The sequence below is a fragment of the Gossypium raimondii genome, chromosome 2 (genome assembly GCF_025698545.1).
Source record: "Gossypium raimondii isolate GPD5lz chromosome 2, ASM2569854v1, whole genome shotgun sequence".
Taxonomy (NCBI): Eukaryota; Viridiplantae; Streptophyta; class Magnoliopsida; order Malvales; family Malvaceae; genus Gossypium; species Gossypium raimondii.
The window spans coordinates 17221215-17293303 of record NC_068566.1 but is presented as its reverse complement, the minus strand read 5'-3'; the positions used below and the strand labels follow the sequence as shown (position 1 = coordinate 17293303).

At 34.1% G+C, this 72089-nt stretch overlaps 3 protein-coding genes and 1 long non-coding RNA gene across 9 annotated transcripts; 2 read left to right on the top strand and 2 right to left on the bottom strand.

Annotated features, from left to right (window-relative positions):
* The first annotated feature begins 30489 nt into the window (after positions 1–30489).
* LOC105783020 (1-aminocyclopropane-1-carboxylate oxidase 5) lies at positions 30490–31950 on the top strand. The gene is made up of 3 exons (XM_012608182.2): positions 30490–30677; positions 30761–30972; positions 31053–31950. Exons 1-3 carry the CDS (start codon positions 30576–30578, stop codon positions 31648–31650), a joined length of 912 nt encoding a protein of 303 aa, XP_012463636.1. The 5' UTR covers positions 30490–30575; the 3' UTR covers positions 31651–31950.
* LOC105783019 (NAD kinase 2, chloroplastic) lies at positions 30758–38831 on the bottom strand. 4 transcript variants are annotated; one of them, XM_052626308.1, is made up of 9 exons: positions 38556–38831; positions 35735–37660; positions 34995–35116; positions 34773–34914; positions 34452–34676; positions 34159–34233; positions 33950–34051; positions 33148–33375; positions 30758–31714 (listed from the first exon to the last, which is right to left on the bottom strand). In XM_052626308.1, the coding sequence occupies exons 1-8, from the start codon at positions 38772–38774 to the stop codon at positions 33172–33174; spliced, it is 3015 nt and encodes a 1004-aa protein (XP_052482268.1). In that variant the 5' UTR covers positions 38775–38831; the 3' UTR covers positions 30758–31714; positions 33148–33171. The 4 variants fall into 4 exon arrangements, with proteins under 4 accessions (XP_052482268.1, XP_012463634.1, XP_012463633.1 ...); XM_012608180.2 differs by lacking the exon at positions 30758–31714 and adding an exon at positions 32137–32442; XM_012608179.2 differs by lacking the exon at positions 30758–31714 and having other exon boundaries at positions 32886–33375.
* Positions 38832–40116: 1285 nt separating this feature from the next.
* On the bottom strand, positions 40117–47200 carry LOC105783366 (uncharacterized). 3 transcript variants are annotated; one of them, XR_008192715.1, is made up of 18 exons: positions 46855–47200; positions 46706–46748; positions 46493–46614; positions 46281–46388; positions 45390–45534; positions 45220–45311; positions 44807–44900; positions 44182–44677; positions 43833–43975; positions 43307–43638; positions 42492–42659; positions 41946–42236; positions 41365–41796; positions 41226–41270; positions 41045–41130; positions 40871–40917; positions 40692–40785; positions 40481–40498 (listed from the first exon to the last, which is right to left on the bottom strand). XR_008192715.1 is itself a non-coding variant. In XM_012608772.2 (17 exons), the coding sequence occupies exons 1-17, from the start codon at positions 47041–47043 to the stop codon at positions 40421–40423; spliced, it is 2958 nt and encodes a 985-aa protein (XP_012464226.1). In that variant the 5' UTR covers positions 47044–47198; the 3' UTR covers positions 40117–40420. The 3 variants fall into 3 exon arrangements, 2 of the variants coding, with proteins under 2 accessions (XP_012464226.1, XP_052482258.1); XM_012608772.2 differs by lacking the exon at positions 40871–40917 and having other exon boundaries at positions 40117–40498; positions 46855–47198; XM_052626298.1 differs by lacking the exon at positions 40871–40917 and having other exon boundaries at positions 40117–40498; positions 46493–46577; positions 46855–46922.
* A 1428-nt stretch (positions 47201–48628) lies between these two features.
* Positions 48629–49077, top strand: LOC128034724 (uncharacterized). The gene is made up of 3 exons (XR_008190865.1): positions 48629–48680; positions 48759–48843; positions 48954–49077. It is a non-coding gene; the product is annotated as an uncharacterized LOC128034724 (long non-coding RNA).
* Positions 49078–72089: the final 23012 nt, after the last annotated feature.

Below are 72089 nucleotides of genomic sequence, written 5' to 3'. Positions count from 1 at the left end.
CGTTGGTATGTCTTGTTGGCAAGAAGTCTCCGCTCTAACTTGCCTCAACTTTGACTTGTTCTCTCTTGAATCATCTTGATTCTCACATCTTAGCTTCGTATTGCCCACAGTCCCTTGGCCTCCTTGCTCATGAACTTTGAAATGGCCCCTACGGCCTTGCCAAGCCAACAAGTCAGAATTCAAAACACTATCAAAGTGTTCGTAATGTACCTTACTCGCAGCATTTACTCGTCCCGACAGTTTTTGCATCGCTTCATTTTTCTTGAAGCCTGATGCACAACCCACCTTTCCCAAAGGTGTCGGCCCTACAGTCGATTCTGCAGGCTTCATATCGAACTCTTGCGCCACTAATACTTCCGAAGGAGCTTTTGTAACTACCCGTTCTATCGAGTCAATGTTCCTCCCATACGAAACATCCTCGACTAATTGGATTGATGACAACACCTTTGCCCCCACTTTCATATCTCAATGCACCGGTACAACAGTCTTTGTTAACGAACCAGTGATAATATGAATTTGATCAGCCCATGGATATAGAACTGTCTGAATCCTGTCAAGGAAGTTTAAGCCAAGCACATAATCGTAATCGTCTAATTGGATTACCTCAAAGTCTTTCTTCCCCTTCCATTCACTGATTTGTACCTCCACACCCTAAACTACTCCCACAGTCGGGGCCTCCTCGAAATTTACTATCTTGATCTTCTTATTCGATTTCTTAATCGATAGACCAAGCTTCCTCGTAGCTTTTTCCGATATGAACAAGTTTGATGCTCCCATATCAATAAGAGCACTCCGCTTCTGACCCGTAATGTTGATGTCTACAAACATCAACCCTTCTTTACCATTCCTCTTCTTAGGAATGAACACCATCAAATTGACCCTCGATGGCTTTCCTTTAATAGGCTTCGCCTCTTCCGGCTCATCATTTCTCTTGATAGCTGAAACTGAAGATACATTTGGGCAGTCCCTCTTCATGTGCGATCCCTTACAAAAGTAGCATCGTAACTTTCCCCTCTTTTCTTTCGGGCTATTAGGTCTCCACTTTTCATTTCGTGGTTTCCTATCATCAACATCGCTGCTACTACTGTCACTATCATAGCTTTGTCCCTCTTCATCCTCTTCATGGTACCCACCATTTCCCCTTCTGTTGGGCTTGGAAGATTCAAACCTGTCCCTTCTAGAAGCAAGTTCCACTATGGATTCCGCTACCATCATGGCATTGGTAAGTTCCTGAAATCCTCGATGTTGCAATTCTTGCTTCGCCCATGGTTTCAGCCCATCTGTAAAGGAGAAAAATGCTTCCTTCTCGCTCAAATCAAAGATCTGGAGCATGAGTTCACTGAACTCCCGCACATACTCCCTAACCGTGCCTCGTTGCGTTAGCCATCGCAACTTTGCTCGAGCTTCATCCTCGGCATACTCGGGGTAAAATGTGCTTTAAATTCATTTTGGAACTCCTTCCAAGTCCCAATCTCGGTCCCACCACGCCTCACATCAATGGACCTACGCCGCCACCGTAACAAAGTAACGTTAGTGAAATACATAGCAACAGTATTTACCTTTGTGACATCATCCTCGATGTTCATCGCACGGAAGTATTGCTCCATGGCCTAAAGAAAGTTGTCCACTTCACTTGCAGACCTTGCCCCTTTAAACGCCTTCGGCTTGGGCACATCCATCGCTTGTGGCTTCGACTTTGAAGCCAACATTCCATTCCCTATGGCAGCCTTGAAAATCTTGAGCTCCCCCTTAAGCTCATTGATCTCCTCCTTCAAAGCTGTCACTATAGCCTCGAGAGCATCGTCCTTTCCAACCAACTTATTCTCCGAGGAACCGATAATATCCCACACAAATTCCCTGAGCTCCTCTTGCAATGTTCGTAACCTATCATTGTGTCTATCGTCGACATCGTCGATCCTTACCTTGACGTCCTCCATGGACTCCTCGAGAGTAACGGCTCGATCCTCCAAAGTTGACAATAAGTCCCTTGATCGACTCGCTTTTCTAACCCTTCCTCGGGTCTCCATTGGCTCACTTTGACCAACAACTTCATTTGACATACCAACAGTGCCTTCGAACCAAAAGCTCTGATACCAATTGTCATGGGGCTAGAGTTTTCTCTTGCGATCCGTACGGCCTTAGGCGATCCGTTCATCCAAACTCACCTGAGTCAGCCTTAACTCAAGTGAGCATTCCTTAAGAACTCCTCTAAGGCACCAAATTGAAGAGCGGGAGCGATTTATGCCAAAAGAAGCTAAACCAAATAACAACAGAAAACCACAAAAAATAATACACACAAGGTGTTTGAGTAAATGCTCTCAGAATTCTATTTCTCTTAAGAATTCAACATACAATGGAATGAGTACAAATAAGGGGGAGGCTCTCTATTTATAGTTGAGCTCCCCCAAAACCGACGGTCAAGATACATTTACATCGACGGACGAGATTAACCATATCCCTTTATTTTAGGGATTTACAAGATATGGCATATCAAATCTAATATAATCTTTACAAGATATGATTCCCTCTATCTTCTAAGAGTAGTTACCATATTAGCCTAAGTTGGCATGTCTTCCTTATCGGGCCAACCAGGCTTCAATCTGACAGGCTTCTCTAATAGTTCTTTGAATCGGGTCAGCTCTCGTGGGCTAAATGTTCCACATCTAATCGATAGACCTCTATGGGGCGCATCTTGTGCAATGGTCACGGGCTTTGCACTTTAGCCCGTGACACTAGTACAAAGAAGAATTCTTTGTAATGACTAGTAAGTGAGAGAATGAATCAATAAATAATATAATAATCATAAAAGAATTGTATGAGAAAAGATAAGATTATGTTTTATTAAAGCCAAAAATAGCATAATTTTATTCAAGATACAATAGTTTTCTAAAAGATTAGTATAATTTCTATCCTATCTTGAATATTGTTTTTGGTTTTGTTATTATGTTTTGTAGTATTTCACTTATAATTATTGTATATTCTTTATATATATAATTAATATTTTCACAATTAAGTATTATTATAAAATTATTTTATAATCCTTAAATAGTTGGTATATGTTAATGTTTATTTAAATTTTTAAATATCAAAATTTATTAATTTTATATAATATTTTAAGAAATTAATATAATATATATTTTTCAATTTATACATACAACTAACTTATTCATCCTATAGGATAAGAAACCAATATATAATAAAACAAGGTACATAAGCATTCATATTGCGACAAGCGGGAATCCTCATTTTATCTTCTTCTTTCTTTCTTTTTTGTAGAGATAATTATATAAAAATATTTATATAAGTTAAAGATAAATTAACTTTTTCAGCTTTTGGTTTATTAATTAATTATTCATCTTAAAAATAAAAGTATAAAAGGATAATAAACCTAGAAAGCTTTTAAAAATAATTTTGTTTTGTAATTTTATTTTCAAATATTATATATTTTTCAATATTCCTTTTAGAAATCTTTTTAAGTTTATATATATATATATATATTATCTCATGAATAATTTAAATTATAATTATAACTTTTATATATTAAAATTAATATATTATCTCTTATAAAATATATTAAAAATATAAAAGCTAATTTGTAAATTAAAAAATATCTTTTAAATATATAAACTATGGAATTTCTTATGGAAATTATAATTTTTAAATTAACTCTTTAATAATTTGTAAATTAAAAAAATTTATTAGACATCAGCCGCTACTCTTAAGATGGAGAAATTTAGATGCGAAGTTAGGGCCATCTTCCTTATCCCATGTACAACACATAATGAGCCATCCCTCTCCCAAGGAGGCAACGCTTTTGTTGGTGTTTACACACTAAATTTGCTGGTAATTTTTCTAAAAAAAAAATATTAAAGAGAGGAGAAGAAAGCTCTAGATTAGAATGAAACTTGAAGACTTGAATACACTTTATTATTGAATATTCCAGCACTTATATACTAGTATCCATAACTAAAAATAGAGATTAGATCTAAAAATAAGTCAAGAAATCTGGTAGCTATCTCCTAAAATCAAGGAGAATTATTCAAAAAAAAACAGAAAAATGGATGAGTGGCAGCAGCTTAAACATGTGGCTTAACACTCCTCCTTGTTTAGATGCTGCAAACTCCAAGTTTCTTCCTGAAGCTTTCAAACTTGCTAAGTGGCAATGGTTTGCTAAGGATATTTGCCACTTGATTTTCAGATTTACAGTAACAAAGAGATACATCACCACTTTTCTGCACTTCTCGTACAAAGAACAGTTTGATGTTAAAGTGCTTAGTCTTGCCATGAAACACTGGATTGTTAGAGATTGCAATAGCAGCTTGGTTATCAACAAAGATCTCTACGCTTTGCTTCTGCTCTAGATTCAAATCAGTTAGGATCTTTCTTAACTAGAGAGCTTGATTTACAGTGGCTGTCGCAGCAACAAATTATGCTTCAGCAGTGGATTGAGCTACAATTTCTTGCTTCTTCGAGCTCCAAGAAAACATCCTTGATCCAAGACAAAAACAATAACCAGAAGTACTCTTCATGTCATCACTTGAACCACTCCAATCACTGTCAGAGAAACCAATTAACTTGAACCCTCTATGCTTCAAGAACTTAACTCCATAGTTCTAAGTTCCCTTAATGTATCTAATGACTCTCTTTGCAGCCCTCATGTGAGTCTCATTCGGACAATGCATGAATCTGGATAGAATGCTTATTGCATTTAGAATGTCAGGTTTGGTAGTTGTCAAATACATTAGACATCCTATTAAGCTTCTAAATTCAGCTTAATCAACTTTGGCAACTCCATCGTCTTTGACCAGCTTCTCCTTTTGATTCATAGGAGTACTCATTGCCTTGCAATCTTCCGTCTGAAACTTCTTATGTATTTCTTTTACATACTTCTTTTGACAAATGAAAACTTCATCTTGACTTTGCTTAATTTCCATTCCAAGAAAGTAAGACATTAAGCCAAGGTTTGTCATCTCAAAGATCTTCTTCATCTCCAACTTGAACTAATCAATCTGATCAAGATTACTCCCAATAACTAACAAATCATCTACATAAAGAGAGATAGCTAAAATGTTTGTTCCTTCATGTTTGACATATAGAGTGAGCTCAGACTGACTTTTTTTAAACCCGAGGCCAACCAAATGATCATCAATTCTACTGTACCAGGCTCTTGGAGCTTGTTTTAAGCCATACAATGCTTTCTTCAGCAAGTACACTTTGTCTTCATTTCCTTTGTTCACAAAGCCTTCAGGTTGTTCAACAAAAATTTCTTCTTGTATAAATCCATTGAGGAATGCTGATTTGACGTCCAACTGAAACACTTTCTAGTTTTTTTGAGCAGCAAGAGCGAGAAGCAATCTGATTGTGTCAAGCCTAGCAACCAGTGCAAACATGTCTAAATGATCAACTCCAAACACTTGAGCATATCCTTTGACTACTAGCCTTGCTTTGAACTTATTGACTGAGCCATCAGGATTTAGCTTAGTCCTGAATACCCATCTCACTCCAATTATTTTTCTGTCAAGAGGTCTATCAACCAGCTCCTAAATTCTATTTTTCTCAATCATTGAGAGCTCCTCCTTCATTGCAGCCATCCAATGTTGACTGTTTTTTGCATCATGGTACCCTGCAAGCTCACAAAAAGCCATATTACGTCTCTGGTATATATCAGAGAGCAGCCTTATACCTCTAATAGGTGTATCATCTGTTAACGCATCTTACCATTCCTCATCTTCAAGTTCCTTTAGCATGCTGACAGTGGTCAAATGTTTTGGCACACTTGAAGTCTGATTTGCCTTTTTTGAGTCTTCCCAACTCCACTGCTCATCTTCCACAAAGTGAACATCTCTACTCACAATAATGCGACCAGTTTGTGGTTGAAACACTCTATATGCCTTGGAGACAGTACTATAGCCAATAAAAATGCCAGCTGCTGCCTTCTTGTCAAGCTTATCACGCTTGATTTATGGAATGTAAGTGAAACACAGGCAGCCAAACACTTTAAGAAATTTTAAAGATGGTTTATATCCATACCAAGCTTCAAATGGCGTCTAATCTTTCACAACCTTTGTTGGAATCTAGTTTTGCAAAAACATAGCAGTGTTTGCTGCTTCTACCCAAAAACTCTTTGGAAGATTCTTCTCACTGACTCCATTTTGTTGTGGAGTGTACGGTGATGTTAATTGATGCTCGATTCCAGCCTCTTCGTAAAACCGATTCAAAGTTTCTGAAGTATACTCCTTACCATTATCAGATCTTAAAATCTGAATTATACTTTCATTTTCTGCCCTGGCCTTGAATTTCCAAAATACACCAGCAACTTCTGATTTTTTATTCAAAAATAAAATCCAACACATTCTTGTTAGATCTTCAATAAAGGCTATATAATAGAGGTTACCATTTAATGATGGCGTTCTTTGAGGCCCACAAAGATCAGTATGAACAAGCTACAACTTTTTCGAAGCTCTCCAGGCTTGCTTAGGAAACGTTCACCTATGTTGTTTCCCAAATTTGCATGCTCGACAGTAGAACAAATCACCTTCAAGATCAGTAAGCCCTTCCACCAACTTCATTGACTACATTTAAAGTAGCCCTCGATGATAAAAATGCCCGAGTCTTTTGTGTCAAATTTCAGTGACACTTACTTTGGATTTAAAGGCTATTTGCTCCTCCTCTATTGGATTGAGAGAAAAACTTTTTCCCTTCATTTTGACTTTGAACAAATCTCTGCCATCAGCATTCCTAATTAAGTACTGTTTATTTACAAACAGCACTTTATAGCCTTTTTCCAACAATTGACCAACACTCAAAAGATTTTGATCAATCTCTGGCACAAAAAGAACATCTGTAATGGTTTTTGTACCTTCGTAGCTTGTGATAGCTACAGTGCCTTTTCCTTTCACTGCCAAGTGTTCACCATTGCCAATCCTCACCCTTTTAATCTCAGTAGTTCTCAATTCCTCGAAGAGTTCCTTGTCATATGGTTAGTGCAACCACTGTCAATCAACCAACTCTCACTTGATTCTCTACTTGAGAAATAAGTGACCACGAACAATTGATCTTCCTCTTCTTGGTCAGTAACTTAAGCATCTGCCTCTTGCACCTGATTTTTGTTTTTGCATCACTGCTTCATCTCCAAGTTGGTAGCATTTGGAACATTTGGCGTCAGGTCTTCTCCAACATTTGAATGGTGAATGGCCTTTCTTTCCACAGTGTTCTTTGAGTCTCTTCCTTTGCCCTTTTGGTAATTGCTGAATCAATTCTCTCTATTTGCTAGCTAGTTCTTCAAGTTCTTCTTCTTTTTATTCCTGCTATTATCTTGATGCTTGGCAGGTAAGGCACCTTCTACCACTCCCTCTTGTCTCATGGCCCTTCTTTGCTCTTGTGCTTGAAAAGCATTTAAGAGCTCTACAAGAGAGATCTTTGACAGGTCCTTTGTGTTTTCCAGAATGGTTATAGTGGCTTCAAACTTCTCTGGAACAGTTACAAGCAACTTTTCCACTATTCTCGAGTCACTCAACTTAGATCCAAGCAACCTCACCTTGTTGGCAATACTAAGAAGTCTGTCAGAGTACTCTTTTACTGATTCTAACTCCTTCATTTTCTACAATTCGAAGTCCCTGATTAGATTCAGAACTTGCATTCCATGAATCCTCTCATCTCCTGCATACTCTACCTTGAGGTAATCCCAGATTGCTTTTGCTAACTTCAGGGACATTACCCGTGTAAATATCATATGAGACACGGCTGCAAATAGGTAAGCTTTTGCCTTTGACTTCCTCGTCTTCTTTTCCTTCTGCGTTTTAATCTATGCCACCGTAGGATTTGCTGGAAGTGATAAAATATCATAGTCCTCTTCTACAGCTTCCCAAAGATCCAAAGCTTCCAAGTAAGTCTCCATGCGCACTGCCCACATTTGGTAATTGTCTCCATCAAAGACTGGTGGTGCCATGGCTGAAAAACTAGACTCTCCTTCCATTAAATCACTCGAATAACCTCACAGATCCCTCAAGAAAGAAGCTCTTGATGCCAATTTGTTGGTGTTTACACACTAAATTTGCTGGTAATTTTTCTAAAAAAAATATTGAAGAGAGGAGAAGAATACACTTTATTATTGAATACTCCAACACTTATATACTAGTATCCATAACTAAAAATAGAGATTAGATTTAAAAATAAGCCAAGAAATCTGGTAACTATCTCCTAAAATCAAGGAGAATTATTCAAACAAAAATAGAAAAATGGATGAGTGGCAGCAGCTTAAACATGTGGCTTAACAGCTTTCTTAGTGAGCCTTTCGAGTAAGTTGATAGGGTTATGATCTCCCACAGATAAAAAGGAAACATAGCCGCCCACTCATCATCCAAACCTGTCACCTTCCAACCACGGCAAGTTGAAATAGCAGTAATAAGTCGCAACTCGATGAGACTCCGGGAAGCAGTAAAAGCCACTTACCACAATCACCGCTCATAGTACAGAAACTTGAAACAGAAGTAAGACCACTCAATAATCCTTATTTTTAATTAAGCATTTAACTAATACTTTTTAAATAAGAATATATAATTTTTAAATAAATATGGATGATGGTTGTTTTTAAAAAAAGAAAAAAGGTGAAAGACATGAAGTAGAAAAATGAAATCCATGTACAGAGTCCCTAGACCAATTGTTTGACATGAAAACAAATGCTTTGTAATGAGAGACACCCATTAGTCAGCACCATGTGAGAGACTTTTAATTATTTCTTTGATTTTAAGCTATGAAAGAAGGAATCAATGCTTATAAAATGAAATTTGTTTTATTTTAATTGTAATTCTAACCCTTGATTCATGCATGGCACAACCCTCGAAGCACTTTCAATCCAAAAATATGTCTTGGGGGGACCTGCCTTCAATTTAAATATTATGTGAAGATTAATTTAAGTTGTTTCTGTTGTTAGTTAAGAGAAGTTGCTTGATGTGTAGGGTGTGTACTTTTTGCACTCGTTAGATTTGCTTTTATTTTATTTTACTTTCTTAACTTAAGCAAAGCAGTGAGATTGGAAAGAAATGTAACCCTAAAATCAATAAATTTTATAAAATTATATTTCCATGCTTTTAAGATATTTATTTGGAAATGGATTACTTTCATCTTTAACCCTTAAGTAAATAAATAATGTAAAGCCCCCAAAAAATTCCACGGTTTTTCATTTTTATTTTATTTAAATTCCACCCAAGGTCTTAGTTTATAGTTGTGTTGGTCAAAATTGAGATATATCTTAATTATTAGAATGTATTATCTGCAATTATATTTTTTTAATTTCTCAATAATTTATTTTTAATTACGAGATTTGAAAATTTACTGGGGGTGATGATATTTAAAAATCAAAAGCGAAAGCGTTGTTATTATTTTAAATAACCACATTAATTTTTATATTATATAAATGTGAAGATAATATCACTCCAGAGGGAAAGCATTACGATACAAACCTCAAATCTTTGGTACTAAAATATTATATATACCGTTACAACAAACGGAGTCCAACTCATAATTTCCTGTTCTATATGATAACTATATTTATTTAAACTTTAATTTAATCTATTTTTTATTTTAATATACCACATATTCCATTTCTTATTGGCAGTTTCATTATTTAACATTATTGTGTTTGTTTCACCCCAACTCGATTGTGAATCCACCATGCGCCGGTTCAATTCCCGTCATTCGCCCATTTTTTTAATAAATGATTTGCTACAAAAGGATTTTTTTTTTTTAGTGAACGCGCCTTTTTTTTTACTTTAAAAATATATTTTTTTGTTTTTATAAAGACGAAGAAAGAAATAATCTCTCCTATTTACTCCGTCGACGAAGAATCAAATTATCACTATATTTATTCATTTTTCTACTTCTTCTTCCAAGTGCAGGATAACCCCAAGGGGTTGCGGGTTTTTTTCTACCAATTGGAGCCCTCCCTTCACCACTAGATCCGACTCTACCCAAACTTTTCTGGTTCACCCCAACATTCCCCACCGTCCGATCGCTTTGAGCGCTTTTGGATATCAAACGGACCTCCCCAAAAGGTAATTTTAATGTGGCCGATTTCCCCTCCTTTGCAATCAATTTCGCAACAGCACCCGCTGCTTATGAAATTATAGAAATATCCTTCATTTAAATTATAACTAATAGCATTAGGGTAAACTACATGCCAATCACTCTGAATAAGGGTTATTCTTATTTTGGTCACCCAAAATAGAAATTGATCAAATTGGTCACTCCACTGTTAAATGGTAATGGAAGACTAACGATGCATTTGTTTGAAAATTTTTGGAGTGACCAGAATAGGAATGACTCCTATTTAGAGTGATTGACGGGTAGTTTACCCTAATTTTAAAGTGACTAACGTGGAAATGCACCGTTAGTCTTGCATTATCATTTAACGATCCATTGTTAGAGTAACTAACAAGGTAGTTTACCCTTAATACTATTCTGATGATAATTTTGTCTTTTCATACTTTTATATCATCTTCAAATAAAAAATTTAAAATTTTCAAATTCAATGATCGAATATGTGTTTAATAGAGCTGGCAAACAGGCTTGAGCTTGAAAGCCCCACGGTTCCGATTCGAGCCCGTAACAATTCGAATATGAAAAAATTCGAGCCTGAGATAGATCCGAGCTCAAGCTCAAAATAGATCTTTTCTAAAACCCAAAAATGTTCAATTTTATAAAAATATATTTTAAACATTATATGATTATATTAAAAATTTATAAATAACAATATATATTTATATTAAATTATAAATTAAAATAAAATAAAATTTAAAAACATTTTAAGGTAATTATTATATATGTATAATAAATATTAAAAGTTAATAGTTATATAAAAATATATAATCTATGAATTTAATGATATGAAAATCAAAATGAAAAATTATTCATAATTGGACGAAAATTTCTTAAAATAAATTTTGTTTGATACAATACTAACTGGAATTACGAAAGTGAGATAATTTAATGAAAGTTGAGAGGAATGATTAAGGAGGAACGCGGGGCATAAGCATGTGTATCATAAGATCCAAAACATGCCAATTATGCATGCAATCTTCACACTTTATTATTAATTAACTACTTAATTTCGTGGTACAAACAAAGTACAGCGATGAATTAATTTAATTTGTGATCCGATTAGTTATGAATATATATTTTTTCCATTAAATTTCTTGGACTAAATATGTTTGTATAACACCTTCATCCAAACCTTATACCTAAAACATGGTTCCTTTTCTCATATCAATAACAAAACCTAAATATTTTCATTTGAAGAAGATTCAACAGTCCGATCCTGCAAATTGAATACCTGAATTATTGTTCTTTTTGGTATATTTGCTTCACAGTTCATGAAATTTAAATCTTTTGAAGTTTTTCTTAAAATGTTATCTTCAAGTTTTGAATTTACAATCCTCTTTAGAAATGTAATATGTCTTACCATTCCATTCACTGTTGATACCCAAATTAAAATTTTAATGACAAAACTATTATTTTTATTTAAAATTAATTGTAAAAATACTTCATTATCTTTTAATAGTAAAATGAGCTTGGGTCGAGAAAGATTGTTATATTTCAATTTCATTTTAATTTTAGTCTTAATAATGATTACTTAAGTTTTTTTTTCCAATAAAGTTTTGGTTGTATTGACAAAGTTGAGATCCTAAAATTTTAAATATTCAAGTTTGAGCCGCAACTATATGGTGATATGGATGCATTTCATTTTATTTATCAATTAATATGATTGTAATTGTAGACCATTTTAAAAAAATAAAACATGAAAATCAAGATATGATTAACTCAATAAGTTTCCAAAGAACAAAGTTTTAAAATAGTTCTAACACAAACATACGTGTGTAATATAATTTCTAATTATTCTAAAATTTATTTAAAAGTTAATTGTTAACTAAATTAAATAAAAATGATTTAAAGATAATTAGATAGTGTCACACTAAGGTGAAAGAAAAAAAAAGAAAATTATGAAATATATATCTCTTTAAATTTTAAAAGTTAATTTTTTAAGATCCAAAATTTAAACTTTAATATTGAATTTTTAAGTTTTTTAAATAAAATTATATAAATTATTAAAAACACAAAACTCTTGCAATAATATTCATTATTTTACTAGAAAACGATTTAAAACTTTTTCCAACTAAGTTCGTGTTCGGTTAATTATACACCAATTCAATTAAAAGTATTATATTAGCACTAGATTTGGAAAATTCTTGATATTGGTGAAAATTTTATGTAAAAAGTATATATTAATAAAAATTTCACAACAATCAAATAAAAGTTTGGTTAAAATGGTAAAATTGAAACTTTTGACATCATGCTGTTTTATGATCAAATCTCGCTATGAATGAGTATAGACATATTCTAACTTAATTTGATTTTTATATAAAATATAGAAAGATCAAACAATCTAATATCCATATTTATTCTTTTGTATAAAGAATGATTCTTGATCATTTTTCAATTAAGTTAAATTTTTTGTACCAACTCAATTAAAAGTTTAAATAATCAAATAAATTGGTCAAATAATCAAATAAATTTTATACAAAGTTTAAATAATCAAATAAATAATCAAACGAAACAAAGTATAGATTGGTTAAATAAATTTTATTGACCGTTCTTTAATATTTGAGGGTTATAATTTAGAGAAAATATTCGTATACTATCAATGAAGTTTTAAATTTCATAAGTAGAGTCAAGGAGTTGACAAATATTTCAAAGGGATATAATAAAATATTAAAAATATACATAATAAATTTTAAGACTCGCTTATGAAATTAAAAAATACATAGTCAATTTAGTAAATATTAACCCTATGAATTATTGTACTTTAATTATGATATACTAATAAAAGATTGATTGAATGATTAATAAAAGGATTAATGATGTATTCAACTGCTTTGATTCATCTACTTGAACTTATTAAAATATTTGAAATTATTGTCAATATGTTGTGTTACAAATGTATTTTTTTTTAAATAAATGAATAATTGTAGTAATTACAAAATATTTCATATCTCTTAAATACCTAGAATAGTAATCTCAAGCTGGTATACATGCTTCATTTAGCAGGGTGCTCAAGTTATTATTATTATTGGGTAAAATACCAAAAAAAGCCACATTTTTTTAAATTTATCGAAATGGGCCCGGTATTTTATTATTTACCGGAATGGACCCTTTTTCCCTAAATCGCGTCCACGTCACCGTGAAGTCAAGGGACGTGTCAGCAAATCGCGGCCACGTCAGCGCGCTTTGCTGATGTGGCAATAAAGCGCGTCCACGAAAGCGTGATTTATGTGCACGTCAACAATGCTCGCTGACGTGGCCACGCTTTGTTTCCACGTAGCGCGCCCCTAGGGACGCGATTTGCTCCACGCGTGAACAGTGTAATGGTCATTTTTTTACCGTTGCCCCCCCCAACGGTCAAAAAAAATTTATAAATACCCCCCACCCCTTATTTTTTTTTCACAAACTAATCCTCTCTCAAATTTCCTCTTAATTTGCTCTCAATTTCCTCTTAAATTTCTCTTAAATTCCTATTTTTAACTAATTTTTTAAAAAAATATTTTATTTAAAAAATTTTTAAATCGTAAAAATTTGTACGATTTCAGCAATGGCCGGAGAATTGACTCGTCTTGATAAGCATCACATATCCGTCGAACAAATAAAAATGGTAAGTGTTAAATTTAATTTTTAAATATTATTTAAGATTTTTTTATTTATACATTTTTAGATAATTATTAATTTATTATTTGTTATAAAAGTCTGTAGATCGGATATTGGAATGCAATATCCGGAATATGCATGCTCCTCCATCACCATTGGTAGAGAACTACCTGCGTGAAGCGGGTTTTTGGCACGTGGCGACGGTAGGCCGGGGATGCAAGGTGGACCCGAAACTTATCAGTGCATTGATGGAGAGGTAGAGACCCGAGACGCACACATTCCATCTTCCATGTGGGGGTGCACTATCACGTTGGAAGATGTTAGTTTGCAATTGAGATTGCTGGTGGACGGGTACCCAGTCACCGGGTCTGCCCGAGACACATTCCCGGATCCGGATGATGATTCAACCGAAGTAGAAAGAATCCGATATGCTCGGGCATACATTCTTCAAATAATTGGAGGTTATCTGATGCCGGACTTGTCACGGAGCCTCGTACATCTAAGGTAGCTGCTGAAACTCGTTGATTTTAGAGCAGCTGGTGAATTGAGTTGGGGGTCTGTCGTCTTGGCAACATTATATCGGGAGATGTGAGGGGCGACACGACCGACTAAAGCAAAAATCAGAGGTTGCCTGTCACTACTGCAATCATGGGCACGATTTCGCTTTCCATTTTTACGTCCTCGAGTGGACCACCCATATACATTTCCACTCATAACGAGGTAAATTTTATATTAGATTTTACAATTATTATGTAGATTTTTAAAAATAAAAGTATGCTAAAAATTTATTTAATTAGGTGGAACCATTCGGCAAGTCATGCTCGATTACCTACCTCTCTTGAAGATATACGGCTTCTATTATACCAACAGTCGGAAGCACATGTAAGTATTAAATAAAATTGATATTTCCATCATTCGTTAGTCGATTGGTATTTAGTATTTAGTATTTAGTATTATGTATATAACTAATATTTCTATCATGTTCATATAGTTTCAATGGACACCATATGAGGATCTGAAAATTTGGGCAGTAATTCTAGATGAGTTCTTACAAAATCCAAACGTTTGGCACGCGAAAGTCGCGTTGATCAGCTATGCGACCGTGGAGATGCACCAGTCAGACAGAGTGTTATGGCAATTTGGATGTAGACAAACGATTCCCGTGGCACCTGAGGTGTTTGATGATCACCACAAAATCGACCTACGACAACTGCATACAGATTGACCGAGATTCTGGTCCCACTACATCGAAATGCGGGAAGACCGGTATGAGTATATACCTACTATGGAACCGATCATCATTCCGGAGTTAGCGTACGTGCCGGAATACATGCCATGGTTTAGGATCCATGGCAAGCCGTATTTACTGTCGGCAGAGTAGAGGCAGCGGCAATTACGTGTCCAAAGGGAAAGACGGGGGCCTTTAAATCCAAGACGACAGGACAACGACGCTGGCCCCTCAACGAGGCCCAGACATTCACCCGGCCCATCATCAGCAGCCATTCAATCACCAGGCCCAACGAGAGCACCGACACAGTCACCCGACCCAGTAGTTCAACCGATGATACCCACAGCATAGCCTTTTCAGATGACGCCAGGTGCGTTTCCTAACCCTTTTATGTATCCTAACCCTTATATGTTTCCTTTTTCGAGTCCTACGGCAGGTTGGAGCCAATGGCCCGGTTTAGCTCCATTTCCTATCACGCCGAGTGGATAGCCGATGTATAGGCCAGCGGCACACGAGGGATCGTAAGAGGGGTCGTCGGGGAGCTCTTCTTTTTACAAACCCCCACCACCGTATGGGTTTCAAACACCGTCGCCGTTGGTGATGTAAACACCTCCACATTCAATATTCTATCAAGGTGGCTCATCGTCCCAACTCTGATAACCAGATGCCCTACAGGAAGAACCAGAATCCTCGCCGGAGGAACCACAACCGCCGCCGGAAGCTAGACAAAGGAGGAATCCAGCGCGTAACCGTCGACGGCCGCCATGTGGCATTGAATCCGATGGGCACGGAGATTGATTTCTATTTTAATTTATTTGTACAAATATTTTGAATATTTTGATATTATTTGATGAAATAAAATAGAAATTTTTTGAGTTATTACATAAAAACCCTAAACTAATTTATTAAAAATTTATAAATTTATAATTTATAATTAAATGTATAATTTAATTGACAAACCCTAAACCCTTAACTTAAAAACCCTAACCCTTAACTTAAAAACCCTAATCTTTAAATTAAAAACCCTAAACCCTTAACTTAAAACCCATAAACCCTAAACCCTTAATTTAAAAACACTAACTCTTGACTTTAAAACCCTAAACCCTTAACTTAAAACCCCTAACACTTAAAAAAACACTAACCCTTAACTTAAAAACCCTAACCCTTAATTTTAAACCCCTAAACCTTTAACTTAAAAACCCTAAACCCTTAACTTAAAAATCCTAACCCTTAACTTAAAAACCTTAACCTTTAACTTTAAAACCCTAAACCTTTAACCTAAAACCCTAAACCCTTAACCTAAAAACCCTAAACCCTTAACTTTAAAACCCTAACCCTTGACTTTAAAACCATAAACCCTTAAGCTAAAAACCCCAACCCCTTAACTTTAAAACCCTAACCCTTAACTTTAAAACCTTAAAACCCTAACCCTTAACTTTAAAACCCTAACCCTTAACTTAAAAGCGCATCCATGAGGGCGCGATTTCACAAATTCTTCTCAAATAGCATCCTGCTTCAAGCATTTTTTTTTAAAACTATTTGCTCAGAAACATCAACTCGAAATTATTTCTTCCAGGACCTACTGTAGCAAAAGCGCGTCCACGAGGGCGCGATTTCAAAATTCTTCTCATAAAGCATCCTGCTTGAAGCATTTTTTATACTATTTGCTCAGAAAAGTCAAGTCAAAATTATTTTTTCAGGACCTACTATAGCAAAAGCGCGTACACGTGGACGCAACTTCAAAAATCCTTCTGATAAAGCATCCTGCTTTGATTTTATCTTAAAAACCCATAAACACGAAACGTAATCCAATTTTGAAAAAATTATAATTAATTTAAATAGGAAACCCTAAACCCTAATCCCTTATTTGTTTACTTTTTTCTCCAAAACCTTAATAATCATAAAAACCCTAAACCTTAAACCCTAAAATTCAAAAACCTAGCGTGGGAAAAATGGGGAAATCGCGTCCCCGGGGGTGCGCTACGTGGCAACAAAGCGCGGCCACGTCAGCGCGCTTTGCTGACGTAAACACAAAGCGCGCTGATGTGGCCGCAATTTGCTGACATGTCCCCTGACTTCGCGGTGATGTGGACGCGATTTAGGGGAAGAGGGTCCATTCAGGTAAATAATAAAATACCAGGCTTATTTCGGTAAATTTAAAAAAAATGGCTTTTTTTGGTATTTTTCCCATTATTATTATTATTATTATCTTGATTGAATATTAGATTATAGAAAGATATCTTTGTAATTTTTTAATCGAGTTGGTATCTAGTTAATTCGTGAAAAAAGAACGATAATAAAATTAAAATATATTAAAATATTAGAATATTAAAATACAATTTTAATTCAAGGTGAATTAAATCTTTGGCTAATGTAATTAATTTGAATTCAAATCTTACCATATGTATATTTTTATTAATAAAGTACTCTCAAATAATACAATTTATTTTAATTATGAAAAATATTTTTATAACCTCTCTAATCGAATTGGTACTCTAATTGAAAATGACACCAATACGAAACTTAACTAATAGTATATAAGTTTAATATTAAAATTATAAAAGTAATCACATAAAAATTGTTTAATTCTACTATTAGATAAATAGCATCAACAAACTAATTAGTATGTGAAATAATTAAAACATGACATCAAAGTCCATGTCAACAAATATATGTGTGATTCTATTGTTATGATTTAACAAAATTATAATGATGGAGATCAAAATAACCTGGCTTTTCAGAGCTGTACCCTAACATTAGGACATTATTATTGAATGGATATCAGCAATGTCCAACTATAAATCTAAGAGCTACTTCAATTATAGATCAGTCCTCCACCTGCATATGGTCATTTTCTCTTTTACTTATAAAAGGTGTATATTAGTTATGGTATGTTAAATTAAAAAGTGAATTAGTTTTTTCATTAAAAATTTCATCTATCTCTATTATTAAAAATTAAAGTGACTTATAGAATAACTAGACAATTACATTTTTCATGCCATGTATATTTCATGTTGACGTACAATGATTAATTTTGATAATAGAAATAAATAGAATTTATAATAAAAGAATTAATTTTCTCTTTGATCTAACGTATAAAAATTAATTTACTCTTTCTTTTCTTTTTCTTTTTCTTTTGTATAGGGCAAAAATAATTACCTCCTAATACAAAAGCCTCCATAATACTTCTACCCATTTCATATATATTACAAGGTTCAATCTAAAATAGAAATGAATAAGCATTTTTATATTATAGTTTTCTTTTTTTAACTATGGCACACCTCATTTTATACACTTATTTTCAATTTAATTAAATTACTTTTTACTCCTTGTCTTTTAAATTATATTAAATAATTAACTTTAATTGTTACTTAATTACTATAGGTATATTACCATTTTAAAACTCCTTTTAAATTAATCTTATTTTTATTTTTATAACAAAATTATTTTTGTTATTGTTAACTATAATATTTTTTCTAATTTAATTTTTTGTTAGTATAAATTTTATAATAAAACGTTAACGTATCTATTTATTATAATCATTTTAATATAATATTTTCAAACTTCATAATAAAAAATATATATTTGATACAATGCCTAAAACTACTCATAATTTCTCTTAACCCTTAAAACACGAGGATAAACGTGATTCAGCGCATTAAAACGCACATCCTCCTATACTGATAGTAATGCCAATGCCAACCAAACGAAGTCAGTCGGCAAAAAAAAACATACAGTCAGCAAAAATACATATATTTTATATACTACTAGTATATATTATCAATTTTTAATGTTGAGATGAAATTTACATTAACTTTTATTTCTTTTTAAAAATAGTTACATTGACAAACACTATTAGCCCATGCATCATACGAGTATGCAAACAAGTTATTGATATACCCCCCACCAATGGGGGATACATGGCAGCACAAAAGGTTACATGAGGAACATATTGCACCCGTTACAGACTAGGAGACCACTAAAAGCTTCACTTCCCGACTCAACCGCCCAATCAGACGAGAGGTAGCAATTCAAACAAGCTAGCCACTTGCTCCCCAGAATGTGCCACCACTCGTTCCTCCAAACACCTGACTTCTGCTCAGAACGTGATCCGTTTGATCACCAAACCCCACATGGGTTCAACTACTCCATACCTCCAATCAGAATGAATGACAGAATACATTTTATTATAGACATCCTTACCCCGTCGAAGACATCCACCCCAGTATCCCATAATGATGGCTTGATTGTGAGTCCACCATGTTAATACTACCTAATACGGGACCTCGCCTATAAATAGTCCCCAAGATGATGGAGAAAGGATCGACTTTCAACTCACTTACTTACACTTTGCTAATTTACTTCTAGATTCCACCTCCACCATCTTCATTCTCTCCACTCTCCGGCTCTCTGCCCAGAAAGGGTGAATCAGCCTTAGTTAGCACTACCACATCCTCCTATGTGTCTCCTATTAGTTGATCCGTCACATCAACAGTTATATATATGGATTTTTTATAAGATATATATGGAAAGTTATTCTATATATTTATTATATAGTTTTTAGATTTTGCCAATGGGATTTAAATAACGACATGAGTAATAGATTTGGATAATTATTGTAATTCGTGAATTTCACTAAAGTGATTATAATTGGAGCACCCCAATTACTTGCTCTAATTCTTAGCAAAATGGTTTCAAATTGAGATAATTACACGAGTAATTAGCATTGATGACTTTCAAATTTCTTTTTTTATTCTTCTTTTAAGTAAATAGTTGTGCATCTACAAATTGCACTACCAAACATCAAATAAGAAATTAAGAAATGATTATATCGTGTCAACAAAACACGTCTAAAGAATTAGAATTCATTATAATTGGTGTAATTACTATCCTAGCAATTACATTTTCTTGTAATTACTCTATACTACCCATACATACTATAGTAAAAACTACATATATAAAGAAACATCTAACCATTTTTTAACGTTATTTATAGAATTAAAAACCTCTACTTTTAAGTTATAAAAGATAAACCTAATATGTATGAGTTTGTATTTAATACACAATTAGAGGAAATATTTGACGCTGCAAATACAGTTTGTATTTAATACCCCAAAGGCTCACATGTCCGCATAATCTTTCAAGTTTAGGGCTCACCTCATCAAACTCACTTGTCTGCTTACTCTCTCAATACTAAAGCTTGCCACTTTAGACCCAAACACATGATTTTACTTCCCAAGTACCACCACTCTCATACCAAAAGTAATAACCTATCTCACTCGCTCAGCAAGAAGAATGCAAACATCTTGACAAAGGTTACTTTAAAATAATTCTCCCCATGAAAAGGACACTTGTTATACCAACACCCTACTAGACATGCACCACCTAGAACATCCACCAAATCTAGGGGCTTGCCGACATAAAAGGGACTTACTAACATAAATGTGTTGGAAAAAAATCTAGTTTAAAAATGATTTTCTATTATAGAGGAAAATTTAAAATTTGAAAATTGAGACGGTTTGTGATATTTATAGCAATAAACTTTTCCCAAAAAGTACATGTGCTTTGTGTGAGACAGATCCTAGACGTTCTTGGCTTTCAATCGAATGGCCTTCTCTGCTATTCTCATACTATGAATAGTTTCGAGTGTGGGCTTGAACAATCATGGATCAAACAAAGAACCAGAACTAATTTCTTACTTCCAAAAGGAAAATAATTTTCTCCCAATAGAAACAAGCAGATTTGTTTTTCTCAAAAAATAGAATTTATACTTAGAAAATAAAATCTCACTATTTTCAGGCAGAAAAATATATCAAAGTTTTGTATTTTTAGCCTACTAGTACCATCTATTTATAGGGAGAGATAGGGGAAAAAATCCTTGTTGAATTAGTTGAAAACAAATAATACTTATTTGATAGAAAAACTAGCCTCCTAGTTGAAATAGTAAAGGGGGAGGCACGCCGTAGTTAAATATACTAGGGTTGTCATCCCTCATATGTATTATGAGGGATTTTGGCCTCTCTTGTATTAGGTCCAATTATATGTGTTTCCTGAACTTTTAACAAACACTTTAAAATTTAGTCCAACCCAATACAAGTTTTTCTATTTCCTAAAATAAATATTATTTATTAAATTAATTTAATTAGATAAATTAATTTTTCAATTAAATACTTTTCTCAACCCAATTCTAATTTTGTTAAAGTCATGAGAACTTTACCATAAAAGAATCTATGAGAAAATATATTTCATTTCCATATTCAACGGATTCACAATGATCAATTAATTTAATTTCATTTTCGAACTTCAATTGTTTGATTAAATAATAATTCAAAAACTTAAATTAATTATTAAGTCATTTCTATATTTAGTGAGAAAACACATTTCCGAGTGTGACTCATTTCTCTAACTTTATCATTTCCATTCATTTTTGTTCATTTGATATTTTATGCAATTCATTTTTTGTTCAACGAGCTAGGAGAGGGACAGATTGAACATATATAATTAACGCTCAAATGATTTATAATTAAGTTCCAGCTTTTTGTCTATTAATTATAAACTCATTTAGTAAAGAAGTCATTTCATTATAGTATCATAACTGATCTCTGCCTAATTACATACCATTACGAAAGTTACTCAATCAGTGTTTGTCCAATGACCTTGCCATAAGTGTGTTACCCTCATATGATATCCTTAATCTCTTTAGCATAAATTTGTTCTCCCAATATGATCTTATTTTATCTCATGGTAACCATTATATATTCTTTCATGAAAACCCAATTACTATCAAATAGTAATTAAGTCATTTATCACAAAGACAAACAACTCGTAACCACGTTTACTTGTCATCTATCATGCAATGCTAGTGAGATGATATCATTTATCCATTTCTTAGGCTATGAATTTCACTACAGTGAATGATGCTAGATACTGCAGAAGGCATATACCCAACGCACCAACTTTCAATTCCTTATCTATTTGAACTCAGGCTTTTACTTACAACAAAATATACGAGTCACGTATGCATAGTCCGTCATCCACTTAATATTGATGTAAGTCACACTATGAACATCACAAGAGAATAAATCCATACACGGATTTAGGATTTATTCTACTTGGGTCATATCTGATGTACTGTTAGTCTTGTCAGTCACATATATGTCTTTGTCTTCTAGGAGTAATCTGCTTCGATGATCAAGAAAAAACATCTTCCCAATTAGACTTGATAGACGACATATTAGTCTTTCAATTGATTTGTTTATTTCTTATTAAACTAAGGACATGTATAGGTTCATCTACTAATATAAGTTGCCTTTCCGTATTATGATCCAACGATGTAATATCACTTAGTATTAGTTAAACATTAGATAATCATTGCACCAATATTTGCTTCCATTTTTCTTTGCATGAAAAAACAATAAAGGACAATATGAAAAGGGTATTAATGTAATTAATGGATATTTTTATTAAACCAATTTGTTGAAAAAATATAAGTATAAAAAATGAATATACCACATTTAAGGCACCAGATCCAACAAAATGCTCATCCACCTCAAGAACCATCCATATCCTACTTAAAAATCCATTAGAATCCCCCTTTTTTTCATACCCACCATGTCCCAAGCATCATGGTTGCTTGCCACCAACCACTTACCGTGTGACTTCTCTCATTTGGTCACATCTCCTATAACACTACTCATTAGTCTTTAAAGTAGGACTACTGTTTGCTAGGGTCCACTTACAGTGCTCCTAAAGCCCTTCACCTATAGAAAGGACCCTCTTGGCCTCCTTCCACCAGAACACCAGGCCACCAATTATTTTTCCAAAACCTCTTTATTACACTTAGCACCATAACTTTAGTGTGAATTGTCTTTAATCACCAATAAACTTCATATCAACAAAAAAATGATTCATTTCTTAAACATTAAAAATATTATGCTTAAAGTAATATGAAAATTAAATAAATAAAATTCAACATTTTTAAAAAAATATATATGACATAAATTAATGTCTTCAATTTTTACATCACATTAAATTACAAAAGTCGTTATAAATTACAAATGTAGTTATTTTTTAAATATTAATGCTATGTTTGGTTACTAGTGTAATAACATAAGGAAAAACTTAATTATGTTACGTACTAAACTTAAAAAATAAGTAAAAAGAAGAAGAAGAAGAGATCGAGAGAGAAGAAATAATGAAGTTTTCAAAATTTCTAGATAGCGGTCAATAACGACCCATTTCCTTTTTATTAACTGACTACAGAGTTTGTTATAACCAAATGACAATCAATATAACAAACAACATTTCCATAAACCCATTACAACGGTGTTTCAGTAACCCCTATTTAAGTTCTAAATGACATCATTTCTGGCCCACACATAACAATACTCCCCTGCTGTAGAAATCCTTATCCTCAAGGATTAAAAGAAGGAAACTTCTACTTCAACTCATGAAAAACTTCTAGGTGAAACCTTTTGGAAATGAGTTGGTCCATTGAACTAGCACCTCTGTGATTGCTCGATTACCTTTCTTTATCATTCACTTTTCAAAAATAGCTCTTGGCTCTTTTTTCATGGCACCATCTAAACCAACAATTGGAAGCTCCTAAGTAGAAACACGTGAAAGTGGAATGTTTCTGCAAACCCTTTGGTAGTTGAAGTATGTAAGTTGTCTTTCCCATCTTTTCCAAAATAAGTAAGGGACTAAAAACTTACTAGCTTTTGGTTACTTCTCTTAGCCACTAATTGCTGCTTATAAACCTGAAGCTTCAAATATACCAAATCACCCATCATTAATTTCATTTCACTTCTTTTCTTGTTCGCTAGTTGTTTCATACAATCCTTAGCTTGTTGAAAGTGAAATTTTAACATTTTCAAAGTTGTCTCTCAATATTGCAAGATTCTATCCACCAAGTGAACCAAAGATGCCCCAACCAAATATGGAATATGTAGAGGTGTGTCCTAACCATACAAGGCCTGATAAGGAGTTGTGTGAATGGTGGAATGGTAGGAAGTGTTGTACCACCATTCTACCAAAGCCAACCAATTCATCCGGTAATTAAATCTCACCCCTGTTATGCATCGCAAATAGCTTTTTAGATGTATGTTGATCACCTCTATTTGATCATCTATTTTTGAGTGGTAAGCAATTGGCAACTTTAATTTGGTACCCAACCTTTTGAAAAGTTCTTACCAAAAGGTGCTGACAAAAACCTTATCTCTGTCAGATACAATAGAGTCGGGCAGGCCATACAGCTTAAAACATTTAAAAGGAACTCTTGTGCCACTACAATTGCATTATAAGGGAGAGTCAATACAATGAAATGATCATATTTCATCAGTATATCAACCATCACAAAAATAGAGTTTTTTTTCCTTTTGGTGTTGGTAGTCCATCAAAAAAGTCATGCTAATATATGCCCAAGCTCTACCAGTAATTAGTAGAGGTTGTAGTAAACCAGGCTTTGTAGAGCTATCAGTTTTGCATATTTAGCAAACCACACAAGCATTAATACAAAACTTAACATCTTTACTTAACCCCTTATAGTGAAAAAACTTGCCATTCTATTTCTTGTAACATTAATACCATAGTGACCCCACTACACTACTGTGGAAATAATCAAATAACTCATTCCTCAAGTCACCCATAAAACCCACCATTAGCTTGTTTTTTCTTCTCAGAAAATGACCATCCTAACTATATTTAGGATGTGAAGTCAACCTTAACTCCAACTCAAAAATCAGTTTTTAACTGAGAATCTGTCAAACAAGATTCCTTAATTTGAGCAAACAAATTAGTGGTCATAATGACACGGGTGAGTTGTTACAACTAAGAATGACCAAACTTCGAATTCTAAGATGGCACATCTTTCACCACATTGCTAGTACCCTTCATGTAGAAAACTTCATAGCCATAACCAAGCATCTTAGCAACCCATTTTTGTTGAATTGGAGTAACGGCCTGATTATCATATAAGAATTTTAAAATCTAATGATCAGTTTGAATATTAAAATTTCTTCCAACTAAATATGCACTCTAGTTTTTAACAGCCAGCAACACTACAAGCATCTCTTTGTGATAGATAGAGAGGGCTTGATGCTTAGGTCTAAATTCCTTGCTAAAATAAGCTAATGGTCTCCCCTACTACTGTAAGACAACTCCAATGGCACAATCATATACATCTCTCTCAATTACAAATTCAGAAGAGAAATTGGGCAAGGTCAATTACAAATTCAAAAGAGAAATTGGGCAAGGTCAAGTCTGAGGGATAACACGCAGCTTGCTTCAACTTGTCAAAAGCAGCACCAGCTTCCTAAGGCCAAGACCATTCACCTTTCTTCAACAAGTTAGTTAGTGATTTAGCAATAATCTAATACAACTTAATAAAATGTATGTAATAACTTAAAAGCCCCAAAAACCTCTTAACTCCTTTACAGAAATAGGAATAGGCCAATTAAGCAGACAATAACTTTTGACATATCCATAGATACCTTCCCTTGTGAAATAGTATGACCAATATATTCAATTTTAATAGCCCTAAAGTTTTTTAAACACTGAATTCATCAAAAAAATACTAAGACTAACTTCCTTAAAATCTTTTTAAACACCAAATTCATAAAGGCTTAGAAGCTAGATGGAGCATTTGTCAAACCAAAAGGTATGAAAAGAAACTCATAGTGCCCCTCATGGGTTCTAAATGTTGTTTTATGGATATCGAGCTCCTACACCCTAATTTGATGATAGTTAGACCTAAGGTCCAATTTAAAGAAATAAACAACTAATTCATCCAATAATTCTTTAATAACAGGGATGGGAAATTTATCCGTCACGGTAATCTGGTTCAGTTGCTCATAATCCCCACAAAGTAGCCACCCTTATTTTTGACCATGACTATTAGGGAAGCAAATGAACTATTACTTTCTCGAATTATGCTCGCAGTTAACATGTCTTTGACTATTTTATCAATTTTAGCCTTCTGAATGGATGGATAACTATAAGGTCTGATCTTGACAACTTGTGCTTTATTCACCGATGGTATTTTATGATCATAGAGTCTTAAGGGAGGCAGACCAGTATGTCCCCAAAACACATCAACAAATTCATCCAATAATGTTTGCAAATTGTAATAAAGGTGTAAATCTGGTTCTTCTGTTAATATAGGTTGTGCATCACTAGTCATGAAATAGGCACAAGGTTGCTACCACTCAGCCTCAATTGCAGATAAAACTTTAGAGCTAAGCTTGACATCCATCAACTGTAAGGAACTAGGAATTAATCCTTGCAATACACAAGCTTGATTACCCCAATTGAAATTTCATGGTAAAAACATGAAAGTCCCACACAATTAGCCCCAACTATCCCAACCATTGAACACTTAACACCACATCACACCCTTTTAAAGGCAAAACTATGAAATTAGTGGAAAAACAATTACCTTGGGACTCCTACTCTAATTTTTTGCACAACCTTCTAGTACATAAAGCCTCCATCAGCTATGACCACTTTCGAATAATATTGCTTCCAAACCACAACCCCCGTGTTCTTAACAATGGAACTATCCGTGAAATTATTGAAACTACCCAAATAAATGAAGGCTACGACCCATAATGGACAAAGCTTAACCCTTATTATCATAGTTTCACCACTCATGCCCTGTCGTATGGCATGAAGAAAAAGCATTGATGTTTTCTCTCTAGGTGTCTCATACTCTTGGTGATCCTCACAGTCATGAAATTCATCCACATCACTTTATCTTAAGCAGATTTCACCAAAATATGATAGAGTTATGACCTCGTACATTTCTGGTCAGGAACAAATTTGGCACCAGACCAATAACATAAGCATTTTCTTTTCCTATCTTCAATTTTAGTATGAGAAAGAAATTTGTGAGTTGATTTATTTGAACCTGAAACAGGCCAAGCACTACCAACAATCTGATTGGTATGTATAACCATTGGTAAAGAGGTCTTAGGAGCAAGCATTAAGGTTTTAGGTTTAGTATAGGAAGACATAAAGGGTTTCCTAAGACCAGCAGTCATAATATTCTTAACATGTGTGGCCATATGAAGCCCTCTTATAAGATTAGTTAGCCTAAAAAATTTAACATACTGAGCTATTTCACCTTTCAAATTGCTAACAAAAATGCTAAAAACATACAATTCAGGTAGTTGCAATTGGTTGAGAATACTTATAAACTCATCATGATACTGCTCAATTGAACTGTACTATTTCATAACAACCAACTCTACCATAGGGTCCTAAAAATGAATATGAGTAAACCTCTCTTGCATGCTCTACCAATAAGTATCTCATTCCAACAAATGTAGAGCTCTCTTCTACTAAACATAAAAATGATGTCAATCCAAGGTTTTTCCCTCCAACTAAAGCATGACTATGTGCACCTTGACATTATCAAGCATGAGCTCACCCTTAAAATTTTATTCCATCTTAGCTTGCCAACCACGAAAATTTTAACCATCAAACTTAGGACACTTTAATTTGTACGCGTGGTTACCTCCATAGATGGAACCACCTTTGCTACCCCCTCGAACCAACATCCTCCATCAGAGCCAAATGAGCATCAACGATAGTCTCCTTAGGTGGAAACCCAGGAGGAGCGCCCAAGATGCTCTTAACCTTGTTCTTGGAGACTGGTGGAACCTTGGTAACAACATCGAATTTGCCCAAGAAGCGCTCAAAAAGATATGTCATCTTAGATTTAAGTTCAGCACAAAACTCCTCACGAAATCTTTAAAGTTTTGCATCCAGCTTCTTGTCCCATTAGGAAACCTCAGCCTACAAGTTGGCCACATCTTAGTGCAGCTGTCTGGCATCCTTTTGGTTGCAAGTAGTAACGTCATCACCAACCATAAGAGAATAATCGAAGACTCTGATACCCAATTGTTACAAGCTTAACCTGGAAAAGAAGTAAGAAAGACGAATTGAGAGAAGAATGAATGAAATTCTTAAAAATTTTGGATAATGATCATTAACGAACCCTTTCCTCTTTTATTAACTAAGTAGAAATTTGTTATAACCAAATAGCGACCAATATAACAAAAATGGCAATGTTTTCATAAACCCATTATGACAGCATTTCACTAACCCCATTTAACTTCTAAATGACAGTGTTTCCTACCCCACGTAACAATTTAACATATATGTTCTAAAATAGTTAGATATAAAATAAAGAATAATTAGTACAAATTGAAACATACAATTAGAACTATGAGTAAAAACTCTTGTAAAAAAACAAGACCTCTTCAAAATAAGCAAAAGTTTTCATTCTCTTCGTCACAAATAAGTCATATAAATAGTTAAAAATTACCGATTATGATTAGTTTATAACTATCTAATGAATGTAAAAAGTAATATTTCAGTTAAGCGTAACATAAATCTTATCATGTATTGACTTCAAGATTAAAAATATAAGAGAAGTACTAATTGAATTCAAAGTCTATAATACATAAAGGCGTCAAGTAATTTAACAACACCAGCAACAAAACTTTTCTCAATTAACAATAACAACTATAAGAAAAATACAGGAAAAGAAAAAGGAAACTAGTTAGAATATAATAAGATAAAAGGAGTTGACAAATGCAATAATAAAATGATGATTAATATAATACAAGTGTTTATTGGGTTTGTTTTGCTTAACCCTTAAACTATGGGTACTACAACATGTACATTTATAAGAGTGCATTTGGTTGAAGAGCAGCAATTGAGGTGTGGGAGATGATGAGACGGTGATGGATTGGGGGGCTACACCCTTCAACATCTATGCCTAATGTTGGGGAGTCGGCAATGATTTAAATTACAAGTAACATCCTTCCAAAATAAAATTTACAAGCAAGCAACAAATACAAAATCATCTCTAACTTTAATATAGATATAAATTTAGATTATTTTAAGATTAAACTTGAGATTAATATTAACTGAAAATTTAAACATAATTTTTTATCATTTTATCTATGATTGGTCGACGAGTTTAGTTTAATTGATTCATAAGGATATTTAAAAAAGAAAGAAAGAGAGAAAAGAAAAATATGATATTAATAGATTAAGTGTATGGATCCTAATAATTATAACATTTTTTATATTATAATCTCTAAATATAGGATGCATATTTTATTCAAACAAAAGGAGTGTAACTTGAATTTTTTTCTTAAAATTTATAAATATTGATATTTAAACTCAATATCTATTAAATATATTTTTAAAAATTGAAATTGCACGAATGAACCAATATGACTAATCTCAAAACTAATAAAATTGTATATGCCAATTGAATCACTTATGGAGTAGCAAAAATATATTTTTTTAAACAATCCTATACCTTATTCCTTACAATAAAAAAAAAAAAAAGTGCACATGAATGATGCATGGGACTTGGCATGGATTATTTGGGTGTAAGAGATTCCAATTATGTGGCAGATGAATGAAGCAAGCAATAGCCCATAGGTTCTAACTTATGGAAATCGGAGGCTTATTTGGTGAAAATAACACTTTGGGGTTTAATTAATTGAACATGATTTGGGGACTAATAATTGAATATTTGAAAGAGATGAGAGCTCATCATCTCATTTGTCTCGAAATTTGAAGGATGATTGGTACGTGGCAGCCATACCAATTAGAGTTTAATTGATAAGTAAAAGAGAGATAACTTTGTTTAATGGAGATCACTAAAGAAAATTGGGTTATAAGTTATGAAATTTGAACAAAACTCATGCTCCCAATCTTCCAATTCTTTCTATTATCAAAATGTAATAATAAAATTATTAGAAATTTCTTTTACTCTCAACAAGTAATACAAATTGAAGTAATCTGAGCATGCTTTTACTAAACTAATCTAAGGGTAAATTATAAAATTAGTCACTAAAATATTAGTAAATTGATATTTTGGACATTTAACTTTAAAAAATTATAAAATGATCATCAAAATATTCAAAAATTTTATTTAAGTCACTGGACTGCTTTTTTTTTTTTTAAAGTTCGGCTAGCGAGCTCCAAGAAACGATTCATCAATCGATACGGTGGATTAGTACCCACCGACAATTAAACAACATACCTTAAATCTAAGTCGAGCTGATGATCAATGTTGGAGATCGAAGAAGAAAATTTTTGAATTTTAACCCGTAGATTCGTGACGTCCAAAGTTATTGTTTCATGAAGAAAAACTGAACTATAAAAGAGAGAGAAAAGGAGAGCTTTCGATTGGTGTAGGCGTTGTTAATAGAAAAGGCCATACAACAGTAATTTTAACAATCCAGTGACTTAAATGAAATCTTTCAAATAATTTAGTGATCATTTTGTAACTTTTTGAAGTTGAGTACCAAAACATAAACTTACTAATAGTTTAATAAACTTGAGTTTAGTTTACCCATTAATTAATTATCCATAGTTTCACCGTCCCATGGCTCACTCCAACGGCTACTTCGAGAAGCAGGAAAAAGAAAAACAATAAAAAATAAAAAGGTTGACAAATCCATAATGGCGGGAAAGCTTGGTTGTGATTTGCTATAAATAGGGCCAATCCTCTTCCCTTTCTCAACCACAATTAACTGCAAACTTTGCTAACCATTCCCCCACTACTAATTAGCTTTTCTTCTTCTTCTTCTTCTTCTTCTTCTTCTTGTATTTGTTTTAGTCTTCAATGGCAATTCCGGTGGTTGATTTCTCTAAGCTCAATGGTGAGGATAGGGCCAAAACAATGGCTCAGATTGCAAATGCATGCCAAGAATGGGGTTTTTTTCAGGTACCCTTTTCTTATCTCTAACTGTATTATAGGAATTAAGATTGTAAAATGATGCAATTATATATATATATTTGGTGGTGCAGCTGGTGAACCATGGCATCCCAGTGGAGTTGCTGGAGAGGGTGAAGAAGGTCTCATCAGAGTTTTATAAGGGAGAGAGGGAGGAGAATTTCAACAAGTCAAAGGAGGTAGACTTATTGGATGAGAGTAGTGAAAAGTTGGAGAATGTGGATTGGGAAGATGTTATCACTCTCTTGGATGATAATGAATGGCCATCCAAAACACCTGGCTTCCAGTAAGCTAATTCATATTCATTAATTTGATTGAATATATATATATGTATATGGTCTAACTAGTTGTTGATGTTTATGACAGGGAAACCATGAAGGAATACAGGTTTGAGTTGAAGAAATTGGCAGAAAAGGTGATGCAAGTTATGGATGAAAACTTGGGATTACCGAAGGGATACATAAGGAAGGCACTCAATGATGGAGATGGTGATAATGCCTTCTTTGGCACCAAGGTTAGCCACTACCCACCATGTCCTCACCCTGAGAGGGTGAAGGGTCTTCGAGCCCACACAGACGCTGGTGGCGTCATTTTACTCTTCCAAGACGACAAGGTGGGGGGACTTCAAGTCTTGAAAGATGGAGAATGGATTGATGTCCAGCCCTTGCCTAACACCATTGTCATCAACACAGGTGATCAGATTGAGGTCCTCAGCAATGGCCGCTACAAGAGTGCTTGGCACCGAGTCCTGAGCCCTGTCCATGGGATCAGGAGATCCATTGCTTCATTTTACAATCCAAGTCTGAAAACCACCATTGCTCCTGCACCACAGTTGGTGGAAAAAACAAACCAACAAGTGGAACAAACTTATCCCAAGTTTGTTTTTGGGGATTATATGTCTGTTTATGTTCAGCAGAAGTTCCTTCCCAAGGAACCAAGGTTCCAAGCTGTAAGGGCAGTGTAATACCAAGAAGAAGCTCAAAACCATGAATGATGTTTTTGACTGAAAGAGTAGAGCCCTTTCTTTCCTGGAAAATAAAATTGCAGGGAAGGATATGAAGAGCTCAAGTCAGTATACAAAGTTACTAGGGTGTTTGTTTGTTTGTTTGTTGTGTTTTTTACTTTTTTTTTCTTTTCCTTTTTTGGTTGGAGTTTGTGGTGATGAACATGATGAGATGCTCGATCAAATTGCTAAAGTTGGGTGTGTAAATTTGAATCACATATATATTTTATTATGAATTTTCTAATCTTTTATTTTACGAAACAGCTGAGCTTTTGACTTCTTAAAAGTATATTTTTATATTATACATCAGCAGTGCTTGTCGTCCATTTTTATTCCGATTTTCTTCTGTTTCCCTTTATTTTAATATTTAACATTACTTCAGTGAGAACAGGTGCCTCCCTAGAACATGCTCCACATGCATCTCCATACACAAAATAGAAAAAGAAGAAAAATCTTTCTGGTTTTTTTTATATAGAACTGGAGTGCATGTTCTGTTCCTATAGAAGAAAAGGAACAAAAACTTTTATCAATCTAATCTCAGATTTTCTGGTTACATTATAAAAATGGAAGACAAAAACACCGAAACATTATTAAATATATGGTGGATGCTTTTCACTGTTTTTTTCAGTCCATTGGCCAGAATATTGATCAGGCAGCAAGATGACATGAAATCCAAGTATATGCCTATAGTCCTTGTAAACTTAGGTGCCTTTATCTGTTTTTATCATTCATAAGTAGTAGAGATAGAAAGCCCTATCAAACATGCAACAATCTCAGTCACTAACAAAGTCATCATATCATATGTCATAGAGTGGAGCTCTGCGTGGACCTTGGGATTATTTTCAACATCAGGGGAACTTGCTCTATAACTTTATACATACTACTACCAGAAAGTAACAGAGAAATACAGGACAGGGGCGAAACTGTGCCCCTAAAATGAAAAATTTTCTATTTAGGTCCTTTAAATTTTTTAAAATTTTAAATTAATAAAGGTAAAATTATATTTTGACCCCCCTGAAAATATAAAAATTTGATTTAATCTTTTAAAAATTATAAAGATATAGACTATTAAAATGGTGAAATTACATTTTTACTATTGTAAAAATTATAATTTAATTTCGACCCCCTAAAAAAATTTTCTAGTTTCGCCCCTAAGGATGACTTACAGCCTTGATACAGAACACTAACTGATTAGATTCTTTCACAAAATAAAATACTATGAGATCTTTCTTTATTATTATTCAAAGCTGTTGTGAGTACCGTATCTGACAGTATTTGTACAATCTAAGGGTAAAAATTGACCAACACTACTTTTGTGGGGAAGCATATGTTGGTAATGAATAGCATTTCACTCTTTGTATATTAAACTCTTTTTCTTTTTTCCTTTTTCTTTTTTTTTTCTCTTTCCAAGTTATAATTTTATATCTGTACATCAATTTACATGAAGGTTCAACCTACCTTGAGAATGAAGCTGTGGGGGCCTTAGAGGGCTTTTTGATCCAATCTCTCATTCCAGTTAAGGCAGCGAATCAAGCTGTGGAACCAATCACCTGTTTGGTCAGATTTATTGACAGTTGGAAGGGGGTGCTGGCTCATAGATATTCTGACAGAGTGCCCTCGAGAGAGTTGTTGCCTTCTCTTCCCATCGAAAGAAACCCATGCGTTACTTCGAGCGTCATCAGGGATCTGTGAAACCAACAACAGCAATGTTCCAATGCTTTATGTAGTGTACATAAAAAAAGGTCACGTAGATAAGAAATTTCCTTCAGATTCCAATACAGTGATGTCATCTCGAAAAACTTATTCGTTACAATTTTTTTATGCTTGGTTTAGTAACAAGTGACCTCAGCTTGTGCAAAAGAAACCCACAACTCTCCACCAAGCTACAAATTTTATGACAAGATGGGAAGCAGTTTCAGAAATACAACCGCAAACCTAAACCCTAAACTTTAAACCTGAAAAACTAAGATTAGCATATCAAAGAACATAAATTTATTCCTTCCCCATCTATTCCTTCCCCATCAACATCTTTAGATGAGCAATGAACCATAATGCACAACAAAATTGGTAATGATTTTTTTTCTAATATATAACATGAGAAATAACATGTCCATCAAAGAAGTAGACTGTTAACCTCGTTTGACCAATTAAAGAAAAAAAACAGTATCCTATTTTAAAGAAGAATTCCACCAGATTCTTATTAGATGAAGAAAAGTTCTACTACAATGAACTATGAATGGTCATATATGAATAATTTTACCTTCAACTCAAGCTTTGCAGAATCTGGAAGTATGACTGGTCTAAATGAGAGGGAATGAGGGCAGATAGGCGTAAAAAGCATGCAAGGAACATTTGGATGAACCTGCATTAGCAATGGTATGTTGTTACTTGCAAAATAACCATGATTCAAAATGGTCTATATAGAATAAACCTCATATGTATCTCTGAAAACTCATAAGGACAACCCACCATGGAACCTCCAGCAGCTGTAGAGTAAGCAGTACTTCCAGTAGGTGTAGCTACTATGACTCCATCACCTTGCACCTAAAGGCATATTTTAAGTTAAATAAAAGCATGGGAAAGCAACAAAAGATTTGAACACCTCTAGAGCTATATGAGAGAAGATATTTTAACAGTCACAACCTAGAATAAACTAAGACTTTGTCGGTAACAACAGGTGTGACAGCTAGAAGTCACTTGTATCTGACAATGGAGGCTAAAATTTTTTTTTCCTTTCTTTTCATAGAAAATAATTAACTAACCTTTGTTATAAGTCGGTCATGCTCATAACATTCAACCTTAGAAAGGTATGGATTAGAACCACGGTCAACAACAACCTCATTTAGGACATCAAATACTTTTCCTGGAACTGCTTTACCATTTCGAAAAATCTCACATCGTAGGCGCATTCTAAGAGTTATATAAACACCATCTGCTGTATTGTTACCATGGATGACCTGTTTCAAGTCTTCCCTGTAGTCTTCAAACTATCTCAATCAAAAAAGGCGGAAAAAAGTTAAACAAATTGGAAATTGTAAGGACATCCAATATCCAAAACAAAGATCACATACTGAGTAACTTACCGTGTGGGAAGTGAGAAATCCAAGAGATCCAAGATTAAATGATACAACAGGTGGCACAGCACCTCTAAATAAATTTGATGCATGCAATATAACCCCATCTCCACCCAAGCACGCCACGAAATCAACCCTCTCATGCAGATCACTTCATAAGAGCATAAAACAAGTAGGATTCCAATCAGGTTTATTATCAACTCCGTGGGAAAAAAAAATCATAAAGTATACCTGGTATCTTGACTATAAAAGGTTTGAACAAATCCAAATCCAGGGATTCTAGCAAATATGTCATGGACATCAGGTTCAACAAGGACATTCATGTTCTCTTGATAATGCAAGAAAGAAGAAACCTGCACATCACACAAAATATATATATTTACAATTGCCAAGATCAAACAAGCGACTTTATATGCTATCAAATGCAGATAAAAAAGAGATGCATTTCCAGCTGGCAGTTCAAGAAACTATCATTGCAAGTTAGACTTGGAGGATGTTTCTTCATTGTGCTTTAGACTGGCTTCCTACCAGATGTTATCCCCACTTTACCTTCAACAAGTCACAAGTTCAAATCACCAGCTCTGTCCCTCCCCCACCCATACACACCTCTCCTTACTAATTCCAGCACTAAATACAGAAATCGTTTAAGAAGTTCCTGATAATTGGAGTAATCAATGCAGCAACAACAGCAACAGGACTTAAAATTGAACCAAATCAAATAAGACCCTAATAAGTGAAACATTTCAAGCATGTACACTTGAGGGCTATATATGTCTATACTCTGCATCATCAAAATGCACATAAACCATAACTGATGATCTCAGTGTGATTCAATTTCAGATTATACAACCATATACACAGACAGAAATGAAAACTTATTGGAATAGGAACATTCTGGTAAGTTATCAAAGTGCAGGGAAGCAATTATTGGCATTACAAACAATTTAACAAATAATAGCTTCAAATGCTACCTCTTTGGCTTCTTGCATTAGTTCAGGCCCCAGCTTCTTTAACAGTAATACAGTCTTTGGTGTAGACTTCCACATAAGCATCTGTTGCTGGGTGCTAGGATGAGTGAATGCCAATGAGGATTCAGTCACCTTCTCCCTGGTACAAGAGAACCCATCCGTCCGCACTAAAAACATCTCGGCTTTCTTCCTTGACTGCACTCTTACGACACCAGTAGCAGAAGCACACATATTTCCCTCCATTGACCCCAATTCGTCATCACTTGAATATGAGGAGGCCTTACCATTGCTATTCTCACTCTTGCTAGACAAGGTAGATGTGCGCTTACTGAAATTACCATCTAAAGTAGCAACTTTGGTTTCAGTCATGGAATGTCCTTGAAGAGATCCATTCATATTTGGGCTACTAGAAGCATAACTAGAACCATTCATGTACTTCCCACTGCCAGCAGCAGTGATCTTATGCTCTTTAGATGGACTTTTATTACTGAATATTCCATCAGAATTTCTTGTCCCTCCAAGCGATGATTCAGTGTTAGCACGAACAACCTCATTTCCCCATGTTTCTGTAATAGAAGTCTCTCTTGGAACAGGTTCCAATCTTTTGAGCTGATGATTTAAATACGATGCAGGAGAAATCTTTTTACACCTCAGAAACCAAGACATCTCTTTTCTGGAGAAAACATTGCAAGGAGGAATCTGAGCGTTTAGAGGATCTGCAGTCTCATAGATGTTAATTACTGCTCCTTCTGCATCGACTGCTTCCCCAGGAGTCATAACTTGGCTGGAAACAAGGTCAATGTCAGTCCCACAAATTTTGTGATCTTCTTTATAATCTGAGGAGGCTTCTTTCTGATGTGCTCCATTCGAACTATGTATCACATTCGAAGTCTCTTGCAATAACTCATTTGTCTCTTGTAACTTGAGCTTTTCTTCAGTACTAGAAGATGCCTGATGATCTCCTGATCCATTTGCATCTTGTGATAATCTATCACTTGCTAACTGAGATGCAAAGCGAGTCATGTACTGCCGCCATCTAGAGACCATTGCAGAAGTTCTCCATACTCCTTCCTTACTATGGAGATAGATGGGCCTTTTGTTACAATCTGAAACTAAAGATGCAAACTTCTCAACCTGTTCCATTGAAGGTGCAGTTCCAACCTCCACTGGAAATCTTATAAATTCAACTTTCCCAGATGAAATAGCATCATTCATGGCAGCTTGATAAAAGTTATCCTTAATAGTCTCAGCTCTTAGATCAACAATGGTTTTAAATCCTCTGTCAACCAACCATGTCAGACCTTCCTCTGTCACTTGACCACCCATCCAAAAGGCTATCTGACAATCTTTAGACTCTATCTCTTCTTTGGAGGTGGACAAACAAACAGACAGCCAATTTGCAAACAATGTCTGGCATGGATGGTCATCCTTGCGAGGAAAACCTAAATCATAACAAGCATTTTTCAACCTTTGCAACCTCCTCCAGACATGCAGGCTTCGAGAATCGTCAGGTGTCAAATAATTCTCAAGAGCAACATGTAAGCTCTCACAACACCTCTTCATCTCACTCCTGAAAAGAGCAAGTGGTGGAAGCTTATCCTCCTCCATCACACTTGCATCTGCTGCACGAAAAGTGTTCATAATTGAGGCTCTTCCAGAAAGAACATCTTCTCTTCCTTTATTCAAAAGAGATAGCAAGCACCCTAGCACAGACACAATCTTATCCTCTACTAATGGTTTTTCCTCTGGTGTGAAATCATATGAAACACTACATTCTCCAGTCAATGGATTGCATAAAGTGTCCATCAAAGCAGCATGTAGCCTTTCAGCCGCTCTAAAAATTCTACAATAAGCCTCAACTTCTGCAATATCCCCGGGAACTGGACCAATCCAGCGTAACTGTGACACATCGTATGATTGCGCGATCTTCTAATCCAAATAAAGCAATGTCAGATAATGCAAGAAATTTAATATCTCCTCTTTAAAAAGTAAACATTAAAGGAGCAAGGCCAAACAAGCATCATGAAAGAAGAAAAATGTAGCAACTTAACTCATGTACTTGCTACCAGTCATCATCATTATCATAAGACAGAGACGTGGTAGTAAAAAACAAAAAGCCTTGAGAAGGATAATCTTGAGCAATTATTATCGCTGACGAGAATAGAGTTAACTTGCTGGAAGACATAGTTTGATGTCATAATGGAATCTCAATAATCAGTGTATCCAATTTAGTATAAGTTCAATAAATTGCGTAAGAGAATCAAGCGACCTCGTCCTTCTTATAGAGCTATTCTTCATTCATATACTAAAAAATATACCCTAATGAAACATTCAAAAAAAAGTATTGATAGTGTGCCTTTTAACAAACACAATAAACAAAAAAAAAAGAACAAAACCAGCCAACTCGGTGAAACTAAAGAATCACACGGCTTTCTTTTGGCTGGTATTTTTGAGAACTTGCACAAGCAAGGATCAATACGACAGAAACCCAGCCATTGAGCTCGTTCAAAACATATTTTTAAAAAATACAAAATAGACAGAAAGGTACTGAAGTTTGAGATGAGTATAGTCCCTAAGGATGCCTAAAACATTATCAACGTATAATTGCAATGTGTTGATCAAAACACCCCAGAATCATATCAGCAGAAACAATAGTATTACAAAGAAATTCGATAACATCAAACCAACACCCTATGCTGGTCATTTCGTCGAACAGTAATTGTTTAAATAACACAGTGAACTTGAAACTGAAATAAGTTGAAAAGAAAAAAGAAAAAAAGATATAAAGGCCAAGTGAAAGAGAACGAAGTGAATGAAAATAAACCTGAGAATCCAAACCCAGATTGAGAGAGAAAGACTTGGATAGCTCCGCCTTTACTACAAGCTTCACCCTTTTCCTTACCACCACTTTACGCTTCAACCCAAACCCAAGAGCCTTGTTGCTTTTGCCATCGATTTTGAAGGGCGAGAAATATCCGGCCACCGGAGACAACCTACTCATGCCGACGATCGCCACGTGGCACGCAGAGAGACATTCCACCATAGGGAAGTTTAGTTTCACTATTTGTTTCTGTTTTTCTTTTATATTTAAAGTTGAAAAGAATAATGTGGATAATGAGAAATAATTTAATTGTTGTGTGGATAATAAAGGAAGAGAAGACCAAAATGTTGAGATTTTGGAGTGAGTTTATTGGCTCTTCTTCTGCTTCTGCTGCTTTCTTTCTTTTTCTTTTCTTTTTTTTTTTTTTTTTTTGAATTTCTTGATGTGATGTCTCTACATTTATTTTATTTTATAACATTTAATTCTGATTATTCCTAAATAAATAAATAAAAAGAATTTTAAAATTATGTGTTTAAATTTAATAAAACTTTTGAAACTAATAATAATATACAAAATTAAAATAAATAAATAAAGTTTAGATAAAGATATCATTATAATAAATGTACAACGTGTATAAAAATATAAAACAAAATTTTAATTGATTTTTTAAATAAGAAAAATATAATAATGTCATTGTAATAATTAACTTATATCTAAGGTTATTTTAGTAATTTTGTTATTGAGTTAATTTATGATACTAACTTAATCAGATAAATAATCTAGTAATTTAATTTAAATAGTATTATATGTGTCAAAACTGTCATTTACCTCATAAAATTTTGTTTCATCTTTCGATTTAGTATTTAGATTATTTTTCCCATTGAATGTATTGATAAAAAACCAACTTAAACTTGTGGCGTCTGTTGGAATGAAAGATTTTAATTTTATCACAATTTTTAAATTTCTAAAAATATAAAGAATTTTATAATAACTTTTAATAACTCAAATTCCACCTAAATTTTCAAAATCCTTTTCTTTTAATTAATATAGTTCCAACAATAAAACAAAATAAAATAAAAATCCGAACTTTAAAATGCAATGTTAATTTCATTCTTATATATATTTACTATTTTATATTATTAAAATAATTATATATTTTAATCAACATAATGGATTGCATACTTTTATATGTTAAATTATTTTCTCCTTTTGTAATTTTTTTTTTAATTTAGGAAACCAGTGACCTAAGTTTTCTTCAAAATTATTTATCAAAACAAAATAATCATAAATACTAACATTTTACAATAATGTATTTTAAAATACTAACATTTTGAAAATGTCCAAAATCTTAAAATTGCCCGTTTTGAAAGCATTATTTTGAAATTGCATTTTACACGAATTATAAATATAAATTTATATAAATATAAAATATCTTAAATACAATTCTGACATGAAAAATACACAAGCACATGGATACACGAATCAACAGGTCTTAATACTCGGTCATTTTGAAGTTTCCATCAGAGCATCAAATCATAAAGTTAACATAGTTGAAAAAAATTCAAAAAAAAAAACAATTATAGAATACACAAAATTAGCACAATGTTTATCCACAGCGAAAATTGATTTACAGGCTCAAAATTACAAGCATATATAAGGGTTACAATTTCCATAACATTATCTCCCCCTTCAGAACATACATACATAACACACACACACACACATATATATATGCATGTATTTATGTATATAAGCTGATGGCTTCATAACTTGATTGATGCATAGTAAGGCCTGAAAGCAGTATACCTGAGTGGCTGAGTTTAAACCATCAAGTTGCATCTGGTAGGCAAAGGCGGGCCTGAGTGCTTTCAAGTCATGCTACTTCGGGTCCGAACTCTGTCTATAAGCATTTGCCTGCCTGACAAATCTTCTTCGTAACCCACAACCTGCATTTTCCAAATAATTGATAGATGAAGAGGCTTCAGCCTGAAAGTTGGGATTACTAATCATAGATGATTTACAGATTTAAAATTCATTAAACTGTTGAAGCATATGTTGCTCCCACTTTTCATTTTTCTCGATCGAGTCTGAATAACATAGGATGGAAATGGAACTTCTTAGACAAGTAAGATCTGAAACCTGAGACTCTGTTTGCGTTTCACTGAAACCACCATATAGGCTTCCCGCATTCACATCTCTGGAATGACTGCTGATTTCATCTTTTCTCACATTCCTGGAAAGAAAAAAAAATTAGGTCAATGGGAGATGAGAATGAAATGATTTTTGCTTGCTATAATGAAATATAATTCCCCACTGGCCTTGCAATTGTCCCAAAATTCAGTAGGTTCTTTCTTGATTAAGCTTTCTGGCAAATGCAAGGCAGTCAACTAAAGTTCAGATATTAATACTTTACTTTTTTTGGTTCAACTAAGACGGTAATATTAAAATGTTAAAAGGGAGAGCAATTATTTGGTAATCGTATAACAAGGTACCGGTTTAACCAGTGTCGAGATAACCCAATAACAGAATGAGGATCTGTATGATCTTGACGAAGGCCAGTACAATCAGATAAAAATATCTGCTCCACATCAAGGATTGATAACATAAAGAAACTTATATAAGAGATAAAGAGTAGACATCTAGACATTGAAAACTCAACAAATACAAGGATACACTTCTGTCACACCCATTCCTCTCTGGTGACTTCTGATCATGAATCTTGAAAAGAAGCATAGATAATTGAGTCAGCCAACCAGCTATCTTGAACAATAAAACAATTAGGTGATACAGTTAGAGGAACAACAATATTCACCTTACTAGTTTGCTCCAGTAAGTCTATAACAGTATCTACATCAGGCAAAACTTGAGCAGCTTCACCTGCATTTTTTAATTTGTTGTTTCCAGTAGAATTTTCATTCAGAAAAGGCTCGCATAAATGCACTCGAGAAACAAGCAGATCATTCTGGTCATCATCTTCTAAGTGCCTTGCCCTTTTAAAATGATCATTTGATTGTTCGGCCTCATCTCTAGAGCCATCATTTCTATCACCAGTAATGCTTCCCATTTTAACACCAAGATCTTGTGTTCTCAGACCCTGAGGTTGACTAGTAAACTGAGAGGGAACATCTACAGCAATCATTTTAGCAGCTTGAGTTGGAAACTGGCTCACAGTGCATAATCCTGCTTCTTGGTCTTGAGCAGTAACTTCTTTAGGGCAAAATGGATCCAGAGATACTACTTTATTCTACGAGATTTAAATTGAACACATGAATTTTGTTGATCTTATCATTTCTAAGGAAAAACAACAAAAATTCAGGGCAGACATGATTGGAAATGCATAACTGCGCAGATGAGCGCAGAGAGAGAGAGAGAGAGAAAGAATCAGAACCTTACCTGCCTTACACATTCATAAATCCACTCTGATGTAACTGACTGTATTCCCCATTTACAAGCAGCCTCATATTTCGGTCCACTAGTAAACTTGCACAACAAATGAGTCACCTTTTTTGTAAGTTTTTCCACAAACTTAGCTCCAAGAATAAAACATAGATTTCTTAATAGCAATCTATCCTTCTCTTCATATTGTGAAACACAAAAGCGGAAGTTTTTGAACCCAGGAAATGGAATTTGACAGGGAAGTGGCGAATAGAGAATATGTCTTCCAACATCCAGCAAGCATCCATCCTAGAATACCAGTTCTCCATCAGCATTGACAAGATTATGAAAACACATATAATCCAACCAGATATTATTCAGACCCAATTACTACTTTCAGTTAAAAGAAATATCAATGCATGATGGTTTAGAGTAAAGAAGAAACCAAAGGAAGCAGCAGTGGTAGCTGTAGCAACAGTATTAGACAAGTACACATATTGTACTATGCACTATATGTAACCAGAAAAAGGCATATCATGACCAAAGAGGAAGTTTTAAGCATACCTCTAAACAAGACCTGACCCAGTGAGTAGAAACATAAGTAATCTGGGAATCAGTAATACAACTGGGTATCACACCATGACACTCAATAATAAAATTCACATTCTTTTTCACTTGATCCTCAACAACCTGTCCACCGCCTTGATCCACCCATTCAACAATTTCAGCTCTCTGGCAGAAGAAATTGAAAGAATATTAAGGAGGAAATAGCACTAGAAAAAGTAACCATCAGAACTAAGATAGATAGCAATACATAGAGCCAACGTAAGAAATATATCAGATACAAATAAATACGACATGCTAAAACAGTTCAAAAGCAGTTAAATATCTGAGATGTTAGACAGCAACAACATGGGGATTTTAAATGGTTATCAAATCTTTGTTATGGGCAGGTGCCTCTTACTTTGAGGCAGGGGCTTTAGTTACAAGATTAGGGCATCCCAAATTGACCAATGGAAAATAAATTGCCCTTTGTTCCTCCAGAGCCCTTCTCCAGTCTAAAATTTTAGTTACAGGGAAAACAAGGCAATTCCCTTCTTCAGTTGGGTGAGTCAGTTGCTAGGCCAAAAAAAATCTCAACAAGGAGGATGGATTCAGGTGGTTATTTTAGCAAGCATAAAGTCTTTTGGCAACTTTCAAGCATACTGTTGCATACTTATGGTGAGTGTAGTACTAGTAAGATTTTTGCCAAGTTTACTTGAGTATATTTCTTCTTGAAAGTCATATGTCCATATCAACGTTTTCAAGTTGAACCATCTCAAAAATTCACAACCAAATACTCATGCAGGGTCAAAATATTCATAGCGCAAGATTCTTACCCTATCTTCAGGAAAGGAAACTGAAAAACAAAATGTTTTCCCCTTAAATACAGCTGATGAAATCCCATTCTTAGGATTTTGGACTACAGAGTCATATTGCTGCTTCTGCCAAAAATTACTTGTACTATTTATTGTAGGAAGTAGACCTTGCTTGGATGATCCTACAGTAGCTTTCAAACAGCTTCCCCCATTCATGTTGATTTTAGGTTTATCATCTAGACTTTTCCCAAATGATGAAGGCATTCCAGTTCCAGAGTTTGTAGGAACTGAGGATTTACTTTGATTTGAATTGATAATTCCCGTCACTGCTCCTCTGACAGAGTGCGCAGAATCTGTCCAAGCATGATGATCAGTTAAACGCATGAAAAATAATTCATACCAGAAGCTATAAAGAACTTACTGACATATCTGTTAATTCCAGAACAAGATCTCTATCTTTTTATTGTAAGAGAATGTCAAAAACAAAATACATCCAGCATGAACATGAATTCAAGATGAAGACTGATTTCAGAGAATAATTGGCAACCTTTAGGAAGAAGTAAGCCGTATGCAACATGCCTCTGATGAACGGGGATTTCTTTCTTTTGACGATCACAGTCCTCAAGCCAGCTGGTCTTTACCACATGGATAACACCTGAAGCAGCAATGCTTCGTACCTCTTTCTTTTCCCTAGACAAAAGGACAAACATACGAAAGAGAAAGCTTTATGAAAACAGGGGGAAACAGTCAATGTAACAAATGTATCAGTACATTGAGGCCAGAAGATGAAAACCCATAGCTTGCAAAGCACAATTTGGAAAGAACTCAAAGGAAGAAACTCATGGGAGAAAAAAAAAACTCACAACATTGTTTGCACAAAAAGAAGAAATACTTACAATTCAGATGGTGCCCCAACAACTATGTGCGTCAATTTTTCATTACATGACATATACCGGGATGCACCACCTCTACGCACCATGGTAACCAGCTTACGCATTTCAGAAGCTTCAAAGCCTACAAGTGAAATTTTACAATCTGACAAGTATAGATCATTATCTTCAGATTGAGAATCATTGGCAACACAACCATCAAGCTTTGTTTCAGTAGAGGGCTGCAAATTTGGTGCTTCACCACCATCCTCTTCAAAAATGGCCTGAGCATCTGATAACACAGAAGGTGTATTCTGAGAATGAGCAGCTTCAAGATCTGGATCTCCCAATCCGGTAGAAGGCACTGTGGACATATTAAATTCAGGAACCACCAAGGAGGTTGCAGACACTGAACTTGCCCTAAACTTGTCTTGACTATGCTGTGCTGACAAGGAACCACTCACACTTTTCTTTGAAGATGCACTGCCACCTTGGACAGGATAGGACTCCTCATTAAGGCATGCTATCCACCAGGGACAAAGGATTATTCATGGTCAGATACAATTTGAAGTCATTGATAATACATGGTAGTACAAATACTCCAGATATCATAACTCAGGAATACTAGACATTACTAACAACAAAGCATTACCTCTTCTGGCAATACATTGATCAAACCATTTCCGAACAATGATATGAACGTGACCCCATCTTCGGGCAACTTTATACTTGTCACCTTCAGGAACTTATGGAAAGTCAAGATCACAAATGAATACTCAGAATAGGCTATGGATGGTTATTCTGAGGAGAGGAAAGGATGGAAGTAAAACATTTATTGAGGTGCAATGCATAAACATCAAAAAGATGTAAGAAAATTTGCAAATGGCTCAAGAACTGAATAACATTCCTTGAACAGAAATGAATAGACAACTGAAGTTTAAATAAGTAGATGTAACAGTGATCATAAATTAGAGGTATGTTGCTTGTGGAGTGAAAGTGTAGAACCTAAGAATACGCAACTAATAACAACAATTCTTAGATCTTAAGGAACAATGTAAAGGATATATCACAAATCAAATGTGTGCACTTCTTGGTGAGTTCAGCAGAATATTTTCCACCATTTTGTATGATAAGCTTTTCAATCTCCTTTCGCTCATCTGAGAGGAAGAGAAAATTAGAATTCAATGATTAAGTAGTCTGTCACAAGCAGAACCAATATGATTGACATAATAAACCTGCACGAATTCCGGTAACAGATATTGTCAATCCAGTAAAAGGAAGAACCCTGTATGACTCCTGAGGAACAACACGGTGCTCGCTCCAACACTGATACAACCATTGAATAGTAACAATAGGTTTCTTCAGAACATTTAAAGCCCACTGCACAGACAGAAAATAATTATAAGAATCAGTGATAGTATATAATAAAGTGATGTGCAACCATTAGCTTCTTTCTGATCATATCTTCTCCAAGAAACTCCAAAGACAATTATTCTCAATTTCACAGTCCAATAAAAAGGGTTAATAGAAACTCCAACTCAAAGCCAGATGCGCACAAAATTCAAAAATTTATTACTAAATATTCCACAATGGGAACATTCATTTCCTGCAAGGACTACCAGGATTGTTTTCAAGTTTTTCCTCCCACATGCATGCCGATCTCCAAATATGCGAGGATAGGGATCAAATAGCAGTTTCTTACACCTTCTCACCTAACTCAAGTTGGAAAAGACCTTTAATAATATTATTTTTTTCTGATTTCACTATGATGTATTCTAAGTTCATAAAACCAGCTATCTTTTATGTTGGAATCCCTATAATTAAGGATAGAAATCTTACCTTATTACTAGTAGTTCCCTTGTAAATAGAAACTAATCTCAGTTACTGATTCTTAGGAAATTAGGAATTGTTTCCTTTAAAATAATTATTCCTCTCTTTATAATCTGTAAACTAAAGCAGTAGAAAAAGACAGAATATTTTTTCCTCTGAGTTTTTTCATTTTAAGAATATAGAAGTCCTAACAATGATGAGTTCATAAAAACACCAATTAAACAATATTTGCACACTTAAACACAACAAATTCAGGCAGCTGAGAGAGAGAATCATTTTACAAGAATCACACATACCTTATACTTTGCAGCCAAGACGTTCTTTACAATGACGAAGCTAACATCTAGAGATGCTTTAGTATGCAAAACTCCCCCCATGGCTATAACTAATTTTTCAATCTTAACCTACGAGCAAAAATCATCAGAAGAAACCATAGAAACTCGGGGTTCATATAAGTCACCCGAGTAGATAAAAATGAACGCATTTGCATGAACCTTAATTGCAATACCTTCTCATCCATGTCGAAACCGGATGCCAGCACTTTGAGACCGTCCATTGCAAGACAGCAACTAAATCCTTGTTTAGGTAGAGCTCTATTTTCATTTGCACAAGAAATCACACATTGAGGACCTATGACCCAAAAAATAAAACGAAAATAAAAACTCCCATAAATTACCAGCATGGTAAATTTAAGAAGAATTCTACAACTGGAGAACATTACCTATCAAATTACAGCCTTTAGCTCTAAGATCCTCAAATTTCTCCTGAAAAAAAAAAGTAAAATAACTCAATAAAAAAGAAGACATTTAAGAAAGATCCCAAAAATATCGTAAAATGCAACAAAAAATGGAGGGAAAAAGGGGGGAGTACGTGATCGAAGGAGGAGATAACGTGGAAATCATCGGGGCCATTGCGAGAAGGGTCGCAACAGAGGAAGACTTGGGCACCGTTATCCTTGAGAACGCCGTGAAGCTTGTCGAATACTTCGGGAGGGACGAGGTTTCGCGACATGAAGACGTTCGATCCCATGAACGCCTTTGCCTTCGTCGTCGTCATCATCTCCACTTGATTCCTCAACCTTTATCCCTGAAATTTTGTCAATGATAACTGGCGAGGGTTGATCTTGAAGAGTGTTGGACTTAGGGACTGTGGGAATGGTGGTACTGTTGGTATGTTTGCAACTTTTGAAATTGGGGAAAAATATTTGGTAGGGCTGAAAAAAAACCGCCACGAAAATTGGGGAAAAAAAAGCTCCAAACCATTTTTTTTTGGCCATTTTACCAAAAAAAGCCTTTTTTTTGCAAAATTTACCGAAATGGACCACTTTTTTAATTATTTACCGGAATGGGTCATTTCCGCGAAATCGCTACCACGTAAGCGCGATGTCAGGGTACATGACAGATCATCACGTCCGCGTCGGTAGCGACTGCCGACATGGAAGGAAATCGCGTCCTCAAGGAAGCGATTTCCTTCCACGCCGCCAGTCGCTACCGACGTGACGCTGATGACACGCTGCGTGAAACGAACAAGGGTCAACGGTCAAAAATTTGACCGTTGCCCCCCCAACGGTCACAATTTTTTTTACTATAAAACCCCCTACCCTTTATTTTTTCACAAACAAATATTCTCTCAATTTCCTTCCAAAATTCTCTCAATTTCCTTCCAAAATTCTCTTAAACTCTCAAATTCCTTCCAAAATCCTCTCAATTTCCTTCAAAAAATCTCTCAAATCCATATTTAATTTCTTTTTCCATTCAATTTCATTTTTTTAAGAAAATTTTAAATATTTTTATTTTTTTAAAATAATTTTAATATTTTTAATATTTTCAACAATGGTCGGATCATTGATTCGTCTTGATAGAAATCACATATCGGTGGAGCAAATGAAAATGGTAAGTATTAAATTTAAATTTTAAATTTTATTTAAGATATTTTTATTTATGTATTTTTAGATAATTATTAATTTATTTTTTGTTATAAAAGTCTAAAGATCAGGTATTGGAATGCAATATTTAGAATATGCATGGTCCTCCATCACCGTTAGTAGAGAACTACCTGCGGGAAGCGGGATTTTGGCACGTGGCGACGGTAGGCCGGGGATGCAAGTTGGAGCCGAAACTGATTAGTGCGTTAATCGAGAGGTGGAGACCCAAGACGCACACATTTCATCTTCTATGTGGAGAGTGCACTATCACTCTAGAAGATGTCCATCTGCATTCGGGATTGCCGGTGGAAGGGCACCCAGTCACCGGGTCTGCCCAATCTAGCAATTGGGAGGCAGTGTGCTACGAGCTTTTGGGCTCTGTTCCGGATAAAATGGATGGAGGTAAGGTGGAGATGGGCTGGTTACGTGCCACCTTCCCCGATCTGAATACAAATTCAACCGAAATTGAAAGAATCCGATATGCTCGATCATACATTCTTCAAATAATTGGAGGCTATCTGATGGCCGACACGTCACGGAGCCATGTACATCTAAGGTGGCTGCTAAAACTCGTTGATTTTAGAGCAGTCGGTGAATTAAGTTGGGGGTCTGTCGTCTTGGCAACATTATATCAGGAGATGTGCGGGGCGACCAAACCGAGGAGAGCAAAAATCGGAGGTTGCCTGTCACTACTGCAATCATGGACACGGTTTTGCTTTTCATTTCTACGTCCTCGAGTGAACCACCCATATACATTCCCACTCGTAACGAGGTAAATTTTATATTACATTTTGAAATTGTTATGTAGATTTTGTAAGAATAAAAGTATGCTAAAAATTTATTTAATTAGGTGGAACCATCCGGCAAGTTATCGTGGATTACCGTCTGAACTTGAAGATATACGGCTTCTATTGGAGCAACGGTCGGAAGCAGAAGTAAGTATTATTGCAAATAGATATTTCCATACATTCGCTAGTGGATTGATATTTAGTATTTAGTATTTAGTATTATGTATATAAGTAATATTTCTATCATGTTCATGTAGTTTCAATGGACACCATACGAGGATCCGGCAGTCCAGGCAGTAATCCCGGAAGAGTTTTTACAAAATCCGAACGCTTGGCACGTGAAAGTGGTGTTGATCAACTATGCAACCGTGGAGCCCCACCAGACAGAGTCCTACGACAGTTTGGATGTAGACAACCGATCCCTGCAGACCCTGAGGTGTTTGACGAGCACCACAAAATTGACCTTTGGCTATTAGGTACGGATTGGACTAGATACTGGCCAGAGTACACAGAAATGTGGGAAAATCAGCATGAATATCTACCTACTCGGGAACAAATCATCGTTCCCGAGTTAGCGTGCGTTCCAGAATACATGTCATGGTTTAGGATCCATGGGAAGCCGTATTTACTTACGCCAGAGGAGAGGCAGCGGCAAATACGTGTCGGAAGGGAAAGGCGCGGGCCTCTAAATCCAAGGGGACAAGACTACGAGGGCAGCCCCTCAACAAGGCCCAGACATTCACCCGGTTCATCATCAGCGGCCATGCAATCACCGTCCCCAACGAGAGCACCGACGCAGTCACCTGACGTAGCAATTCAACAGATGATACCCACGCATTCGCCTTTCCCTATGATGCCAGGTATGTTTCCTAGCCCTTATATGTACCCTAACCCGTACATGTATCCTTTTCCGAATCCTATGGCAGGTTGGAGCCAAATGCTCGGATCAACTCCATTTCTTGTAATGCCGAGCGGACCACCGATAACTAGGCCAGCGGCGCAAGAGGGGTCGCAAAGGGGGCCATCGGGGAAATCTCCTTTTTAACAATCGCCAGCAATGCATGGCTTTCAAACTCCGTCGCCGTTCATGATGCAAACACCGTCGCCGTTCATGATGCAAACACCTCCACATACACTATTCTTTGAAGGTGGATCATCGTCCCAAGTTCGACAACCAGATGCCGAACCGGAAGAACAACAATCACCACCAGAGGAAGAACAACTGCCGCCGGAAGCTAGAGGAAGGAGGAATCCAGCGCGTAACCGTCGACAGCCGCCATGTGGAACCGAATCTCCCGGTCATAGACATTGATTACCGTATTAAAATTTATCATTTGATGTAATGAAATACAAGTTTATGACGATGTAATACACATAGAAATTTTTCCAAGTTATTTTGATATTATTTGATTAAAAACCCTAACCCTAATTTAATTTAATTAAAAACCCTAAACCCCAACCTAATTTAATTTAATTAAAAACCCTAACCTAATTTAATTTTAATTAAAAACCCGAACTTGTACGATCGCGCAACCGGTGTGGTAAATCTGGAAACTCTAACGCATCATCTGCTGACAGATCGACATTATGCATGTGGGCTGGAGGTGAGTATGCTCTGAATCGTGGATTTTCTTCATCATCTGCACTCCTATCACCATCTTCACCTTTTGTTGGAATAGGCTCCGGTTCAGAAAATAATCCCACCTCTGCACCATCCGACCCGGGCTCTCGAGGTGGATCCACATCGGACTCATCTTCTAACCCACAATCATCTGCAGTGTACGATGTCCCCTCACCGGTTGATGTCGTAGGTAGTACGTCATCCTTTCTTCTGGGCATTTGATAACATCCCCAATTGGATGTAGATTGCCATCCACTAGAACTTGATGCAGTTCCCCAGCTCGTATTTCCAGCGTCAAACGTCGAGCCACCGACGTACATGTCCCATCCACCGACAGAGTATCTTGGTGGGGATGTGCATTCGACACCGCTACCGAACATGGGCTATTCCGTATTTTGTAACCCGCTAACCGAGTGTCGGCCAGGGGTCGTGTATACATCTCGAACACTGGACGGAAGTACATCAGTTGGTGACGTAAATTGTACATATAACTCAATATAAGTTGCTCCGCTAGCAAGATGAGTCTGCACCATTGCCTCCAAGCTACGAACACCTTTTATGTCGAACGAGTCATATGTCACCGGATCAACAGAAGAACAAAATCGATACGTGATTGACAGAACTTTCATTGGCGTCGTTCCGAAGATTTTACGCCTAATTCTTTTACGAAGTTCTGTCAAATCTATGTTTTGGCTAAATGACAGTCGCACCGTATTCTCCGACAAAAAAACAACACCATTCTCGGTGTGGCAAACCTCACCATCGTAGTAAATAACAGCACTAATACGTTCACTCATTTTGAAACTCTAACTTTCTTAGCCTCTCTAAAATGTTTCTGCTATGACTTATGCATTTTAAGAACATTTTCTACCTAATTTATAGCCTCAGCCCAAACTTGCTACTGTAGCAAAATCGTGTCCACGAGGGCGCGATTTGACACTATTTGCTCAGAAACGTCAAAAAATAATTATTTCCTACATGACCAACTGTAGCGAAATCGCGTCCACGAGGGCGCGATTTCACAATTTCTTCTCATATAGCATCCTGGTATCAGCGATTTTATACTATTTGCTCAGAAAACGTCAAAAAAATTATTTCTTACATGACCAACTGTACCGAAATCGCGTCCACGAAGGCACGATTTTACAATTTCTTCTCTAATAGCATCCTGGTAGAAGCGATTTTATACTATTTGACCAGAAACGTCAACTCAAAATAATTTTTCCCGGGACCCCTAAACCCTAAAAAGCCTACACCCAAAACCCTAAAACCCAGAAAAACCCAAACGTAAAATCAACGTCAAAATCGCGTCCCCGGAAACGCGCTACGTGAAGATCATCGCGTCCACGTCAGCGCGACCTGCTGACGTGGAAGGAAATCTCTTCCTTGAGGACGCGATTTCCTTCCACGTCAGCAGGTTGCGCTGACGTGGACGCGATGATCTGTCATGTACCCTGACATCGCGCTTACGTGGCAGCGATTTCGCAGAAATGGCCCATTCCGGTAAATAATTAAAAAAGTGGCCCATTTCAGTAAATTTTGAAAAAAAAGAGCTTTTTTTGGTAAAATGGTCCCATATTTTAGTTTATATTTTATATATTCAAGGTGAAAAAACATTATATTGCTTTTTCTTTTTTGTTACAAATGAACAAATATCAAGGTGGTACAATAGGGGTTTTCAATCGGTTAATTGATCTGAATAAGTATTAATCGAATTAATTAATTTTTTTAAACTTTAATCGTTGATCAAACTGAAATTTTAAAAAAAATTTAATTGAACCGAACTTTTTTGATTAATTCAATCGATTAACTGAATTAATCGAAATTTATATGTTTTTTTTTTATTTTTGGTTAAAACAAGTATAAAAGATTTCAAAAATTAATCGAATTAACCGATGAATCAACCTTAGCTAGTAAAAAACTTCGATTACGGAATTGCACAAAATTCTAACTTAGGGTCCGTTTGATTGCCAGTAAAATGTTTTCCGTAAAATGATTTCTAGAAAATGTTTTACTTTTCTATAAAATGATTTACTGGAAAATATTTTCTGGTGTTTGATTGAATCTGTGTAAAATATTTTCTGTTGTTTGGCAGATTTCCTAAAAATATTTTCTGAAAAAGTTGTTTTACATATATTAATAAATTTATATACATATTAATAAATTTTTATATTTTAAATTATTTTTACATATATTGTAATGATTTATTTATAAATAATTAAATTAAATTAAATATATAATAACACTCAATTATTAAAATATAAAAGCATTGCAAACTACTTTCGAAATTTACTAATTAGTAGTGAATCAATTGTAGTGATCTCCTGATGAAATTACGCTCAGCATAAAAGCAATTTTTTTGTTGTCTTACAAACAACACAGATAGCATCATTATCAAATTTCAGCCACTCTCAAGTATAACCAATTCCTTAGCCAACCAATCTACATCGTAACACAAAGCTAACTCCTATAAAATTTATCCCAATGCACACATTTACAGACATAAATATGTATATATGTATGCATTCAACAAATACATAACCCTGGAATAATTTGAAATGGAAAAGCACATATGACTGCCTTCTACAATATACTTGTATTGAAATGACAAAAATTGAGGCACAAGGTGATAAGAGCTACAAAGGGGTGCAAGTGATAATAGGCATTAACATGTCCTTACCTTCCAATAAATTTAAAATGGCATATCCAACGCAAGAATTTTTATGATTTGTACCCTCGATAACATTGGTAAAGAACAACACAACCTATAAAATTGTTATGAGTATCCTAAATTGTTATGAGTATCCTAAATTGTTATCAGTATGTTGTGCAATGATTGAAGCTTCATTCCATATCCCTCCAAAGCTTCTTTTTTATTGCTACATTACAAATGAAGCCAATAAATATAAGAGGGCAATCTTCTAAGATAAAAAAGAAACTGAAGCTTGAATACACAACGGAAATAATTTCTCGGCCTTTTTAAATCCATATGTTTGATGCGGTTCAACTTTGTGGTTTAGTTGTCTTGGAAGATGCTAACTGCAATTGGAGTGTGAAACTAACAACAATTTTTGACCAGCTTGTTTAACCATCCGCTCACCTTAAAAACAAGTGCTTAAAACTGTCCTACTATACATCATCATAGTAGAGCCCAAGATATCATCTCTGAATCCACGTGCTTTGAAGAAGAACCTGAAATAAGCTATACATATCATGCTTTTCAAGAACAATTAATACAAATCATTTCATCGATGACCCTGCCAAAGTAACCTCATATATATGTATGTATATATATAAATATTTCAATCCCAACTTTCCATGTAACCAAGCCACTGGTGTAGTAGTAACTGAGAAATGACTTATGTTGCTTTCAAGTTTTGGTTGACACTAAGTCGATGATTCAAACCTTGACAACCCCCTTTCCCTTGATTATCTCAAGTTTCTACATAACTTGTTTGCAACTAGTCTATATGATGATGTTTATTGAAAGAGATAAACTATGCAGTTCAATGAAAGAATGAAAGCACCTATCTAATAAAATTTAAGGCCCTTTTAGATTTAGTGTGAAGGTAGCAGAAGAAAGCCATTGAGCCAGATATCATAAAAACCAATCAGAAAGATGCCAGGCAATTGTAATACACCTACTTCAGTTAAAAGTTTCAGAATTAGTAGAAATATAAGAGTAACAAACCTTACAATCCTTTTAACTATTATTGTCCCAATTCCCATGCCTTGAAAAGTAGGAACAACTTGGAATGCAGAAAACAACAATTATAAGAATATAAACAAAATGCCATTTACCTAAACCAAAGGAACTCAGAGTACCTTAGAAATTCTTCATATGAATCATTAAACTTGTTTTCTAAACTTCTCCAGTCATTGGGATGTAAAATTCATCAACCACCAAGAAAAATAATCCAGAACTACTTTTTCCTACATAAAATACTATTTGCCTGCTTAACCTTGACGAAAAATGTTTTTATTACCATTACAAAGAATATGGTTTCATAGAAATATTCTAAATACAAACACATTGTTCAACCAATAAGAGATAAACACCACAAAAACTATGAAGGACATGGTCACTCAGATTTTTAATTCCAAAAAATTATAAACATGAAAACTTGAACAAAATGGCCAAATGAAATTGCAGAAAGATTATAGATAGAAAACCCAATATTTAATGTATACGACACAGACATTATCCTCATAATCATGGAAAAATTAGTAACATAAATTCAATCATCAACCATAAAGCATAAAACCCTTTACTAACCAATAATTCAAGGACAAAAAGAAGTAAACTCAAAGAAATAGAAAAAATGAAGTGATACCCAGAATCGATGAGACACATGCTGAGGTGAAGAAGAAGAAAAGGAAGAGGAGGAGGAAACTCTGTTGGTGTTAGCATCAGAATTGAAATCCAATAAGTTGGAATCAGTAGCAGAAGCAACCAACGAAGAAACCCGCAAACCCAGCGCCAACTGAAATTGGTAACTCTCTTCGGTCTGCTGAGCCCAGCTTCTATTGAAGGACTGATTTGCAACCCAAAGGGAAGGGGAATATAAAGGGAAAGGGGTAGAGGAAAAGGGAAAAGAATGAGTCAATTCCCGTGTTTTGGAAAATGTCTTATCGAAAAAAAAGTGTAAGACATTTTCCCAGAAGAAGGCGTTATTTTCCCGTTTTTTGGAAAAGCTTTTACAGTGGGAATTTGTTTTCCACCAAACAAACAGTGGAAAATGATGAAAATATTTTCCAGAAAACAAAATACAAGCAATCAAACGGACCCTTAAATTCAAATGCAGCAACCAAAATCCCTCACCAATCCACAATATCAATAAATCTCAATTCAAACCCAAAAATAATCGGTGAAAAAAAAAGTTGAACCCATAATTATAGACTAAAAAGGAAATTTTGAAAAACTTACCACCATTCCCCTATCAGAAAATCTTACCCACAATCAACAATTAGAAATCAGAACTCACTAGAATGTTTATTATTTCCAATTTGAACCAACTCTACAGTCACTTATTGCCCATGATCATCATCCTATAAACCTAGGAGCATTATTAACTTCAAAACCCAAAACACTTATATCAGCATCTAACCCTACAATGATAGTCTTATCGATTCAATTAAACAAGTTTCCTTTGTCAATCTATATCAAGAAACTAAGCTTGGTGTTAACAGAAGCAGGATGTTTACTTCTAAGTTTTAGGCATTGTTTTTGTGATTGTTGATCATTACTATTACAATGAATAGATGAATAATTAATCCTTTGCCGCATAAGAAATACATTCCCACTTGATTATTATCACAATGAAAGAATAATATAATAACAGTAGTGCCATTTATGGTCCTCATTGAACTACTACCTAGCCGCATACGAAACAAACAACCTCACACTTCATTATCATTACTACATATATACATCACACAATATCTTAGTGCTGAAACCTATATTATCCACTTCTTAGTTAAAGATGTGGGTGGTTGGTATTGAACAACCATGGATTGTTCACCACTCGAGTCCTAGTAACAAAGCCTCAAAGAAAAGAACTTAAACAAAACACACCTGAAAAATCCAAACTGAGTGCCGACGGTGGTGAGTGAAGTCCAAATCGAAGGTATGTCACTGCGATGACCGATGGCGGACAAACGTCGACCGATGATGGTGACCGGGTGGACATCAGACGGTGTGACTGGTGGACATCAGAAGGTTCACAAAGGTGACTAGCACTGGTAGTAGAGATTTTGAGAGATTTCAAATTAAGGATTTTGAATTTTGAGGGTTAGGAATTTCTCATTTCTGTGACTGTGCGTGATTTTTAGTTTTAGGATTTTCATTTTTATTTATTAAATTATTAATTAATTTAAATTATTTGTACTTTTTAGGATTGGGTTGGGTTGGGTTGGGTTTATATATATTGGATTGGGTTTATATTGGGTAGGACTTTGTATGAGGCGGTTAAGTCAATCCTGACTTCAATTGAATGACTTCTCTGCAATTCTTGAACGACGAATTACTTTGAGAGTGACCTCAAACAACATGAACCAATAACATAGAATGAAAAATTTTATTAACTTTCAGTAGGAAAGCTAATTCTCTCTTTAACTAGAAACTATGTGTTTTCCCCATAAAATAGAATTTATTCTGTACAAAAAATTTTCATTATTTTCTAACGGAATAATGATGCAAATAATGTGAGTGCATAGTTCAACATATCGTTCCTATTTATAGAGAATTTGTACAAGAGTTCTATTCGAATAAGGTCTAATTAAATAATAATATTTTAATAGAAAATATAGCTTCTACTTTAAGTAGAAGAGCTACGGGTGACAACATGCCCTAAAATACACTAAGGTTTGCCGCCCCATGTATTTCACAAGGCTTAATTAGAGCTTTTATGTATTAGGTCCAATTATATGTATTATCTGGACTTTTATCTAACAGTTATAATTTATCTAACCCAATAAATATTTTCTATTTCCCAAACATTATTTATTTAACCACTTAATTTAATTAATTAAGGAACCCCTTGGATGGGCGTTTACCTCAAGTGCGATGCGTTTAGCTTTCTTTTTGTCTCAAACTACAGTATCGCTACAGTATCTAATCTCACCGCCACCGTTGTTTTTCCACTAACTGCAGGTAAAAGCACCGTCTATCCAAAGGGGCCCTAACAACGTTAATTTCTCAACCCAATTCTCATTCCATTGAAGTCATGACAATTTTACCATACTAGAATTTATGAGGAAATATATTTAATTGCATTATTCGACAAATCCATTACGACTAATTAATTTAGTTCTTACTTTGAACTTTAATCATTTAATTACAATTAATCAAATAATAATTTGAATAAATTAAATTAATTTCTAAGTCATCTTTTGTACTTAGCGAGAAAATGGATTCATTGCGAATAGTGATACTATTGGAAAATTAGGTTTGGAAAACGCAACGAAAAATAGATTTGAGGAAAAATCAGAGTTTTAATTTTTTTTCAAAACTAGAACTTGGTTGTGTTATCTAAAGTAATAAACACTTAATCAAAATCATACATTTTTTATTTGTCTAGGATAAATGCTTCGACCGAGTAGTTGATATGCCATAATTTGATACGTCAAATTAGGCCTTCTCGGTATACTTAAGGAGCTTATTCTCAAGCAAAGTAGCTTCTTTTTCATATTTTTTAGATTTTAATTTAATAAGTATAAATATATCGTTTTTACTCATTTTGTAACCCAATTTGGCCAATAGTGCCATTAGGGGGCCTAACCTGTGGTTGAGTGGTGTAGGGACGTGTTGAAGGTTGAAAACGAATGAAAATGACACCAAAAGAAAGGGTATCACGATATCCATACATTAGAATCACAATACCTCCAATAGTATGGAAGATTAGAGACCACCCTTCAGTGGTATCACGATATCCACCCTTCAAAGAATATACCCCAAGGCTCGAAACTGCTTGAGGTATCGCTATATCCTCTTCTGGGTATTGGCCACAAACATCGTGAGAGGGACAAAATTGGACAAAAATGGTAGTCTTTGTCCACCCGATCCACCAATCATCCAAGGCCTGTATGACACCCCAAACTCAATTCGATGAATTGAATCTGAATCTTGGGTGTTACCACATTAAAAGAAATGAAACTTAACTCTACTTACTCAAATTATAATTGATTTGAACTACTTAACTGCAAGACTTATTAAAATAACACATAAGTATAAACATTTAAGAATTCCAGTTATAATCCTAGGAAATTTGATTACAAGTATTACTGAAATGATGTCCTAATCTAACGTAGTTATCTCGATTCAAGGGTTTCTAAGTGTCAAACAGGCTCGATCACGCCATCAAAGCTTGCTCTGTATGCATAGTAATCCAATACGCCACTCTTTGGGTGTAGTCACAGCATCATTTCCCTCAGACGTAGCCTTACATTCAACTTAAAATGGAGAACACAATCCATGTAAGTTCATAAGAACTTAATGAGATAAACACCTATTTACCTAAATCGTTATGCATTTCGCATCTGATAATTTAATTCGCCACCTCGTTGCCCTTTGTTCTTCAACTTGTCTCTAGCGAATACCTTCTTAGAATGCCATTCTTCATACCATAGATGTTACCTTGACTTTAAAATCATGATTTTGCCTTCCGCATCTTGGATACATTACTCACGTTCTTCGCGTTGCACTTTCGTGATTCCCTAACCATACCCATTCTAGGGGCCCATATAGACATGATACAATGATTCTTACATACATACTTTAAGCCGTCGTTTCTTCAAAATCTATGAAATGATTTCGTACTTAGATAGAAGATACATTCTTTAATTATATGATTTGATCCTTTCTAAAAACTACCATTTTTATTCTAATACTTACAGACAAATAACCTTCTTCAATTTACCAGACATAGCCATTCCTCAAGTTTGTTCTTCAAGTCTAATTAACTCATACATTAAACTCGTCACATTCTCTAGTGTATTCCATTTTCTTTGTTCTTGTCTTCAAACTATGCTGGATACGCCATAACATTTCATACGAAACTCGCTATAAATGAAGCTAATTAGAATACCTCATCGAAGATGTAACATGATATGCCACAGGGGCTTTTCCTTCAGAGTTTATTACAACCATTGTTCCTTCAGAGTTTGTCGTGAATACCATTTCTTTTCTTAGGGTTTGCCACAGAGGTGTTGCCTTTAGATGATTGTCAGAAGGGTCATTTTTTAAAGTGCACCAAAAAGGCTTCCTTTCCATAGATTGCCATAAAGGCTTCCTTTTTCTGGCATGTTCATGATAGGTATTCGCCTAGACTCACATTTTGTGAGGGTTACCCCTCATCGACCTAGGTCACACAAAAAACCCCTTTAGGTAATCACCTTTCTTTAGTTCTTTTCCATATGATGCCATAGCCCAGCTATGGTCTTAAACGATATGATGTCATGGCCATGGACTTTTCCTTTCCAGAGATTCATATCAAAGATTGTGTTTTTAGTCCCAACGGACCCCTTTAGACTTCACCGCAGTGAATAGACATAAACTCACATAACAGACCTTTCATGCATTAGCACCAAACTTAACATACAACTCAGACATGCTCTTGCAGTCATATTTTTGACTCCAGATTTCTTATCACATTCTCTATACTTGACATATTTATACAAACTATACATGCTAATCCTATCCACATTCATATATCAGCATACTCATCATACCATCCTCTTCTAATCTCAGTTAATAGTTCATATGATTCTACACAAAGATATCTAGAATAAACCAGTATACATATATAAGAGCCAGCTTAGGGACTTACTTGACAACCACGAACAACAACTTGAACTTCAGATCCAACATCCAATCAGGGATTACAACAACTACTACCTCAAAAGACAAAAAATCACCATTAAAACTCATTCAATTAACCTTGCCATCATCTCTAACCCAGATAACCCACATATAATACCTTACTTCTTCATCTTACAATTCATGCATTCATACAAGCCTAATCCTTCATAACACACAATGTCATAAAACTTACCTTGAAATGGAGAATCATTGATAAAATCTAGGGTTTCATCTCCAACTCAAAGAAATGCCTTTTTGTTTCTCAATCTCCATATAATAATATTCTACAATAAGGAAAAAGAGAAATCCCTTATCCAAATCTTGAATATCCATTAATATAATCTAAGTCTTTATTGGAACATGACAAGTGTCACATTTTACTATATTATTTTATCCAAAAGTTCACAAACTTTCGAGAAACCTACTAGACCTTTATCTTTTAATTATTTCGGTTCACATTCAATTGGTTTCTAACCAATTTACCTTGCAACATAACCTGCACAGTACCACGATTAAAGGCGCACTATTCTTCTGACGTGAACTCACACTCAATATTCTTCCACTTGGTCACTATCTTATTCCAATCGGTATAGCATTTTTATTAACTAAAACACATAATTGTATCCATCCACTTCATACGCCCAAAATGTACCTGGGTGAATACCACTCCGTCAGTTATAATACCTTAGAACTATTCATCAAACCTTGTACCCTCCAGAACTGGGGCGTTACAGCCCGTGTAGGGGTAATTTTGGCAATAAAAATTCATCAACATTCAGCCTAAAACAACCAATTTTTCCTGAGAAGGAGAGAGAGATACATTAATTTAGATTTAGCTTTAATTTAGATTTTGTCTTAGTTTTTTCTACAACTTTTCTAGGGTTTTCATTTTCTCTTCTCCCTTCTTAGTTTTAGAGTTTATTTTTCTACATTTACTTCTTGTTCTTAATGTTCTCAATGTTAGTTAAGTTAATTATCACTATAAGTTAGGTTTATTTACATTTTCAGTATATGTACCTTGGTTGTAAGACAATTCTAGCTTTAGTTTAATTTATTTTAGTTTCCTTTACTTTAAGTCAGCTAAAGTTTGTTCATTTCATGTTTATTGCTTTAGATTTTCTTGTTGAATGGCTTTAGTTTGATGTTCTTTAAGTTTTATTGCATAAAAATCCAAACTTTTTTTATTTTTCTTATGCTTTACTTTAATGGCTTCTTTGCTTTTCATTACTATGTCCATTCTGTTTATTTTTAGCATGAGTAGCTAAACCTAAAAAAGGGGTTGGTTGATAGAGATGTGGGTAAGTTGATTTTTTGGACAAGGGACTAAATTGTAATAAATTGGACTAAATCGAATAGACCTAAAAACTTAAGAAGTGACGCCCCTAAGGGAATATCTAGGCAAGTGAGACCGAGAGGTAATCTTGTTGTGCTCTCATTCATTAGTCCCAAGAGGTAATCAATAAGATCGAGAGATAAATCAGATTCATTCATCTAAGTCGGTAAAGTTGAGATCGAAAGATAAAATAGAGCCACTTAGTAATTTAAGTGATTTAAGTCCCTCATTCGAGGACCGACGATCCACATCAAAATCAATCAACCACCATTAGTCGTTTATTAGTTAATTTCTTAGTTTTGTACTCTTTGCAATTTAGTCTTTAGATTAGCATATTTAATTTTCTTGCAAAACTTTCTTGTTATAATTTGCCGTACTATAAAACCATATCAGTAGCCGCTTAGACTCTATAGTGCATGCTATTTATTACTCAATCGCCATCTCCTTTGGGTTCGATCATTAGAATACTCTAGTGTTCCATTGTAACACTACAAATATTACAACTGACCTCTATGCTTGCAATAAAACCACATTTTAAAATTGTTTTAGAACATTGTTTGTTTTATAGGCACATGCGAACATGGTCAGTAGTCTTCTCTGCTATTCTTAAGCTCACGTCTTCTGAATGTGGGCTCACTTCAAATCAGAAAATTTTCTACAAAATTTCCAGTGAAGCAATTTCATAATTTCTCTAAACTTCTGGGTCAAGTTGTAAAAAAGAAAAATATCTCTAAAAATTTTCTGAAATAATTTCTTTTGAGAATTTTCTCTCAACAACTTTCTCTTAAATTCAAGTGAGTGAAAAACAATGACCCAATGTTTTTTTTATATAGAGAGAGTTTAGAGAGTTCAAATCTTATTAAACTTAATATTAAGTTAATATAATACTTATCAAGATAAATATTATATTAAATTTAATATTAAACCTATTAAATTAATAGAATATTTATCTATAAGATAAATATTAAATTTAATTTAATATTAAGATAAATACTTTAATATTAAATTAATAAAAATACTATCAAAATAAGTATTAAATTAAAGCTAATATTAAATCTTATTAAAATAATATTATTTTTGGAATAATTAATCTGGAATTAAATTATCAGGTAGAGTCTTAATAGGAGTGTAATTCTTCCACTGCTCAACCATCGAAGAACCACCATCACCGACCATCTGTCAGCCACCAGAATGCCACCGCCAGTATGGTACGACACCCTCACGACACCCTAAGATGGTTTGGCTATTACCAGTTCAGTCCAGGCTATTGGCGGCCTGACTGGTCCGGTCTAACCGGTGATCCGGTTTCACATATTAGACCTAGTTCGACTAGTTTTTTTTATCTTGATCTCGATTTTGTGTTCTTGAGCCCAATTTTCGATCTCAGGTCCAATTTTCAAGTTCAATTACCCATTAGGCCAATTGTCTGACTTGAAAATTAATTTCCAAAAATATCATAATTATTTTAATTGATTTGAATAATTTAATTTTGCCTTATCAAAATTAATTTTCTCAAAAATCACTTAGATTTTTTAAAATTAAATTTTCAAGAAAATTCTTTAATCAAATTCTCTAGTTGAACTACTCTCACGACTGCCCAATTTAATTCCACATCGAATAAATCGAGTCAATTAAATTATTTCCAAAGTCGTAGAATTTTCTTCTGATTCAAATGCAGTTTGATCGAGCTTTAGTTGAACTAGCAGAGGGACAAATTAGACATATGCAATTAGGCTCGAGTAATTGCAATTATGCCTAAAAGTATCATTAAAATAATTCGCAATTACTTAATCATGGAGTCAATCCACAAGAAATACTATGATTGAAAACTCCTTATTGTATACTATTTATGAAGGTAATTCATCCAACTGCTTTGTCTAATGACCTCACCATGTGTGTGTTACCCTCATATGATATCCTTAATTCTTTTGAGTTAAATCCGTTCACTCAATACAATCTTATTTTATCTCACTGTCACCATTGTGTCTTCTTAATGATTAATATGATCGCTGCTAACAAATGACTGTGATAAATTGCTTATTCGAGAATAAGCAATTTGTGGCCACGTTCTATATTTATCAATCCTCACAATGTCAATGAAAAATATTGTTAACTCTTTAATCGAACTATGAATTCCATTGTTGCTAATAAAGTCATGCCATACACAAGTCATGTACCCAACATACCAACATGGGCTCGATTATCTTTAGAACATAAGCCTCCACTTATGTCATAACGTTGCCTACATAAGAGTAAGGGGGCCTAGTCAGCAAAGCTAGACATGGAGGGCCTAAATTAACGTAGAGTCGCCACTAATCAATTAGGGCTAGGTTGGTTAGCCACCTATTGTCAAAAAGTCTAGAATTAATACTACGAAAAATCTTAAAAGTCTAGACTCGATCTCATCACTAAATTTTGGGTTCGGGAGTACGAATACGTGTGGGGAAGGTTATAGCACCCCCACAACGCCTATCTGGGGATAGTCCTACGGGGTCTTGAGAGCTAGGTTTTTTTATTTAAGCATATTAATGTCTTAATCTAGGCTAAAATCTTATGGAGATCTTAAATAAAAACTCTAAAAAAAATTCCTCCTATTTACTTGTAACTCGATTAAGATGTGTTCACCAAACTTATCTAATTTGAAACTTAAATTAGAGATTTTTACTTTTAACGGGAACCCTAAAGGATACCTAAATAATTCTAGTAAAATACCTTCAATTCCTAAAATTAATTCTATTTTAGAATTCTAAAAAAACTAGAAATTACCAATGAATTAAGAGAAATATTAAAATCCATCTACAACTTATTTGATCTTTTATTATTATTATTATTTAAAATATTTAATTAATAACGTTGAATCTATCAAGATCTTAAGAAAGTATCCTATGTCGGTTTATGACTTATCTTACTTTAAAATTCTTGATCTAAAGTTGAAATTGTCAAAATCCTAAAATAATATATCTTAGCTTTCTTAAAAGTTTCTAAAATAAAATACTTAAAATACCTACTCATGATTTACAATTCACCTACAAAAATATTGAGTTTTAAATTTGAACAAAGTCCTAAAGAATATTTACATATTAATTTAAGATTCTAAAGAGAAATCTTATACAATATTTAATTTTCTAGGGAATGGTAGATAAGATCTTAAAGACTAACCTAAATTCAAATGTAAAAACCTTATGGTTTCATTAAACTGTAACACCTACTTAACTAACTTCTTGTCAACATTTATAGGATGAAAATGACCTAAAGTTCCTCTTTTAAAACGAATAGTAATAAAATGGGAAAATTAATTAAATTGACTAAAGTTAATGAAAAGTTAAAACTATTTCAAAAATGACAATAATAAAAAGAAAACTTAAATAAATGAAATAAATAAGACATTGACATGATGATGATGATAATAATAACAATAATACACCTTATTCATAATACAATAAAAGAATCAAAGTAACATAAACAAATAATATTAAAATGTATGTAAGGGAATGTGTAAATAAAACATAAATATAAATAGACATGAAAATAAATAAAGGCAAAATAAGAATAAATAAAATTATTTAAGTGTGAATAAATATAAAATATTAAAATAAAGCGTATAATTGACATTAAATATATAAGGTATAAATGCAAATGAAATGGAAGATATAAGTATATATAATTTATTAAAGATGGAAACAAAATGACGTAGCTTGATTTGGGGACTAAAAGATAAAAAATGTGGAAGACAAAGTATTGATGTAGCAATTAATTTGCTTTTAATTTTTAAATTTTGGATTAAATTGAAGGTTTGAATAAATAAAAGGGTTACAGATGTAAATAAGCCAGAGAGTGAGGGCGGTGTTGCAAAAAAACGGGGTATTTTTTGTAAATTTAAAAAGTAAAGGGGTGAGAATAAATTAGTCATTTTTGACACCTATAAATGGGAAAAACTATTCATTCTTTCATTTTTAATCTCATTAAAAAAAACGCTTTCTCCTTCTCTTCCTCCTTCTATGTTGGCCATGGCTCTACCACCAGAAAGCCCAACGGCTCTCCAACCTCCAGTGGTGGAGCCGCCGCATATGGTGGCGGAATTTTTTTTGTTGCAAAATCAAATCTTTCTTTTAAAAAAAAATCACTACTTTTCTTAAATATCAAAACTTTATTTGAAATAATTGAAAAAGATCAAAACTTTGTTTTAAAATTTTAAACTTTTCCTTTAAAATGACTAAAAAATAGATTTTAAGAATAAAAATCTAAACTTTCTCTTTTTTCTTTTAAAAATCACTACTTTTCTTAAAGATCAAAACTTTAATTTCTAAATAGTTGACAAAAATCAAAATTTTGTTTTAAAATTTTAAAATTTCCTTTAAAATGACTCAAAAAATAGATTTTTATTTTTACAATATAAACTTTCTCTTTTTAAAAAAAATCAAAACTTTCCCAAGATCAAACCTATTTTCTAAAGAAACATTTATTTTAGAAAGGGAAAGGGAAAAAACAGGATTTTTGGGGCTCCTAAGGGTGAAGGACCGACGGTCCAATGACGTCTCCTTCATCGGATCCCAAAACTCGATTCCTCATGACATGTCTATAGCAAAAAAAAAAAAAAAGATAGAAGAAAAGAAAAAAATAGAATGCTTGTTTTTGTTGTTGTTCTTTTTTACCCTTTTTTTAAGAATAAAATAAGAAAAACCTCCTCCTTTTCTTTCTTTCATTTCATTTCAAGTATATATATTGTTTTTTAATCTTGTTTATTTGTAAAAAAAAAGATAATAATATTTAATAATAGTAGTAATAATGATAATAATAATAATTTGGGCCTTTGACAGACCCAAAAAGGAAAGAAAAAGAAAATAAAAACAAAGGCCTCCATTTGAATAAAATCAGGTGGGCTTCGAACGGGGCTAGGAGAGAATAGATATGCAAATGGGCCTCCAATTGGGCTCGGACAAATATGGGTGTCTACAACTTATATCAAAGCACACGAGTTACATACTCATGGTTAGTGGCTAACTCAAGATTTAGGTAAATCACACCATGAATGTCACAAGTGAATTAATTCAAAAACATATTCAGAATTAATTTATCTTGGGTATAGTCTAATGTATCATTCTTCCAATAAGCACATCTATGTCTCTACCCGTGGATTCAACTGTTTCGATAGCCAAGACTAGTCATCCCCGAACTGGAATTGTAGACGACGTAATAATTCTTCCAAGTATTTGAATCAAATGCTCACTTTGATTCTTTTACGGGATTACGGACTCATTTAGATTACCTATTGAAGTAAGTTGTCTTTCTCACAATGTAAACGTTCTTATAGTGTCACTTACCATAAGTTTGAAATTAGACAATCAATGAGCTAATATTTGTTTGTCATAATTTCGCTATGCATTCAAAACATGAAAGATAGAAACACAAAAGACATAATAGTGAAATGTGAAATTAACTTTATTTATTTTTTCACCGTTTAAATACATAGAAAACAATTACATGTTTACTACAATATGAACACATTTCCCAATAGATACATGTGATCAATTTCTCCTACTTTATCATTTTCATTCATTCCATATTTATTGGTTTTACATGTAATTCATTTCTGGTTATCTCAAGCTAGCGAAAGGACCAATTGGACATATATAATTAGGGCCCGAATAATTTGTAATTATGTTTCGGCATTTTGCCTATTAATTACAATATTATTTAGTCATGGAGTCATTCCACTAAAGTATCATGACTGAGTTCTACCTTATTATATACCATTACAAAAGCTACTTATTAAGTATTCATCCAATGATCTTGTCAGAAGTGTCCTTATAAGATATTATTAATCTCTTTAGGATAAATTCATTCTTCTAATATGATCATATTTTATCTTATGGTAACCATCACATCTTCTTTCACGAAAAGTTAAAATTACTAACAAATAATAATAAAATCATTTATCTCTAAGACAAATGACCTCTAGCCACATTACTTTTCATCTATCAGGTAATGTCGATGAGAGAATATCATTTACCCTTTATTAAGCTATAAATTCCATTGTTGTGGAATGATTATACATCATGCAAAAATTGTATACCCAACGTACCAGATTTCGGTTCCTTATCTAATTGATACGAGAACACATACATAGTTCACCATCCACTTAGGATTAATGTATAACACACAATGAACATCATAAGCGACTAAGCCCAAAAACAAATCTAGAATCTATTCTGCATGGGTCATGTCTGATATACTATTAGTCCAATCAGTCACATCTATGTCTCTATCTTTTAGGAGTCATTCGCTTCTATACCAAGACAAGGTATCTTTGCAATTTGAATTGATATATCACAATCGATTTACTAAATTATGATTAGAATAGAGACGTGGTTAGATTATCTACTAATATAAGTTATTTTTCTGTATTACGACCCGACTATGTAATATAACTTGATCTTAGTTTAAACTTTAAATCATCAGTGAGCCAATATTTGCTTTTATTTTTCTTTGCATGCAAAAATCGTTGAAGATATTAGGGGATAAACCCGATCAAACAATCAAAAAAATGAAGAAAATAATAATAAAAAATATCAAACACGCAAATTTTACGTGGAAAAACTCCTAAAAAGAGGACAAAAAACCACGGGCAAAAGGAGATTTCACTATGATAAAGGACAATACAAAAGATGAAGAGAATTAAAAGAAAACCCAAAGTCCCACAAGAAAAACCCTTCGAAACAAAAAACAAAACTCTCTTAATCTAAATATTTTTGTTGTGTAAAACCTAGAGTAACTAAGGCCTATTATAGGTTGAAATTTGTAGCATATATGACTACAACAACTCTAGGTTAATTAGAATTTAAGTGGGACAATAAAAATAGAGTTTAACAAGGAGAAGAACAGTCAAAATAAATTTGGTCAAAATAAGAGGCATTCTCCCACAAATCTACACCTTGAATCATATTTGGACCAACTCCCTTACTGAGCCTTGTTGCAAGCTTAATTGATTCTTCGTCAGATACTTACCAAGTCCAAGTAATGCTCGAACTTTGAAACTAAAAGACTCTTTGTCAACATGTCGGTCAGATTGTATTCTGTGCCAATTTTAAGAATCCAAATATTCCCTTGAATGATTAACTTTTGAACAAAATGATAATGAATATCTATGTGCCTCGTTCTCTAGTGATGCATTTGACTTTGGTGAGACGTATGACACTTTGACTATCACAATATAGGATAGTTTCCCCCTTTTTCACTTATCGATTCACTGAACAGGCCCCTTAACCGAATTGCTTATTTTATTACTTTTGTAATTGCCATGTATTCCGCTTCAGTAGTAGACAAAGCCATTGTAGCTTGAAGTGTCACTTTCCAACTAATGGCACAATTCACAAAAGCAAATAGGTAACCTGTGAGAGACCTTATTCGATCTAAGTCTCCTACATAATCAGAATCAACATATCTGACCAACCCTTTTGAGTTCTTCCAATCTCTAAGCATATGTTAGAAGTACCTCGTAAATATTTGAAAATCCACTTAACTGCATTCCAGTGTAACTTACTAGGATTGGTTATGTATCGGCTAACAACACTAACAAAATGTGAAATACCGGGAAGAGTGTATACCATTGCATACATCAAACTTCCAATTACACTTGAATAAGGTCCTTTTGACATGTACCTTTCATCTTTTTCATTCTGTGGGGAAACTAAAATTGAGAGTTTAAAGTGTGCAACTAAAGGAGTACTTACACCGGTTTTGCATTTTACATCTCAAATCGCTCAAGGATCTTCTTGATGTACCTTTGTTGTGATAAAAGTAATTTCCCGGAATGTCTATCTCTCAAAATTTCCATCCCCAAAATTTTCTTTGTTGCACCTAAATCCTTCATCTCCAACTTAGTGTTAAGCATGGTTTTAAGACGGTCATATCAGATGGATTCTTAGTCGCAATTAACATACCATCAACATAAATTAGCAAATATATAAAAGAATCATCATTAAGACACTGTGGATAAACACAATTGTCATACTGACTTCGAGAAAAATCAATACTCAACACGAGGGAGTCAAACTTTTTACACCACTGTCGAGGAGACTGCTTCAAACCGTACAAAGACTTTTGTAAGAAACAAACATAATCTTCTTTACCTTTAAATTTGAACTCGTCCAGTTGTTGCATGTAGATGTCCTCCTCAAGAAAACCATGAAGGAAAACAATCTTTACATTTAACTACTCAAACTCAAGATTATTTGATGCAACAACGGCCAAAAGTGCCCGAATGGACGTATGTTTCACAACGGAAGAGAAAACATCATGAAAATCAACTCCCTCCACTTGATTGTAGCCTTTTACAACCAGTACTGCCTTGTACCTAATGTCGTTAGGACCTGAACCTTTCTTCTTTTTAAACACTCATTTGAAACCAACGATTCTTTTAGCGATGGGTGGTTTAACTAGCCTCCAAGTCTAGTTCTTTTGAAGCAATTCCATCTCTTCTTCCATTACAACGAGCCAATTGCTAGAATCATAGGCTTGGACTGCCTCATAATAACACGAAGGATCAGTTAAATCTGAAACAGCCCGATTCTGGGTCTAGTCGGAACAGTGGTTTCGGGACCACAAATCCGAAGAGGGAAAATATTATTATCATTATATTTTTATGGTCTACAATTTCGTGGAAAAATTTTGTGAAAATTTTGTTCGAAAATTTCAATGTTTGGGCACTCAATTTAGTCAAAAGGACTAAATTGTTAAAAGTTCAAAAGTTGAGTTCTACATGTTAGAGGTGTCCAATTGTTATGAAATTTTAAATTGGAGGTCCTTATGTAGTAATTAGACTATTAGTTGATTGAAGGACAAAAATGGGCATAGGATGAGTAAAATAGATTTTTTTAAGTAAGGTCATTTTAGTCATTAGTAAATAAATAGAATTAAAATGGGAAAAATATGGAAAAATTGTGTCCATCTTCATAACTTGTTGCTGAAATTTGAAGGAAGCCATAGCTAGGGTTTCTTCACTTTCTCAAGCTCATAGTAAGTGCATCCTCGTAGCTCGGTTTAGCTTATTCTACCATTAATTCATGTTAGGGTTCATATTTGGAAAAATAACCATATTATTTTTCTATTTTATGGTAGAATATGAAGCTAGAAATTATGTTAAACAACTTTTGCTAAGCGATCTTAAGCGGAAACGGGTAAATTGACATAACTGGTAAAAATATTTAATGTTCAAAAGTACATGTTAGAGTGAGAATTTGATGTTGCCATAGAAGGAAAAAGTGCTTAGCATGTTGTAAAACATAAGAATAAGGAGTGAAATTTAATTTTCGAGCTTTGGGACAAAAATGTAAATATGCAAAAATTTAGGGATAAAATCGTAATTTTTGCAAAAAGTTGAGTTGAGGACCGTTTCAATAAATGTGAATATTAAATAAGCTAAATTTTCTATTTTAGATCAAGAAAGACAAGAAAACAACCTCAATCGGGGAAAGGAAAAAATCGTGGAGAAATTGCAAAATTACAATATTTTGCACCGAGGTAAGTATGCATGTGAATTAATGCATTATTTTAATGTTATTCAATATATTGTTGAGATTTGATTGAATATAGAATAAATATTTGATGTAGATCATAAAAATGTGGTTAAGTTTGAGAAAGGTAGTAAAATGTTAAAAAACAAGGTTTTCGAATGGACACTCGGAATAGACCGGAAAACATTGAATAAAAAGGGGTTGCTAAGTTATGATTCCCCGAATTATTGACTTTAAAGGTGGTTGCTAAGTGCCGATTCCACTGTATCTTTGATTGTTAAAGGGGTTGCTATGTGCTGATTCCCCGTATTACTGAATATAAAGGTGGTTGCTAAGTGCTGATTCCACCGTATCTTTGACTGTGAAAGGGGTTGCTATGTGCTGATTCCCCGTATCACTGAATTTAAGGTGGTTGCTAAGTGCTGAATCCACCGAGTAACGAATAATATTCCGAGTGTTCAACAGAGAAATTGGAAAGGTGAATGTACATATGAAATGGATAAGATTATGTGAGGAATATTGGGTTTGATATTTAATTGACCCATGTGTAAGATGGTATGAAATATCAAAACTACAAAAAAAATAAATCTAGAAATAAAACAGTTTTAAACAACAGCAGTTGAGCAACTTTGAAAAATCACCATAAATGGTGGAAATTGAATTATAGAGTGAATAATATATGAAATTGAATCTAGGTGAGTCTATTTTCACATGAAAGAAACAGAGCAAGCAAAAGAGTTAGATATTTTGAAATATTTAAATTTTAGTGAGACATGGTAGAATTTATTTTGAAATCCCTTGTTTCAAATTTGGAAAATCACCAAAAATTGTACAAAAAAGATTATGTCTTGTAATTTACATTCTTGAATTTATCAATGATTCTATTTTCAATAGAAACAAACAAGAACATCGTTTGAGTTCTGTACAAAGAATTAAGTAAATTTTAGTAAAGAGAGGTTAGAGCTATCGAGCAGTGAAACAGGGGAAGGTTTAAAGAATAAACTGTATTAATTGGCTAAACCAAAAATTCTGAAAATTTTATGGAAGAAATATATACGAGTCTAGTTTCAAGGAAAATTTACGGAACTTAATTTCGATCCTGTAGCTCCAGATAAAAATTAATTAGTGACAATGACACAGAAAAATAGCTTCTGGAAATTGAACAAACAATGAAATTTATGTGTGAATAAAATTATGTTTCTATGAAATCATGTTGGAAATTTGTTTATTTGTCATATGTTTACTTACTAAGCTATATGCTTACTCCTCTTTATTTTCCCTTGTTTTATAGTGACATCAATCAGCTCGAAAATTGGACGACGTCAGAACATCATCCACACTATCATCATCATCTTTTGGGTATTTTGCAACCAATACTTTTGAAATATGACATGTATAGATGACTTAATGTAATGTGGTATAAATATATATATAATATTGTTTGGTTTAAAATGTTGGTGTATATTAATTAATAAATTGTTTTCTTAAAACTACTAACAAAGTATTTATAATGTTGTGGATGGATAAATTGTGTCTAAACATATAACTATATTTGGTTGAAATATTGAA

Bases quoted from the DNA above. Each gene is read 5' to 3' on its own strand.
- LOC105783020 (XM_012608182.2), top strand. From the start codon at position 30,576: ATGGCAATTCCGGTGGTTGATTTCTCTAAGCTCAATGGTGAGGATAGG. The intron at 30,678-30,760 runs GTACCCTTTTCT...TTGGTGGTGCAG, and splicing joins AAGAATGGGGTTTTTTTCAG to CTGGTGAACCATGGCATCCC. The intron at 30,973-31,052 runs GTAAGCTAATTC...TGTTTATGACAG, and splicing joins TCCAAAACACCTGGCTTCCA to GGAAACCATGAAGGAATACA.
- LOC105783019 (XM_052626308.1), bottom strand. From the start codon at position 38,774: ATGGTGGAATGTCTCTCTGCGTGCCACGTGGCGATCGTCGGCATGAGT. The intron at 37,661-38,555 runs GTTTATTTTCAT...TATTTGGATTAG, and splicing joins ATCTGGGTTTGGATTCTCAG to AAGATCGCGCAATCATACGA. The intron at 34,915-34,994 runs GTATACTTTATG...GCTCTTATGAAG, and splicing joins TTTTATAGTCAAGATACCAG to TGATCTGCATGAGAGGGTTG.
- LOC105783366 (XM_012608772.2), bottom strand. From the start codon at position 47,043: ATGATGACGACGACGAAGGCAAAGGCGTTCATGGGATCGAACGTCTTC. The intron at 45,535-46,280 runs GTATGTGTGATT...CTGTCTGTGCAG, and splicing joins TCTTGGCTGCAAAGTATAAG to TGGGCTTTAAATGTTCTGAA. The intron at 40,499-40,691 runs GTTTCAGATCTT...TGGAAAATGCAG, and splicing joins AAACGCAAACAGAGTCTCAG to GTTGTGGGTTACGAAGAAGA.